We start from the raw sequence: 72,089 nt of genomic DNA on the forward strand, positions 1-72,089 counted from the left end.
GGTGGATTGAATATCTGGAGCTGTGCCCTTCGTGCAACAGCTCGTCCTTTAACTCTTGAACATTTGGAATCCAAATTCGGGACACATACCTCATGATCCCTTTCTCGTCCTTCTCGCATCTCACTTCCTCACCGGTCAATGTTCCTCTTTCTTCACTCATCTTCTTTTCCTGACATACTTGTATCTTTTCAGTAAGTTCTGACACTAGCTTAATCTCAAATAATCCTTATGTTCCTTTACCGGTCATCCTCGCGTCAATTTCCATCTTCTCAAATTCTTTAATTAATTTTTCAGATGTCATTATCATTTTGAGTCTTTCCTTCCTACTAAGGGCGTCAGCCACCACATTGGCTTTACTCGGGTGATACAAAATTTCACAGTCGTAGTCCTTAATCAACTCTAACCATCTTCTCTGTCTCATGTTCAGTTCCTTCTGAGTAAAAATATATTTGAGGCTCTTATGGTCTGTGTAAATCTCGTATTTCTCACCGTACAGGTAGTGTCTCCAAATCTTCAGGGTAAACATTATGGCTACTAATTCTAGATCATGCGTCGGGTATCTGCTCTCATACTCCTTCAATTTCCGAGAGGCATACGCTATAACTTTGCCGTGCTGCATAAGCACACATCCTAATACTTTAAGCGATGTGTCACTGTATATCATAAACTCTCCCCTTCCATCGGGAAGAGCAAGCATTGGTGCTGACACCAGCCCCCTTTTCAGTTCCTGAAAGCTTTCCTCACATTTCTCTGTCCATACAAACTTTTCTATCTTTCGGGTAAGTCTAGTCAGTGGACCGGCTATCTTAGCAAAGTCTTGCACGAATCTTTGGTAATATCCTGCTAAACCCACAAAGCTCCTAACCTCTGTTGGGGTAGTTGGTCTTTCCCAGTTGGACACCGCCTCTATCTTGGCGAGGTCAACTAAAACTCCTTTGCTACTCACCACATGTTCTAAGAACTGAACTTCCCTTAACCAAAACTCGCATTTCGAGAACTTGGCATATAATTTCTCATTCTTCAAGATTTCTAAGACTATCCTCAAATGTTCTGCATGTTCTTGCTCTATCTTTGAGTAGATTAGAATATCATCTATAAAAACTATCACACATATATCTAGGTACTTTTTGAACACTCTGTTCATCAAATTCATAAAGGCTGCGGGTGCATTGGTTAGCCCAAACGACATGACTAAGAACTCATAGTGTCCATACTAGTGCGAAAAGCAGTCTTCGGTATATCCTCAGGTTTGATTTTCAACTGGTGATACCCTGTCCTCAAATCTATTTTGAAAAAATGCACAGCTCCCTTGAGTTGATCGAATAGGTCATCAATCCTATGGAGAGGGTACCTATTCTTAATAGTCAGCTTATTCAATTCTCGATAGTCTATGCATAATCTCGTACTGCCGTCCTTTTTCTTTATGAACAGTACTGGCGCTCCCCATGACGATACACTGGGTCTTATCATCCCATTATCTAATAACTCCTGTAGTTGAGAAGCTCGTTCCTTCATCTCAACTGAAGCTAGCCTATAAGGGGCCTTGGATACTGGTGCTGTTCCCGGTGCTAATTCTATAGCGAATCTATTTCTCTGTCGGGTGACAACCCTGGTAAGTTCTTTGGAAATACATCCTCGAATTCATTTACTATGGGTATGTCCTGTATGTTAGGAACTTCCTTCTTCGTATCCATCACATAAGCTAAATAGGCCTCATTCCCTTTCTTTTAACAACTTTTTTTCTGTAGCATGGTCAGAAATTTCTGGGTCTGTCGTTGCCCTCTAAACACTACTTCTTTTCTATTTTGCACTCTTATCTTTACCCTCTTCCGTCACCTTCTATTTGCGCTCCGTTACTGGATAACCAATCCATTCCTAAGATTACATCAAATTCGCCTAACGCAAATGGGATTAGGTCAACTTCGAAGACTCTTCCTTCTAATTTCAACTTGTGTTTAGGGTGTACTTGATTTACAGAATTTATTTCTTTGTTTGCTATTTCCACTTGTAATACCTCACGTAAGGGTACGGCGTTAAGTTTTAACCTTTTATCAAAATCTTGAGATATAAATGACTTGGTTGCTCAAGAATCAAATAGGACATTTGCATGTTCGGAATTTAACAGAAGGGTACCTGCTATCACGTCAGTGTTTCGGACAGCATCCTGAACGGTCATGTTGAAGGTCCTAGCAACTGGGGGTCGGTTGGATGCAGCTCTGCTCATTCCTGAAGCTGGGGGTCTCAATGTCGGGCAATCCTTCCTCATGTGCCCTACTTTTCCACATTGGAAACATATCACGCTGGGTTGGTTGCAGTTGTTAGCAAGGTGTCCGGTCTGACCACACTTATAGCATTTCAAAGGGGCTCTCGCCTGGCTACACACTCCAAGGTGTCTCCTCCTACAGGTTCGACACTCCGGTATTGGGGCACGGGGTTGGCTATGAAACGTTGCCCTAGATTGTCCGCCACCCTGGCCAACACTCTCACTTGGGGCTTTTCTGAATCCGGGGCCTCTCACAGGTTGGGACACTACTCCCCTAACGAACCTGCTCGGAAGGCTCCTGTTCCCGGTTCCTACTCCTCCTCCGCCTTGGCTTCCTATCTTCCTCTTCCTATTTTCCTTTTCCTTCACACTTTGCTCACTGTCAGCTTCAACAATCGAGGCTTTCTGTACTAAGGTGGCATAATCTGTCAGCTCTAGTACTGCCACTCAGTTTTGGATCCACTGTTTCAGACCAAGCTGAAACTTTCTCGCTTTCTTCTCTTCGGTATTCACGAAATCGGGCACAAATCATGATAGCTCAGTAAACTTGGCCTCATACTCTGCCACAGTCATCCTATCATGTTTCAACTCCAGAAACTTAATCTCCATCTGGGTTTCCATAAACCTAGGGATATACTTGTCTAAGAATAGTCGGGTAAACCTATCCCATGGAATCACAGCATCAGTCTCTAGGTTCCGTTTGGACTCCCACCAGTGATTAGCTTCTCCTTTCAGCATGTAAGAAGCGAAAATAGACTTGTGTCGTTCTTCCACACCTAGTATTTCGAAGGACTTTTCTATCTCTTTGAGCCAGGACCGTGCTTCAACGGGGTCGGCAGATCCTAGAAACTCTGGGGGTTTGAGATATTTGAACGCCCTGAAGGCAGTGGCTGCAGTCTGTTGGGCAGCATGCGGCTGTGGTGGAATGGGCTGTTGGTTCAGATTTGCTCTTAAAAGTTCCATAAACTCATTCATGGGGTTCCCTCCCTGATGGGTATCCTCAGTCTCTTCTTCAACATATTATTCCTCGTCATATTCATTATAGTCTAAGTCCTCTTCACTTTCTTCATTTACTACAGGGTCAGGTTCATTCCGTTGTTGGTTAACAGATTCTGCGGGCTGTGCCCTGGTTCCTCTTCTACGGGGTCGCATTATTCTGGTAATGAAAATTTATCAATATAGTTACAATTTTTTTTTTAAAATTGGATTAATTTATTCATATGTAAGCATATCATCTATTATTTAGCATGTTTTTATGAAGTGCAATATTATGGAAATTAATTTATTAATAACTGCTAGATATATACCATAGGGTCTCCCAATTATATCTAGGAAACAAAACAACTAACCGAGTTCATACATGGCTTGATTATACTACATCATTACTTGTCCTGACTACTTAAATGCAAATACATAAGTCGTGTACCCTGAAGGGCTAGGAACGCTATCTACTACTAGCTATCCTATCAAAATTGGTGACAAGTCACCCAGCCTTCTTCAAGGTCCATAAATAGTCACTAGTCCCTCATTCACTGTCACTGCGCGTGAGGTCACGCACCCTCCTCATCGCTCCTTCCAACATCAGCTCTGCATCAACTACAGGGATGTATCCTCCAACCGGCATTATCCTCATCTGAACTCGGGTACGGAGCTCGATCCCATCAATCTCTCTACGGGCTATGGCTGGGGAAGCAGCTCTGAAGTCCCCTGGGTATCCTAGTCTGATGGCTCTCTCAGCTGTCAGTGTCTGGCGTAACTCCATAATGCGGGCAGATGCCGCAGTGATCTCAGCGTTAAGCTGAGCCACCATCCAGTCGTGTATGGCTACATGCATGGTCGCCGGGGGTGGTAGAGGTGAGTCTGGGTCGCTAGAGGATATATCATAAGCCTCGTAGATCTGTGCATCCATCCCATCCTCCTCATCATCATCAGTATAGGGAAAAGGGCTCTGCATCCCTGGGTGTAGTGTATGAGAGCGAATAGTCGGGAGAGGGTACATCTCTACATCCCTCCAGCCTAAGTCATCTCCCTGGGGAATCTCAACGTCATCAGCTATAGGGACAGGAAGGTCAGTCTCTTCCTCCGGGGCATCCTTAGTAGGGTCATCGTCTGAGTCATCAATGGGTGGGTCCTCCGGCTCGGGAGTAGGGTCACGCTCAAGGACTATAGCATCATCAATAGGGTCAACCTCCCTCATAGGCTCCACTGGAAACTGACATAATAGGCAAGGTGTTACTAACTTAGAGTCGGAATTCCCTTGAGGATAAAACTGTCAAGACTACCTGTGTAGCCCGATGACGAACTTGACTTGAGCTCTAATTGATTATTTTATTATTCCTATATCTACGTATTTTATATCCTATCGTTTCCAAGATTTGATAACCTAAGGCTCTGATACCATTTCTGTGGCGCCCCAAAATCCGGGGTCAGGGATCTCGGAGGCCACGCCATCTCAATCACTATAAACCACATACCTCGCATCACAATATATAAATTCTCACACTTTAAGACCCCACACTTATCACACATACACACACTTACAGGTTATTGTCTTGGAAACGAACCATTCATTACTAGAGTAGATCAACCACAAAGTGATAATTATTACAACCCAAAAGTAATTAAGTCTTACCGGGGAATATCCTTTAGGTAAGGCTAGTCCGTCGGCCAAATATACGTTTCTTATTTATTACCTTACATAAGTCATACTTATAAATAAGCCGAACTAAAAACAACTGAAAACCAATCTAGCTTATTCAAACTACCTGTGGTACAGCACCAAATAACCTACGGAACAACTGGCCATTTCCTACCTGTTTCCTGGTTGTGGTTCTCATGGTAGGCATCTTGATTCACTGTTGTGTTGTGTCAATTTAAGAAAACAAGTGTGAGCTATAATGCCCAGCATAAAATGTACAGTATGAAAATGACTATATGATAACTCACGTAAAACATCATATATGATAATTATGTTTTATTCGAAAATAGTTTTCCTTGGTGATACACACCTTCTTATGAAAAAAATTATTTAGTGGATTTTATTATCCTGCGAATACCTTAATAGTAAACCCAGCACCTAGGCTTGGGTTACGGTATTGCATCACAATTCCAATTGGAAGAATAGGGCATTCAACGGAGCCACCGTATACGATGATCAGTTGTACTACGGAAATAGAAACCTTTTTAACATGTAGATGGATGATTCCCTTTTATTATTGGTTATCACCCAGGCCACATTTGGGCCTTTTCTGTGTCCGTCCCTCTCAGGTACACACTTCGTGTCTATCCCTCTCAAGACACGGTTTTGCATCCATCCCTCTCAGGTACGCATACTCCACATGTTCATCAGTATATAAGATACCTTCTCATGTGGTAGTAAATTGGTAGTCTCCCCAGTCCACGAAGTACTGGAGTCTACCCCTCTTTGTCCTTGTAAGAATCTCATCATCAATCAGGAACTTATATTGTTCCCCAAGCATATTGCTTGTTGATAGGTACACTTTGATTTGTACGTATTTATATGTACTTCCGAGAATTTTCGAAGGAAGTACTAGGGATGTGAGTTGACCGTTGTCAACATATTTGTTATATAAGGGGGAGTTTCTTTTGAAACTATAATCCAAATATTTAAAATAAGTCGAGATAATATTCTCCCACGATCTGAAATTATTCGAATGATTTTCCAAAAATCAGAAAGTATTTTGAATCAGGTTCTATGATTTTTAAATCATAATTAAACCATTAAATAACTAATGCTTAATAATCAAATATTAATCGTTGAATAACTAAACCTCGAATAATTATACTTTTAAAAGAATATTTGAAATAATATTTCTTAACTAATTTATGTTTAAGTAATCTAATAATCTTTAATATTTAATCGAGTCTGAAATAAATATTCACTGGAGAATACTTCTCCCATAATAAATGAATAGTAAATAGATATTTATTATTCGAATGATAAGGTATAGTTGAGGGAATATGATCTTTAGAAATCGTTTTAATAAAAGTTCGAGGTGTTTAGTATTTTGTAAGTGGACATTGAGTCCTTTTAAACCGTACTATTATGTATTTTAATCGTCCTATAATATCACCGGGATGATCACCGGGTTTTTGTATTAAAATCCCGACCGACTCACGTTCTTATACTTATATGTCACACTTAAAGCGGAATTAAACATTCTACGATACTTACTTATCGTACAATATCGCTATATTATGCAAAAACTTCAATTACTACGGATCATGGCAAGCATGGTATTTATGCAATGATAATAAAACTATCCTTTCACAACACAACAGTAAACGGAGTTGGGTTCCTAAACTTGCCTGGGTATCTCGAGGTGGAGGATGCTCTAGGTTCTGCTCGGAAATCTATAATCATAAACACAATTCGTTTCGTTAGGTCCCGTTCTAATTTACGGCTACCCGCACTCATGCGCTAATTATTATGCACCCTCTCAACTTATATTACCCTTATTATTCCTTTAGGTCCTTATTCACATCATGGTCGCTTCCTTTTTCAAAGTATCTTAAGTTCATTTTCATTTTCGTCGTCGGCTCCGCTTATGGATTCTATGGTTTCTAATCGCGCGGTCTCGGCTCCGATATTTTTATAAAATTGAAAACTCATTAATTTCACTTGAAATTTTTATGGAAGTTAGGAAACTCAATATAATAATCTCTGTAAAAATTTCATGATTTATGAACGTTCTTAAGTCAATCCTTTATATTTTCAAAGATCGTAATTCGTAGCAGTTTTTGTCGCGTAAATCACTTTTAGTAAAACGGCCATAACTTTTGATCCGTAAATCGGAATCAAGCGATTCAAGCGCCTAAACGATCCTTATAACATTTTCTATCATAATCAAGGGTTATTTTTTAAGAAACTACAGTTTATATATTCGGGAATTTCTGCAGAAACTTAAAGTAATATTTTGTTCGTTTTAACGAGATTACGGTTACGATCGGAGTTTCGTTTATGCCTTAAATTTTTATACTACCACCAATAATCACCATATCATCATCACCACACTAACTCCTCTCAAGAACATTATGTTCTTGAGGCAACAACAATCAACCTTAAATCTACTTAGCTAAACATCAAGATTACAACAATACTCCCACCAAAACTAGGTTTACAACTATATACTAAAAGGATCTTGAACTTAAATCTTAAATAAGGTAGGGTCAAAGATTTATACCTTTCTTGAGAGCTTGAGATGTGTTCTTGATGATGGTGAAGTCTTGGGAGTGCTTAGTATAGTTGCTGGAACCCAAAACAACCATTAAAATCAAGAAACCAAAGAAGATTTACTATTCACACTATTCATTATCAACTTTCTTGATTTTATTTCACCCATCAAACCTTGATAAAAAAAGCTCAAAGATTTATCTTAACTTAGTTTGGTTGGTAGGAAGCTTGAGAATTAATGGGAGGATTTATCCATGGCTAGAGCTTGAAGTTTTGATTTTGATTTCTTTGTTTTAGGGTGAAGGGCCGAATTGAGAAGGTTGGGAGAGAAAGAGAGAGTTTTTGGTGATGCTTCCTTGGTTGCTTCTTGGAAATGAGGCTTGTGATATCTTTTTATTTGATTGTTATTCCTTAGTATCTATCCTAGGATTTGATCTTTGTTGCCAATCTTGGAGACAAATCTAGCTAGCATTGGTAGATTACAAGCTAAGCCACTTGTTTAGCTCTTTAGCTTACTATTTGATAGCCTTGGTTGATCATCCTACACCTTAGCTCACTATTTGATAAAGTAACCATGGTTGCTTTTCTACCATGGTTAGTTAGTGCGTTACGATTATTTAATCATTTACGCGTTCGCTCGATCGCTTAAACGTTTTCGTAATACTTCCTCGTAAATTGTTCGCGACGTAATTCCTCTCGTATTTATTCCTTATATTTTGAATTATCATACTTGGATATAAATCCGTAGGGTCTTAAATTCATAATTATATTGTGATTCCCGTAATCCTCGATGATTCGTAAATATGGTCGTTTTTCAAAGTTCGTTTTCTTCGAAAACTAATAGCGTTTACATTCACTCATTTGGTACGTATAATCATAATATCAACTCTGAAACTCATTTTCTCATGCACTACATAGTGTGGGCTAAAAGTTTTCCCCGTCCATCAGGGTTACTTTTCATTAAACGTTTTACAAGGTCTCAAAAATTCGAGTTATTACACCTTGCTATGTGGGGAATCGATCTCATTGGAGAACCCTCAAAAGCAAAGGGGGTGTCAAATACGTTGTTGTGGTCGTTGATTATTTCACCAAATGGGCAGAAGCTATGCCTTAATCAAAGATCACGGAAAAGAAGATCAAGCATTTCATCTTCAATTCCATAATTTGCAGATTCGGGATTCCATACAAGCTTAAATCCAAAAATGGAAAAAAGTTTGATAGCAAAGAGTTAAAGAAACTTTGCAAAGATTTGCACATCAAAAAAAACTTTGATGCGGTCTATCACCCGCAAAGTAACAGCCATACTGAAGCCAAAAACAAGATCATTAAACATACCCTAATGACTAATTTGGAATAAAATAAAGGAGATTGGCTAGAACAACTTCCGATGGTTCTTTGGTCTTACAACACAACTCCAAGATCAACCACTGGAGAATCCCCTTTTGATATTAACTTATGGGTATGGAGCTATGATTCATGTGAAAGTAGGAGCTAGGTCATTGCAAAGATATTTTTTATTTGAGGGATATACAGAGGTTAATCAGAGGCTTCTTTTGGATTTTCTGGACGAAGCTAGGGTGAATTCTCAATTAAAGCTTACAGCTTATCAGCAGAGGATTGCTAGGTATTTTAACAAAAAGGTGAAGTCCATACCATACAAAGTTGGTGTTCTTGTTCTGAGAAAAGTCATGCCAAATACGAAGAAAGCTCAGCATGGAGTGCTCAGAGCTAATTGGGAAGGGTCGTATAAGGTCAAGGCTATACTGTGGAAAGGGACTTATCGTTTGGAAAATTTGGATGGAAAGCTCATTCCCCGAGCCTGGAATGCAGAATACTTGCGAAAATATTATCAGTAAGGTGCGGCTTCGGCCCCTTATTTTATATAGTTGATTTTATGTAATAGACTAGTAGCAAATAAATTCCTCCTAGCCTAGGGGGTAGTGCATGTAACTACATACCTTAGAACTAGCTGAAGGATCAAATTTTTTGAATAACAACCCCATAGAGCATAATATTTATGGGACTGGTGTAATTTATATTGTAGAGCGCATTATGAATAAAAAGTGAAGAAAAATTATCCAACTGCGTGTTGTTATAGAACGCGCCTTATGAAATAAGGGTGCGCCTTCATATAATGATGCATCATTCTCTATATAATAATTACAACTCAGGGCGTGCCCAGATGGTAGAAGCACCCTGATAAAAGTTAGTTTAGAAAAATTGTTCACAGATGATTGCAGGAAAAATTATGGGTAAACAGGTTGTCCCTACATAAAACTATAAAGACACACCTTAATTGTAGCAGAGCCAACAACAAAGTAATTTGATTAAAGTTGTCTGGATAAATTAAAAATATCACTTTAGGGCGCGCCCAAAAAATTGGAGTATCCCTAAATAAAGTCAACTTGAATTATTTCACATATTGAACAACCAAATGGGAATATGGAAGGCACGTCCAAAAATTGGGAGTACCCAAGAAATTTGTTAACTTAGAAATATTTAGATACTATGTAAAAAAAATATTCAAGGCAATCACATGACAAGTAAAAATATAAAGCATGCATAAAAAAATCGTCATGGTAACAACAAAAATATATAGTCTTACAACTTGCACAACATCAAAAGAGGGCTGGCACCTCAAGTATTGCAGTAATTAATTGACAAGGTAAAAGAGAACAAGCTCAGGGCACGCCCTGAGTGTTTTCACCAGGAGGAATAACTTGAAGAGGGACAGAAGGATCAACATTAGGCGTGTCCTTGTCTTGGAAATCATATTTGAGCGCGCCATCATCATCCTCCAAGCCAAGCTCTATCCTCCTTTCTTTAATCTCATCAGCATACTCTTGCTTGAACTCAAGCTTTTCAACCATAGTCTCTTAACCGAATTTTTTTAAGGAGTACTCATAGTCATTTGCCACAAATTCAACTCGATAGTGGTGAATACCACGAGCAAATGCCTCATCAGTAATCACCCTCTTTTCATCAAGACAACCATTCTTCTTTTGCTCTTTAAGATACTCAACCCTTAACTTCAGTTCACCAAGATCTGTGTGGAAATTGTCAACTATTTCATTGGCTAACTTGAGTTGAGAATCTTGGTTTTCAAGCTCACCCTTTAAGAAGGATATTTGGGATTCCTTGACTTTAATGTCCTTAGAGTGAAGGAGATCTTTGTCTTTGAGATTATTCTGGAGGACGTTATTGTCCCCTTGCAGGCTCTCTAGGCGTGCCCTTTCCTCCAACAACATATGAATAGCTTTGGTGGAATGAAACATCAGTTGAGTTGAAGCTTTGATGGAAGATTTGATGGATTCCTCCAAGTTTATGGCTTGCCATTCCTTGATCACTTCGTCTGAAATATAGACAGAAGTTAAAGGGCCTACATGATTAAGTACAAAGTAGCCAGTTGCAGAAGAGGATGCGTCATGTGTCCTCTACTTTTTGGGGTTGCCCTGTCCCTCAGTCAAATCAAGCACATTCCTTTTCAACACAGGAGTTGGATGAGAGATGGGAATGGGAGTAGGATTAGAAGTTTGGGTCTTTTGTGCATCTTTCTTTTGCACACGGGATTTTGGTTTATCCCCAGGACGCGCCCGCATAAATACCAAGTAAACCAGTTAGTACGATCGATAAATAGGCGCGCCTTGTATATAGGATGCGCCCTAATGTAAATGGTGCTTAAACAGCATGCTTGACATGATTAAATGAAGAACATGCACATAAAATGGGATATGATATAGCATTATCAAGTTGTAATATAAAAAGGGTGCACCCTATATAAGGACGCGCAATGATGTTTAACATTTAAAAGAGAAGTGAATAAAATTAATGCAGCAAAAGTAAAAGACGCAATGCTTATAAAAGATAATAAAGTAATATGGAAGGAATAGGTATATATAATGCAATGAAGAAATACGGTATAAGCTAATCGGTTAACTTGGTTAAGAATTATAAACGTGCGCCCGCACAATATAAGGCGCGCCATAAAAAATCTCAAACCTAGAGAAGATAGGTTTTAAAGAGTACTGTCTTCAACTTTTTCGGCTTCTTCTTTTATATCCTCGTCATTATTAATGTCTATAGTGTGAGAGATTGGGTTACCCTTCCTAAATCTCATATATTTGCATTTTGTCCCAACCAAGTCAGAAAAAATTCCAACTTGCATTAAGTTGGATCTGGTTACCAACGTTTTTAAGTTCCATCTTTTAGCTGTAATCTTCAACAAAGCCTCTTCCCGAACTTTAGGCGCACCCTCAAGTTCTCGAACAGATGGCTTGTCTGTAAAATGGAAGAAATGAGTGTATGTGAAAAAGGAGAATGGAGAAATAAGAGAAATAAAGGGAGAAAAGTTAAGGCGTGCCCTTACTTGGTTCAGTATTGAACTGGATCCTGGCCTTTGGCACATCATATAAGTAGAAGAAATTCCCTTTTCACACTTTTTTGTGGCTAACCTTTCCTGAAGAAAACCTTTTCTTGTGTTGTTTGTCGACCACCAAGTAGTAGTAGCCATGATCAGATTTTCGAAGACTGAAAAAATAGTTCACTCCGTCCATGGTTGGTTGAGGAAAGTTTAAGTCCATATAAAGAATATATAGGGCTAGTACAAGCTTATAGCTATTTGGTGACAATTGGAGAGGTGCTAAATCATATAGCTCGATTACTTCCCTAAGATAGGGATGTAAGGGCGCACCCACACCCAGAAAAACTAGTTTTGGGCTGGTAACCATCCTGGGGATCCTGAAATTTTTTCCATAGTTGAAAAGATGGGGGAACATCATACTTAGAGGGTGCGCCCAAATGCCCAACATATCATAAAATCTCATTAACCAATCAAGTTGCTCGTTCAAGCAGCTAGATGCAAGTCCAACGCAAAACAGCTTCCCTTGTTCTTTTCTTAAGCGCTTCTTCACAAATTCTGAACATTTCTTATATTTGATCCAGTCAATACCAATCTCACTGTCAGAAACCTCCCAAAGCACATACGGAATGGGTGAAGGTTCAGGAGAATTAGAAAATTAATAAGTGTCCTCATTGAAGAAGTTCATTTTATCACGCAAAGATGGAGAATTTTCTTCAGGCGCGCCCTCAAAATTTGGTGGACTAGGCGCGCCCTGCGATGATTGGACATATGTATTTGGAAAGTTGGGTTTGTAGTTTACTATGGATGGTCCAGCCCCTTCATTCACACCAATCTCGATGCCCCTATATCTGTCAGAATTTAAATCTTCTAGCCAATAATCGAGTTATGTGCTCTCTGGTGCTGGTGATCTTTCTTTGGAAACTAACTTCTTCTTTCCTTTTCTCTGAGCCAAAAGGACATAATCTATGGAAGAGTCACTCATATAGTATGCCACGAATTTGTTTGCTTTGAGATCTTGGATAAGGCGCGCCTCACGTTCTAGAAACTCTGGGGTTCCGTGAGCGTCTAGGAAATCTGGTTTGAAATGAGTGATTGGGGGAGAATAAATCCCCAACTTGGTACCTAAGTCTTTAAATGGATGGAAAGGAGAAGGAGAGGATGCGCCCTCGTCTTCCAGCTGCCAAAACAAAAGGAATATTTAATTGAGAGCACACCCATAGAAAAAATAAAAGAATAATGACAAGGGTGTAGTAGAATGCATTAGGCGCACCCTAACAAAAGATGGCGCGCCCTATTTAATGTACAAACCATTTAAAATTCTATTGTAAACGCGTCCAAAGAATGAAACTAAAAAAAAGACGAGGAAAATCATAGCAGTAAAGACTAGGCGTGCCTTAATTAATGGGGAGATCATTCACAGTCCCGTCATACCGCAAGTAAAATGCGATATACGTCCTAAACCCTTTAAGGCACGCCCTAAATCTATATTTGGCATATGACATTAGATTAACGGTTGGAATTCCATAAACACGAATTTAAATTCTTAAATCCTATAATTATGGATCTACAGTGATACATACAGGATATATATACACATATACACAAGAATCATGAAAGAACTTATAAAAGGAAAAGAAGGAAGAAGATGAACAGACAGAACAATATTTTGGATAGATTATATGGTCAAATATAAAATAGAGTAAAGAATCATGTACCTTTTTTATTCTTGAAGAGACTGGTCGGAAAAAGGCAAGAAAATGATAAAGAATCAGTCAATTCTGAGCAACTTTAGCTTTAATCGGCGCCGGTGATTTTATGGAGAGAACAGAGAAGAAAAAGAGTAAAGGTGAAAAGTAAAAAGACTTTTTACTTGTATTTATAGGTGAAAAGGACGCGGGACAGCTGTCACATCACGTCAATCACGTCACCCATTACCCCCGAGAAAAATGGTCGTTTAACATCAGGGGCCGCGCTCTATCATGAAGGCGCACCCTGTTTATTAAATGAAACTTGCACAAATTTTATAGATATGAAGAAAGCTAAAAATTCCAATCCCATTTTCAATAGCATATAAAATTTGAGGGGTAGTTGTTATGCCCAAAATTTGGTATTAGAATTATCCGGATCAAAGACGGGTCAATTAAATAAAATTAGATCAAAGGTTTCACAGTCCAAACAAGAAAAAGGGCTTGCCTACTATTCCAAAAAGAAAAGGGCGGGCCCTCTTAAGATGACAACTGAAAACACCCTGAACATTAGGGCTCTCCCTAATGATAACAAGACAAAGAAAGTCCTCACTTCCTATGAAATTAGGGCGCCCCTATGTGTCAAGGGACGACCCATTTTATACGTAGGATAAGGCGCGCCCTGACCTGGAAGTCCTAGCTTTCCCAGAAGTAAGGGCGCGCCCTCAATTGATTAATAGAGAAGGATATGGCCAATTACACAAGGTCGCACAAACACATGAAAGTGATAGGGCGCGCCTTATTGGACAAATTAGCATGGGAAGAAACTTCACTTAGACGAATTCGTTTGGATGCTTCAAGAAGAGGGGAGATTATTATTCCTAATATATTTGTTGCAGGTACTCTATTGAATAACTCATTTCTGTAATGCAATCATAGAAAGGCGGTGTCCGTGGTTGGAGACCGCCAGGGGTATGCCTTGACGGAAGGTCTCCTCCTGTAGTCAGTGACTGTCCTCATTGGGGATGTGAGGTGAACTCTGGTGTGTGCTTTGGGAGCTCTCTCTCTGTAGTCAACGGGTGTCCTTGTTGAGAGATTTCAGAGTATCCTGCATTTTGCACCCAAAAGTTTGGGATCACTTGTCATGCAATCTGGTAAGGCCTCCTTATCCGGGGGAAAATGATGCGTCCAACATTTGGGGTGAACCATAGCTATATCTGCGCCCGCGGACTAGAGAACCAGCTGGTAATGGAGGGTTATACTCGGCCGTGGAGATGCCTTATTCGCGAAGTCGCGAAATCGCAGACAGACCTTGGGCCTTCGTGGTTGGACCTCATCGGCGGACATTCCTCAGGTAGTAGAAGACGATTTCCAGTAGGTTCCATGCGGGGCCTCAGGATGGGAAATCTAAGCACATTAGGTTTCTTATTCCCCAAAAACTATGTTGGGTTGATTCTTATAAATAGGGATACGTAGTCAAATTGTAAGGGGTCAAAAGTTGATAACGCAAAAGAGCCACCACTAACCCTAAGTAATCTCGGTCATTATAAATCACAATCACCAAACAATATTAACATTTTCCCACGAAAAACCACAATCACAGATCTTGTTTTCCGTCACGAACCTCAAATTTTTTTGCTAACAAAATTTACCGTCAACATTAACAATACAAATGGATAAAAGGAGTATCATGCGCTTTGCCCAGAAACTGCCTAGTCATCTAGGTCACAAACATACACTTCCCAACAGGAGAGTGCTTTACACATCAGGGACCAACATCCAACAATAAAGGACGATTAGCCATTTAAATAATTTCAGAAATCAGAAGATACTTTCGATATTACGAGATCCTCTTTATTAACATAACTGTGATTTAATCCTCTTTTCTAAAAAAAATAACATAATCAGACATAAATAGAGTTCTATGAAAAACACATAGGACAGACCAAACCATGTATAAAAGATTGTAATCCAATCAAACTTCTTGAAATAAATCATTTATATTACAATGGCCTGAACCTTATTTATTTCACAACCCAGGCATATCATGCGCACACAGTACATTCCCAAACCAAGTCACAAATTTTAAACAAATCAAGGAAAGGATATATTACACTGAGTATTCAGGGTTAACCCGACATCCCATTTTATTCATTCTTGGATATGGTTGCGCAATCCACCCCGATTTCACTAAATGCTTCCACAAGCTTAGGAAGGAGTTTGGCAAGCATGATTTTGAAACCTGTAGAACTGCCCTTTTGGAATTCTTCATCTAATTTTGTGTGTTCAAAAGCACTGCCAACTGGAATGCCTTTCATGTATGCATTACAAGCCTCTACAATGCAGTTGCAACGTCGAGTGAAGTGCTCCTTCACAAGCTCCTCGAAATGCTGTACCAAGTATAAACATCAAAATTCCTTCAATTTAAGGTAAAAATATCTAAAGATGCAGACATGATTCAAAAGTGAAACTCACTATTGTCTAAAGTACCCTACAAAATTTAGTCCTCGTCACTCTTGAGTTTTCTGATCTCAGGATATTTCGGGGTCATAATGGCTTTATTGGTGGTTAGCATCAACGTTCAATATTTTTTACCGAATATAACTTAATCTTGTTGGGACACAACCATAGAGATGCTGAATTGCTTATAGAAAATAATTGACAAAATTGCTCTTTTTAAAAAATAAAACTTTGATGTACGTAAAAAATTCATATCGTACATCTTTCAGAAAACAATATATAACCAAGACTACAAGAGTGATGCACATTGGAAGCTTTTGTAAAATAATCTTTAATACCTTTTGAAAGATGTACGATAAAATAAACAAAAATTAAAAAAATGTACAATCAAGAAAGCAATTACCTTTGGTGGTCGGCGTAGTAGGTACAGCATGGACTTGCAGCTGACCAGGAATGCATTTTCATTGTATCCAATTGAGTTCTTCTCTCCTTCAGCTCTTCCAATCTGCTTATCATATCCAGCCTCGTTGAAATAGGGTTTTTCATTAAGGACGAGGGCCTGGAGGGATAGCAGAACTTGAAGAATTGTTGAGCTCCCTGGATTCCATACTTCACTACCACTGCCCGTCCATGTATTGAGCAGACTGAGACAAACCTTTCCAGACTCGTACAAATTAGGGTTGACGCGAAGCCCTCCAGAGTTGTAGTGTACCAACTACAGATTTCAATGTCCCCAGAAAACGTGTATTAGTTTGTTTCAAGATAAAACTTTGCAGGCGGAAGATAAACTTGAAGGGAAGTTGCACAATTTTTACAGAACAAAGGTTTTCAGAAATAGGGCTTCTAACATCCGATATTTTGTAGAACAATATAAGGATTTTAACTACTAAGAATGTGTTGAGTACAAAATTAAGTGAGAAATGCAACAAAAACTATGCAGGGTACACAACAACTTACAGGTGGTTCATGCGGATATTCCGCAGGAAGGTAAATGTCAAAGAAAAACAAATTGTCATGATACGGTGTTCCTGGCGCTCCTACAATTGCAGCTCGGATCAAGTCCATCCTTTCCTCATAGACGCGGACGTAGATTGATTCTGTTGCAGAATTTAAAAAGTCTCAAGAAAGGAGCATGAATCGCAGTACTCAGGATTTAGGATTTTTTTTCAAAATATACTTAATAGATAATATTACTCACACGCGACACACACACACACGTACCTGGAAGATCTTTCTCCAAAATACTCCATTCTTGCTGAACCTTCTTGAGCCAACTTCTTTTCATCTACAAGGAAGATAAAAGACGTTGAAACGACTGGAACCTTTAGTTAAAAATTGCTAAAGCAGTTGAGGAAGAAGTTCTAGTTTACCTGGGAAGAGGTTGAGCTTTTTCCAGACCCATCTACAAAGTGGTGGTCCAAACAATCACAACTGACCATATCAAACTGTCCAAAATCTTTTGGAGACTTGCTTCCGGATGGTAATGGAAAATACTCACTCTTCTGTTTTGAGTGTGTTTCTGCAGATGTCTGCGATTCAATTGCTACCAGTGGTTGATCTGCAGTGCACAAATTGCAAAGTTCTAGCGCTTCTATTTCGTTGGGAATCCCAGATCGTGCCTGATTACGCGCTACGAGGTCAGATGTATTCAATGATGATGTAAAACCCAGAGAACAAAATAGGTTTGCCGCAACATTTGTGAAAAATCCTATAGCCGAAGGGAAAGACAAAGAGCTAGTATCCCTCGAGTTCTTTTGACAATTACTGCCATCAACATTCGAATTCAGCAGATCCTGAAAATACAGATACTTTTCTGATCATTCATTAATTAATGTTTTGAAAGGATGACTGTACACTTAACGAATATCTTTTATTCTCTCAACTTCTCTTTTATTTATTTTCTTATCCGTGAGCATAAGAACTAAAGCTATAAAAATGGGGACCAACCTTTTCTTCGTGTCTCATTGACTGGTCATTTTGCTCAGTTTCATTTAGTTCTTCAACATTTTCAGTAGGTAGAACGGAAGTAATAGATAAGCCTTCATCTCTGTCCACCCGAAAGATATCATAAGGTGCCACCTGCAATTATTATGAAGTAATGAGAAATGACGTCTTTACTACAAATTTAAAGAAGATAAATTTGTGGATGCCGAATAGAAAGGTTGCTTAGAAGCAATATAGCAATTTCCATATACAAGTATTTTATATACAGTACTTTATGATATAGAAAACTACATTTAAACAAAAAAAATCCTAATTGATACAGAGAAACAAGGCTGGCTCACAGTAAGCAAGCCCTAAATAAAAGCAAGCCACAGATCCGGGCTACAAGTAAAGGGAGTTCAAAAAGATATCCGCTATATTTGAGGACTCCTTTAAAATTTTTGTATCATGGTCTACCAAACATGAAATACCAGACAAAAGAAAGTCTAACTCGAACAAGTTATCATAAGGAAAAATGTGTTTAACTACAACACTAGTGTAAGTTGGTTATCTATCTAAATTTGTAGCAGCTCAGAGTTCATACCAATAAAAAAGGACATTGGGAGAATGAATTACTATCCATAGTGTTGTTCCTAGTTCCTACAGAAGGCAATATCTGAAGCTTTTGCAGCAAGGAAAAGTAAAATTACTCAGAGAAATAGTGAGGGAAACATAATGTTTATCACAAATGCCCACAACACAGCGATTAAATAATATGCCTCAAAATGTCTAAAGACTCCGAAATAATATGGGGCTAGCAGTCTATTTAAAAAGTATAACTTTAGATAAATAAGTCAAGAAACTTACCTGGGTTTTAGAACCAGTACCCCATTTCACTTCAATGCTCCCATTGTTGAAGTCCACAATAATGCCAAATCGAGATAAGTAACTCTTACTGGAAAATTCACTCTGATCTTCTTTAAAACAGAGGTCTGCACTTTGGTTAGCAGCCTGATCTATGAAGCCTTTTCCGCTTTCATGGTCCTCATACTTTTTTTCACCAGCTATGTCTGAAAGATGGCCCTTATGCATCATAAACACTGCATCACCTATGCAGTAAGAGTGCTCTGGATGCTCAACCAGTTGATAAGCACTAACAGTTTCCTCCTTAACAATTGCCTCAGAATCAGTTACGTGGTTTGCTCTAGAACTTTCCCACCGTACTCTCACGGTTCTTTCTTTTGCATCCACACTTCTCACCACACCCCATCTTGCATTATCAGTGTTATGTTGATCATCAGAATCCTGAACATACTGGTCGGGCCAAAAATCATGAGCATCAATGATATTAATGGGAAAGAGAGCTTGTGAATCCAGCCCAAATGACTGGCTTCCGTCCTGCCAAAGAACATCCGCCTTTGTCATTGTCTTCACTATAACATATAAATCTTCAAGTTTTGGAGCAGAACTAATTTCAAATACTCTCCCTGATTGTACAATTCCAACTTTAGATGAATAAAGAGAAAGATGTTCTGTCAAACCCATGTCATCAATTAGAGAAAGTGTGCACCAATCCCCGAGCTGCCAGCTTGAATGAGAGGAACATGACAACACGGTCAGGTTTTTTGAACTCTGCAGCCTGAGTGGAGCAGCCAACTTTTCAGGACCAACCAGAGCACAAGCAAGCCAATCAACATACACTGTTCCTGCATCGACAGCACAAACAGTTCCTTCATTTCGTTTTTCCTCCCGTGGACCACATAACCATCTTGATGACTTGGCTGTAGATGAGAGCTCTACACGGACTCTCTGTCCAGGATAATAAGGGTACTGTGGATCATCAAGCAAGTCTGGAGAAATAGGTACGAGCTTCTCTGGTCCCATTGTAGAGTATTCACACTTGGTACCATCATCAAACAAGATGGTAACATGGTCAACAATGTTCTCAACTTTTCCAATCCATGGCCCACCCACTACATAGTCCCCAACTGAAATTGAACGCAACTTTCCAAGTTTGTTGGAATCAACATGTCTCGTTTTGGTTCCATAAACGTTTTCTAAATCAACGATCATTTTAACATTGATTACCTTTCCCATCTGTCCCGATGGATCTTCTACCGAGCACACAATGTCTCCACGAACAAATCCTCTCTCAAATGAGAGAAAATCATCAATTTTTCCAATGGTTTCCTCGAGACTTGACAGAATGGAACTGGCCTGGCCACCATATAAAACTTCACTGCCTTCTTGATCCTCAGAACTGCTACTGTAACTGTCACAGTCACTAAAAGGTGATTCCATCACTACTATATATGTACCTGAAATCCTGAACATACAAGCAGAGGAATGCATTTAAAAACCCACTTTTTAGAATTGTTTAACAGAGATACATTCAAATAATATTGAAATAGAAAAACATAAAGATTAACTACGATCAGCTTTACAAAATTAAATATTTTTGATCTTGTCAAGATAACGATACCACAAAAGAAATACAAAAATGAGAGCCCGTTACCAAATTTTTCTCTTCAAGAAACGAGTCTGAGCGATAACTTGAAACGAATATTAGCCCAGTAGATCTGCCAGTATGCGGAACAAAGACACGATGCTCTTGTATATCACTATACTCAATAGATAGGTATTAATTTTTTTGATCAATCTGATCTTTAAGATACAGAGATCGTGATAGTCTCTCCAACAAGTGGAGAATAAATGCCAAAGGAGATTTGCCCGGAAGGGTCAAGGGAGTCTTAAAACAAGAAACCCGAATGCCAAAAGGAGATTTGCCCTAGAAATGAACTGAAACCCTCTTATACTGGAACTGCTCCGAGAACGATTCCAACAAGAGAGAGCCACTTCTTCTTACGAATTTTCCAGCAGAGCTGATTAAAAAACAAGAGGATAAATATTTTAAATGCTCCAAAAGAAAATCTTTGTTCTTTCAGAAAGCACCTAAGTATTGCCAAAGGAGATTTGCACCGGGGATGCCAACTTATGCTGCTTTTCCACTGTTAAAGGGAATAGAACCAGTTCAACACGCAGCAGAAGAACATTAACCAAGTGTACTTGTAGCTTGACTGAGAGAAATTGAGTTATTTCCCAACTAACTCTTTCCTAAAACCGACAATAGCAGCACTGGTCAATCTGAAGCCTTCATAAGAGCATCACCTGCTGGATATTGCTAAAAGTTATTAATATCGTAAGCAACTGACTGAAGAATTACACATGAATAAAGAAACTTATAAGTAACCACATGAAAAAAGAATTTCAGATCATTTTTAAGTCATCTATCATACAAATATTGGTGTAAAACAACAGTGTTTCTGAAATTTTTTCTCTTCAAAATGGTTCGAAGCAAAAGGTGCGCCACTTTAGTAAAAAAATTGAAACTACATGGTGGACGTTTTGGTTTTTGAATGATAATATCACCCTTTTTCAGTAAAAGCCGGAATCATATCTGATAGCACCAAGAAAGTAAGAGTAAATGAAAATTTGATATTTGAAAACATAAAAAACATTTTTCTTCATATACAGAACTTTTGCCTTTTTGAACTTCTTCTTTATCATGGGTATAGCCTTGATTTGGTACCAATTGTAACTTGCAATTTATTGATATGTATATACCTCTTTTTGCAATATTTACTTTTTGATCCATAGAACAAGACAAGTAAAAGTAGACGTTGGACAATATCAAAAGATATTAAATATTTATAGTTCGATTTAACCTACACAGTCAGGGTGTCATGGCAGTACCCAAAATAAACTTAAAAATTAAAATTGAAATAATATTAGAACTTTAAAAGAAATTCATTTTCAGAGCCATGCAGCAAGCAACTGAGAATATGAAGGAGCTTCGGTCTTACTTTCATAACACTATAAAATTTAAACTGTGTATTAATATTCAAGGAATGTATTTCCTAATAAAATATATAGCTTAGTAATTGAGTTCCATAAGATGAAAACCTACCATTTTGCAGCGACAGAGGGAGAGAGAGAGAGAGGGAGGGAGAGAGGGGGGGAGAGAGAGAGAGAGATAGAGAGAGAGAGTACCATTTTGCAGCTTCTCAGTAACAGTTGAACTGTATGATCCCAAAGAATGTGAAAAACAAAAAGACAAAAACGAAACAACCCAAGAACTCAAAAAACCAATCATATAATGTTGTTGAGCAATCCTTCTTGAACTTTCTTGATTCCAAACACAACAAAAGAGAAGTAGAATCAGGGGAATTCAGAGAGGCCAAGTCCCTCCCCAAAACCCATTTCTCATGCCATAAAAGAGCTTCCAAAACATAGCAAAACTCTAAAGAAACACCCCTGCTCCCTTCTCTCTTCAACTGCTTGTATTCTTTGTCTGCTTTGGTGCTTTCTCTCTCTAGCTTATTAAGACTTGGGAGTTTGAGGGTACTTTTCATTTGGCAGAGCCAATGAAATATAAGGCACTAACTTAGATTCGGTACCTCACAGAATATACCAACACTATATTTGCCTCTTCCGGGTCCTCGTCTGTTTTTTGCAACTTTATACTTACAACTACTATTATGTACGTAATACCAACTTACCTTCAGCTTTTGATGTGATTCATTTCCCACCATCAGTTTTTAATAATCCCCCCCTTTGTGAAATAATAGGTGATTTTTGTCACATATTCTAAAATTAATAACTTTACATTTTTATGTACAAATTAACTACACGCTTACATCGGAGTCGAATTCTTCATCTTATATGGGACAAAATCTCAACCAATGCACTACTTATTTGTTGAACATTAAACTCTATAAAACTGAAAGATATTTGTTTAATAAATATATTGATATAGGAAAGAATTGAACTCTGACGCAATAAATAGATAATTCTGAGCTCCCCAGTTCCCCCCACCTCTAACCTCTATGTATGAAATTCTGGTTTGCAACAGTAATATTTTGAGGTTTATAGTAAAGCTAAGATAATTTGATTAATATTCTCAGAAAAAAACAATATAACGGATAATAAGTTTCATACCTTGATCTAAATTAAGTTCAGCTATTCTTGAATAACCTGATTGATAATGCAATTTAAGTGCAGTTCATGTTTGAGTCGTGTCCGTACGAGGAACATGTTTTAGCCTTTTTAGGCGGGGGTGATGACACACATCATTTGCACAAAAAAGAAAACAAGAAAATGAATACGTAATACAACTTGTTTGTTAATTAGGAGGTTGAATTCATTTTATTTAACTCATATATCGGTTTGATTTGATTTGCACGAAGTCTAAACCGATCCAAACTCTCTTTCTTTTTTTAATTTAAAGCACATATCTGACTTACACCTGAGAACCTCATTCAAATCAAAAGCTCTCTGGTAATCTAAATCACTTAAATTTAATTTAAATTATCATCCATCGTATCCGGGGATGTATCTATTCATTTTATTTTAGAAGGATACTGGACAAATTTTCAAAAAATACATATATGTTTATGAGTTTTTAAGGAGCATTTTTATATATATTTTTGAAAAATTTAATAATAAACAATATAAGAATATGTGTCCCAGGTGCTCCGATGCCCCCAAATCGTCTCCACATAAACATATGCAATGGTATATGTACACTCCGTGCACATAAAATACGTAGCTAGTGCAGATATTGGTGCTGTAAAGCTAAAATTGTAAAGGAAAATAAGTATGGATATTGGATGTTATGGTATAGTCTGGTGAATATTCTTGATGACCCGAACAAGTAAAACAAACCTGTACCCGTATATATGTATGACGATTACGTAGAATCACTTTACAAATAATGTATTAGTGTATTGGTTCCAGCATCATTAAGGACAGCATCGATTCAAAAAACGTAGTGGTACTGGTGGATGATTACCTACGTTGCCAACTTAACCACTTCAAAATGAGGCATCATTATTGACTCTTGGTGGATTCTATTAGATCAACTTTGTTAATTAATTCTCTGTTTCTGCTACCAAATTGAGCATGGCCTTATATCTTTAAACGAATTATAGTTTCGACCATGGCATAAACAAAAATCTGTTGATAATTAGTGAGATTAATTCATTGCAAAGATTTCAATTTAAATGGAAATCAAAATTTTATGTTGCATTTCAATTTTGATATGCATCTTCACAAGCTGAATGCTAATGCCTCCATGAGGGATACAAATATATGGGTCCTCGTTCCGACTATGTCGCAGAAAATTTTTATGAATAGGGTTAACACTAGAAATTAATATGAATTCATGATGCCATATAACATTATACATGCTTAAATTTTGGGTTTTAAGGTACTTTCCATTTGTAAAAAATTTTCGTAAATAGATGATTTGTCTATGATTAAATGACGTGGATGAGCACCCTATTTATATAATGAAATATCAAATATTATAGTTTTTGATACAAAATCTGTAAGGGAGTGAATAATTATTATCAACAAAAATCAAAATGCAGCATTGAGTAAAAATACTAAAATGAAATACTATAAAGTTGACAAAACAAACAGTTAAGTCGCCCATTCCACGAACACTAAAGGTACCTTGAGCTTACGTGTATATATTCACAGAAACTGGTATAAAACTTGGTTTAAGCCGTTAACTGTGGCTCCATGTTAGTAATATGTTACCTCTACACGTTATTCAACATGTAAATCATTATATCACACTGTAGAGTAGAAAGGGTATGCAAGTTGTAAGTTGTAATCCACCAATTGGGAGTTGATCTCAAATCTACACCTTTGTTAGTGCTCTTGTCAATTTGTGAAAGCAACATTAATCTCATCTCTCCTTTGCGCATATATCTGCCCACATATACTACTATTATATTTTGACTGAATCCTTTAACCTGTTCATACCCAAATGAATATTTAGTATTTTTATATTTGCAAATCTCAAGTATTGTTCACAGGAAATGCCATTATTACATATCCTTCACCTAAATCATATCAAAGTGGATTTGTACAAATCTGTTTGGCTTCACCTCAACCTCAACTTACATGCATTTCCTTAGAAACAGCTTATAAGAAGATTTTAGGAAATTTTAGTCACAGTTCGTTGTTGCAGAAAATGGAACAACTTAGTTCATTTATTTCTTCTCTTGTTAATGATAGGATGCGAGCTCGTTCAACAAGAGACGGACGTCTTTGAATATTAAGATTGTTTGCGATCGATTACTACATAAAATGTGAGTCAATTATAAATGTATCACAAGTCAATTACTCTACAAAGCAGTTCTATCTTCTATGTTCAAAAATAATATGTAATTTCGACGATCTCACACAGAAAAGGGTCAATTTGCATAATTTATACAGTACCAACCACTTTGGGAGATTTAGGAAGTTAGGTCAGATCCTGACTGTGAATATTGCGTGTGCATATAAATATCATATATAATTCTCCACAAAGGAAGATTTGTACATTGTGCCATGGTAATAGAATTCCTTGTAAATCAGCAACAAAATGCATAGTTTGTTTTTATGTTCATCGGCTACCAGCTAGTCATGAATACTAAGATTCAATTTCCTCAATTGTAATTGTAACAACTTGTGCTTAGCATTCCGGATGGAAGAATTAGAATCTACGTATCGCGTATACATGTTAAAATCCAGATATAGCATATAGATGAAAAATTATAATAAAATAAAGAAAATATATCATCACACATTGCATGTGTACTAACTACTAACGTATCTGCAAATATGCAGAGTTCATGTATTTTAACTATCACAGCTTTGAATAGTTAAATGTGAACAAAATATAATAAATTTGTGTTAAATCCAATCCACTCACCCTCAAAACCTACATTTTTGTAATTATATATCTATGTAATGTGGGTGATTATTTTGTGACAAACGATTTGGTAACAACTAACATGTTATAACGCGATAAACTGATGTTTTATTACGATACATAAAAAGATGACATCCGCATACATTCACGCCAAAAATCCTATTATACACGTGCGATAAACTATCATAGAAACAAGGGCTTAATCCAGACCGGAACCCACGTAATATTACGACTCACAACAAATATGTCTTGGCAAAGCACAGAGATAAAGTAAAAGTAGCAAGTGCTAGGGCCATTATATGTGTATTGACAAGACATTCCATTAGCAAGAATGTAAAATACATCTTATTTTTTAAGTAAAAAGAAATGCTAAGTGGGAAGAAGCACTCAAATAGAACTTTTGAAACTTGATGGGTCGTTGGGTTTTACAGGTGGCAAAACAATCTGGAATCAATTTTGTTTGGAAAATCGAAAGCACCGGCATATTGAAAATTAGTTTTGCAATGGTTTAAATATTAGAGGGGCACTAGAAAAAGGGAAAATAAATGGTTTTCATACAGAGTGGTAAATACATTGATTACCTTAGCACCACTTACATAAATAGACTAGTAAATTATTTTCAGCCGTTCCTAAAATAAATAATTAATTAGTGCAACAATAGTTTCAGCCGTCCATAACTAGAGAGGTAAGAAAACGTAGGGTTAGTGGGTACTTGCTTTATTTCTCAGATTGTTTATCAATACAACTTTGGCTAATTAACCTGCAGGAACTAAACTATGATCGGTAAAAGTGATCAAAATTAACTTATCCAAAAAAAAGAGAGCAATAGCGACTTATTCTTATCAATAGACGAACAGATATGGTATTCGAATTCAAATAAAAACCAAGTAGATTACTCCTTCACATTTCCTGAAAACCATTTAATTAGATAAACACAAAACTAACAAACACAATACACATGTCAGTAAAACTTTTTAACAGATACCCTCTGTCTCCCGATAAAGGAAAGAAGAGGGCCAGGTTCATCTCTATCACATATAGTAGTTTGTAGCTAGTCAACTAAAGATTACAATCAGTTTGTATTCATTACTGTCGGTACACATGTGATGCTATGTCATTGTCCCTATCCATTTATGTTCTTCATAGTGCCATTATACAGTTACTAGACTAGATGCAACGCCCGTCTTTGCCTATCTATTTCATTCAATTTCATTATGTGACTATTAGTCAAACAACATTTTACGCAGAAAACAGAAAAGTTTGTAGGACAATTTATACAGGATATGTAAAACAATTGGTATGAAGCCTCAGTTTTTCTAAAACTGTACATGTACAGGATCTATAAAACATTTGGTATGAAGCCAATGTATTTCTAAAAAGTTTTCTTAAAAGCCGTAGGCATTACGGCAGGTTCCAAATATTCTCATAGCTAGTAAAATTAAGAGAACATCAAAAGGTCAGATCTTTGCTAAGAACTCCGGTTCCAGAATCCAGACAGGCCACTATCACACATTCAAGTTCTAAGTTCTATCCCCTATCTTTTATGAGTAAAAATTCCCCGAAGTACGTACTATTTTTTTTAATCAAGTTGAAAAGACTTTTTACTCACCTAAGTTAGATGAGTACGTAGTTAGGAGCATCAAGCTCATATTTTATTACTTTATTTAGATGTAAACTTATTTAATGATCATTTGAATACAAAAGTTCATTACAACATGCATTATATTAATAAAAATTATGTAATTATACATTACATGTGTAATTTATATATTTTTGACAATCTTCATTGCACACAGCTAAAAGAGTATTCCTCGCCGCCATAGTCAAAATTAATAACTTTTATTTCAAATTCCTGAATAGTCACATGCTGATATTGTTTACTTGAAATAACATCAAATATGTATATTTGACAAAACGATGAGCAGATGATCTAAACAGCTGAGTAACCCGAAAACCTGACCTTTAAAGGTTTGGATGGAAGGGCGGTAAAATAACTAACCAATGTGGCCTAGCAGCATAGTCCTTTCTATGCTGGAACTGCTACCTTCTCCACCTCCTTGACTGCCTTTTTGGTCTTCTCAGGTACCGGCATTACAGGTTTTTCAATTCCTTGTATGTCCGTTATTCTTATCTTTGTTAGTTCCTATAAGTAAACAAATGGTAAACACATAGGCCAGAAGTAAGTTATTCCTGTGAGATAACAGATGCGTCGATGCAATTATAAACAATAGAAATATTTTCTTAGTCTACACTTAAATTGAGCAACAATGTGATATGACTAACCTGTCGATGTCCTTTAGTTCGGCGATAGTTCTTCCTTCTCTTTTTCTTGAAAATGATTACTTTTGCATCTAGAGCCTGGAAGGAAAAACCCAAGCAGAAATTGAGTCTTGTCAGAAGTTCACATTTACTAGGAGTGTAGGACATTCACAACAATATCAAACAAAGGGAAGCTTCTGCTGGACTCAATAATTCGGATAATCAAAAATTCAGGAACAATCAGTTCATAGTGATCAAAATATAGGAATGAATGGGAAGATCTATCAGTAATAAAATGCAGAATTGAGGTTTTCACTTCCACAATTTGTTTTTCTCGTGATTTCTTAGAGTTCTAACTTTCATCTATACGTATTCTTTTATAAGCTCTACCAAATTTTTCTTAGTATTTACAAAAAGTCAACAACCAAACAATAAAAAAGCAAAAGCTTTGGAAATATATCCCTTCGATCATTCAACAGAGAATTATTGCCACCTTGTCCTGACCAATTTAAAATTTAAACCCCAATATCTCATCACTCTCTATACAACCATATTGCCAAAGCTAAGAGTCTATTATAAACAGAATCACCCGGAGTCCAGGATAGTAATCCAAATTCTTATCTTTAAGTCATGAAACTCAGTCTTAATTCAATAACATTTAACCAAAAAAATCTATCAAATTTTGTATTTAACATATATACAAAAGAAACAATAAAATAGATTTCAGCTCTTACATGTTCTTCAACAACAGCACGAACAGTTGCGTCGGGCAATATTGGCCGTCCGATAAGTGTCTGAGTGGGAGACCCCAACATTAAAACTTTGTTTAAGATTATCTGCAAACAATTCATTTTAGCATGATACATGTTGAGAACTTAATTTTTCGCATCAAACGACAAAATTGTCGATAAAACTTAAGTGCTATCATCAAGAATAGCAAGGTAACTAGAATGAAACGCGAGGACATTATTAGTCAGACTAAGACAATGCTTCTAAATCATTGAACAGTAAATCAGACAGGGAACAGCTTGTATAGAGGATTTCAATAACATATGGTTTTACAACATACAATTTATAACTGAGAATTCCAGTTATTGAAAATAACACAGAAATTTAATGAGCATCAAACATCTTTACAAAATTTAAGCATAAAATCAGGGAGAAACTAGAGAGCTACTTAAAAAATTTAAAAATAAATATAATCAGACAGTAAATACCATCTTCGACTAATTTGCTCGAAACTTCTAAAAACAAGAAAACTCTATAACAGTTCCCGGCTATAATAGCATAGGTAAACAAGTAAAACTATCACATATATTTTATGTAATCGGCAATATTACAGCACGACTTTAATTTAGAACTTTGACGAGTAGTACAGTAGATCAATGGAACATCCAATGATCCAGATATAGGGGCAAAAACCAAAAACATTTATAAGTGTGCCAGAAACTTAAACTTAAGATTTATATATCCACAGCTATGTTAGAATTCGCAAAAGCATGCCCTTGTTCACAACATATTACTGAAAGATCAAATGCCAAAAGCATATCAACATTACTACTACAAACTGAAACCCATAACTATGTTCTTTAACTACAAAGGACCAAAATCAACAGCCATTAATCAACAAAAATGTAGAAAGTAAAACCAAACATTCACCTTGTCATGCACTTCGCAAAACTTAAGCTTCTCTGCGTAGACGCAATCCCCATTGCTCACCTTAAACTGGTGCGACCCAATCTAAAAAAGCATAGAAAATATCAAAATCCACAAAACAGGGCGATCAAAGTCCAAAACTTTAACCTGACTAACATCAAAAACAGACTCACATTCTTCGAATAAACACACATTCTACATTTTCCAATCTCGGCAAACAAAACTAATTAAAAAAACATAAATGGGTGGATCAAAGATCGAAACTTTAACCTGAATAACAGCGAAAACAGGCTCATAATCTTTAAAAACACGATCAGAACGTTCAAGTGGGCCCACAACTTTATACCCAATAGCAGCAGCTTCACTTTCTTTCTCCTCCGGCGTATACTCTCTCTTCCCACTCGAACCCGAAACGACGTCGTCTTCATCTAAACTCTCTCCCATTTCATCCTCCTCATCATCATCATAATCTTCACTATCCTCGCTATCATCGCTACGATTAGAAGAGAAATGACGAGTAATTGTGAAAAGGGTGTGTTGATTTGAGGCTGAAATAGAGGAAATTAGGTTAAATGTTTGAGGAAAATGTGGAATTTGAGTGATTCGAGGTAGAGATTGGAGAAGAGGGTTTAGGGTTTTAAGAGATAAAGAAAAAGAAGAGTATTGACGAGCTAGGGTTTGAAACACTCGTCTTTGAGCCATTGATTTTGGGGTTTTGGTCGACAAAGTTTTTACAGGAAGAGTTTCAGAAGGGTTTAACGGCTACCAAGGCCCTGTTTGGTGGTTACTCTCTTTTCCGGATACTTTGTTCAGATTATCAGATATATTGGTTATTAATTCAGGGAAATGTTTTATGTAAATATATTCGAGTTGTATTTAGTTTTATCACGAAAAATAGGTCATCATTTTAACAAATTTGCAATATTAAAAAACAATTAGTAAAAAGATTTATTCAAAATATATTAATTTATCAATACATTATTTGAATTGTACGAAAAATGTCACTCGAAATAGCTTATACTACATCACTTTCTTAACTGATCTTAACGGGATATCATTTTGATCACTAAAATCATATAAATATCAAATAGATAACTTCAAAAATGCGATAAGAAGGTAAATATTATCGTCTGTTATGTTCTACACATTTTTCTTCAACGCTACTGTAACCAAATAAAAAGTTATGAACTCTACTATTTTAGATAATATATCTAGATTTACAAAAAATTATTTACTATTTATTTTAAATTTTATAGTTATTTTATCTTACTTAATTAAAAATAAATAGTAAATAAAAATTTTAAAATCTAGATATACTAGAGTTCATAATTTTTCATTTAATTTTAGTAGCGTTAAAGAAAAATGTGTAGAACTTAACAAAAGATAATATTTACTTTCTCGTCATATTTTTGGAGTTATGTATTTGATAGTTACATGACTTTAGTGATCAAAATGATACTCGTTAAGATCAGTAAAGGAAGTGACATATCACTTTGTGACATATCACTTTCACTTTAGTGACCAGTTTGATATATAACCCATTTATTTAGATCTTTGAGTGATGAAATATTAAGTAATGTTTACAGTTTTTCTTTTCGGTAAGAATGTGCACGGTTCGGTCTAGATTAGTTTTTACCGAAAATCGATATCAAATTGTGTATGTCGGTCACTTTGGTTTTTATCTATTAATCGTAACCAAATCGTTCAGAACTATTATTCATAATCAAACCGCTCGGAACAGTTATTGTCGGTTCGATTGACCATTTATCGGGTTTGATTTTTTTAATTAATTATTTAATATAATGCTAAGAAAACTTTATAAGTGTCATTTTACTTTTTTAAGAATTCATCAGCAAAATAATATACATATGCTTATGCATATATATATACACACATACATATTTGGATTTGTAAATTTTAATTTATGTAAAAAAAGTTTAAAAGATATTTTAAACTTAGAAATTATTAATAAGTAAGCTAATTATTTGTTAATGTATAATATTTAAAATTCAATTTATTGAAATTAAATTCACAAATAATCCAGTATTTATATATAAAATATCTCAGTTTTGAATGACAATCAAATATTATATGTATGGTGAAAAACACAAGTGATAATTTGGTGTGCTGATTTAAAAATATATTGGTCAATGAAAATACTCAAATTCGATTTGTTAGAATATTTTATGACATTCAGAATATACGGGCTTACAAATTAAAGACAACTATATTTAATATTTATTCTATATTTGGACTAATTAAGTGGTCTAAAATAAAGTGTCCAATAACATCTTATTCGGTATGGGATTTGTAATGTGTAATACTCAATAGGGGTCTGATTAGGGCTAGTGTGGTCTAATTGTTCTACTATATAAAGAACATAATAGGGTCGTGGTCCCCATGACTATTCACAACCTCTACTCCTATATTCTCATCAGTTTAACCGAGATACAGCTAGAGACTGAATCAAGTCTACGGAAGATCAAGTCCCACAATCTGTATTCATATCTATTGTCATGAATTCAGGTACGCTTCTGTAATACAACTTTTATGTAACCTTGATAATATCGCATAAGATGATCCTGATTATGTATTTAGATCTACAAATGGTATCCGGGCATAACTTATGTCGAATTATAAGGGTTGATCATATTATATATACGATTATATTTTTTTCCTTCAATTATGATCGATACATGTGGTTGTGAATGCGTTATTTGATCGTAAAATTCAGTTTTGGTTTTGACTTATTAATTTTCTTGTTGAAAATAATAAAATATCATGTACCTGTTTTGCGATTAATTCTGGTTAGTCCATTTAATTTTGCATAATGATTGCTATGTAATTGAGTTTGGTATTTAGTCAAGAAATTCATAATTGGCCTTCGGTTATTAATTTAGATATGCGTATATTTTATCTTACCAAAATTTATGCATCGTCCAAAATATGATGATTTTCTAGTCATGTTATTAGTGTATACATTTTTAATGTATGAAATCATTGAACAAGGTTACATGAGTATCAATCTGGTGCATATAATTCTTAGTGTGCATGGTACTAGTGGAAGTTTAATATCAATTAGTGCGTATCATGTTAATGTGAAAATTCACATTTTTTATGATTTTATCATACGAATTACAAGAATCCCAACTCGTGAATAACTAACCTTTGACTTTATTTTTTGTAGACGAGATAAATTAATGCTTTTTTATTAATTTGATATGATGAAATTTGGTTTGTAGAATTATTAAATCTTAGGTTATTTATTTTAATTTATTTACAGCAATACGAGTTTTGGGGAATATTTTTATTTGAATTATATGTATATATATAGATTATCCTTTTTATTTCGTGAATAAGTGAGTTGAAGCAAAATATTTCCAAAGTGATATATTATTTGTAGATTTGTTTATTTTAAAATATTAGGATGTGTATATTTATTATTTATCCGTTGAATAATCGACCCAAAGGAAGGTTATTTGATGGCCAAATATGTGCGTGCTGGAATAAATATGTAATAATTTCTAATTTTTCATGTGAGTAACTAACCGGCCTAAATGAAAGTTTTTTGTTTGACCGAACTTATTATTAATATTTAATTCTTGCGTGGAGAGTACCACTTGTAAGTTAATATTTTCGTCCAAAGACTAAATATTAATGTTATGTTAAGTATCTTTTTAAATGGGCCCACACACACCGTAGTTTTATTTAAATTCAGGCTATTATGTATGCCTGAGACATGAATTTTATTTTTTGCGAGCTTATAATTTTTTTTGTTCTAAATTGCTAGTTAATTCATCTGCTGCTAATATAACTGTCAACATGAACTACATCCTGTGCTTAACGGAACAAACTTTAAGAGCTGGAAAGAGAACATTTTGTTAGTTCCTGGCTGCATGAATTTAGACTATTCAATAGGAAAAATGGATTTTTTCGTCACGCAACTTATCGTGATTTTAGGAATTTACCATTCAACTATTATTTGTTTTCTTTTGCTCACTAACGTTAGGTTCATATTTATTTTTGGTCACTAACTTTAGGTTCGGGTTTGATTATTAGCATTATATCAATTTTTTGTAGCATTATTAAAATATAATGGTAGTGTGTAATATTTTAATGATTTAATATATGTCTATATTTTTATATATAGTACTCCATATATGCCCCAAGACGTTTACCTTGGTGATGAGAGTTTGACAAGCATTTTAAGACTCCTAAAAGATGTAGTTTCATGAATTATTTTAATTTTTTATTTCTTTTGAATAATAATATAACGTTTAAATTTTTATATACAAAAAAAATCGTAAAAATAAGTTATAAAACTATGTTTGTAAGAAAAATATCTTGTGAGAGTTGTTTGATTTAATACCAAATTCACATGATTACAACATTATTCTATTTTTGTGTTTATAAATATACTTGTTTCACAATTCTATTAGAGTGGATGGGTTTATAGTTTTGATTTTGGGTCGGCAAGAGTTGCATGAAGGAGTTGTGATTAGTGAAATTTGGTTTTTGAAAGTGTCGTTTGGTAAAATATTGATATGTAATTTTTTAATGTTTTTAGTACTTTATGATCAGTTTGCTAATTTGATTATATTGAATTTTTTATTTTTTTTATTTCCCAATAATTTTAGTACGGATTGGGATGTCTCTTCCTAATAATTTTGGTTTTGAGTTTAATACCCCACCTAAAAAGTAACAGACGTATATGAACTGATTTTATGCGTCTGTTTATAATGTATATACATCTGTTCTGATCAGATGTTTAAAAAAATATGCGTCCTTCCTATAACATACGTATATAATTCAGACATTATATGATTCCTCTATATACATCTAGCAAACTCAGATACATATAAGCTTTCTTATAAGACACATATGACACTTTTTGTAGTGGTTATCACTATATTTTAATTAATACTATAGAAAATTGACAAAATACTAATAATCAAATTTGAACCTAACGTTAGTGATTAAAAAAAATATGAACCTAACATTAGTGAGTAAAACAAAAAATATATAGTTGAGTGGTAAATTTCTAAACACACAATAAGTTGGGTGACGAAAAAATTCATTCTCCCTATTCTACAAGGAAAGAGCAACCTGCTTCTCTTACGGATGAAAGATCTAATACTCATAAATTGAACTTTGAGAAGTTGGAACGTTCTAATCGCTTAAGTCTAATTATGATAAAGCGCGGCATTCCTAAAGCATCTAGGGGCGGTATGTTTGATGACTATGATGAGGTATCTGTAAAGGATTTCCTTGATAAGTTTGAAAAGCATTTTGCGGATAACGAAAAGCCCGAGACAAGTAAGTTTTTAGCTGATCTTGTTCAGATGAGGTATAAAGCTAAAGGAAATTTTCAGGAGTACATTATGGAGATGTCTAACATCGCTTCAAAAACTTAAGGCGATAAAACATGACTTGTTAGTGCATTTGGTACACATCTCATTTCCTGCACAATACGGTCAATTTATAGTGAGTTATAACACTCAGAACGATAAATGGGTTCTTAATGAGCTCATTTCATATTGTGGGCAAGAGGAAGATGGGTTGAAGTGTGATAAGAGTGAAAGCGCTCATGTTACAACTACCTCAATGGTTAACTACCGAAAGAGGACTAAAGACAAAAAAAACTGCAGTGGAAACATGTTATTCCCTAACAATACAACAAGAATTACAGAAGGGGGGTTGAATATAATTCTAGCTACTTTTTCAAGATTTTAAAACAGTTCTAACTCGATAAGTATATAAGTGTTTGATTTGCAGAGTGCGGAATGAAGAGATATATAAATCAAAACACAAAGTAATAAAAACACAAGCTTTTAAAACTTTCTGGTGGATTTGAAAGTATCCAACATATATATATATATATATATATATATATATCGAATGAGAATCCTGTGAAGCTTGAATAGCTCACAGCTGCTTACAAGTAGAAAAAACAAACTACAGAAAAATTCTTGACAAGCACAACTTTTTCTATCTCTCTTTAAATGTGTTTGCTTAGTTGAATGTTCTACTAGCTACACTTGGTTTATATATCACCAAGTTTACATGACAATAAGACAAGATAATAAAACAAACATATCTAGTCTAACTCCATGCTGCTTCACTACTCTATTTCAGCATCTTTGAATATCTTCACAATTGCATGAAAATGGTAATGCTTCTTTGTCTCAAATCCCTGCTTAACAGGCTGCCACATTCCTTTTGCAAACACCCAACACATGTGACTGTGTTGTCACTGTCAACAGATATTTGAATTTGATCATCCGTCGGGTACATGTTTGTCATCCGTCGGGTAGCTTTATCGTTCATCTGTCGGGTAGCTTTGTTGATCATCCGTCGGGTAGCTATTTGTCACTTGACTCCATTTTACTTATACAAAATTACAAGACATCTTATATTTATAATTAATCAACCTATTCTGCATATCCACTAGTAGTCAACATGACTCATATACTCCTACAGAATCTACACAAAGTTGTTTGCAGAAATGTGCTACAATACTTATTTGTTACATAAGCTACTGACCCGGTGGATGTCAAGTTGTCATCCGTCAGGACTATATTAAATCATCTGTCGGGACCATATTTGATCATCCGTCGAGTGCTACATTATTCACTAAGTTAAATCTACTAAGGTGTTTTATTTAACTTATCATCAAGTTCACAACATATTCCTAACAGAAGATCACAACCCAAGAAACAAAAGACTCGGGATCAAGCTATTACTTGTTTTCTTTTGTAAGAATTTTGGGCAAATGAAGAAGAAATGTCACAAGTATGTCACACGACGTATAAAGAAAGGTAGATTTTCATTTTTGTTTGTTATGAAGTAAATTTAATTTTTGTGCCTAGTAATACATAGTGGATAGATTCTGGTATTACTACTCATAGAATTATTTATATGTGAGGTTGCATTTGGAGTTAAAAACCAAGTGACGCTAAAAGATTCATCTATATACGGGTGATGGCAATGGACTTTCAGTTGAAGCCATTGACATTTTTTTATTATCTTTTGAGACTGGTAAATTTATTGAATTAAGAGAGACTTATATAGTACCGTCACTTAGACGAAATTTGGTTTCTATTTCTATTTTGGACAAATATGGCTATCTTGTTCTTTTGAAAATAGTAAATTTAGTCTATTTCTTAAGTCATTTTTAGTCGCGACTTGTTCTTTGATTGATAATTTTTATATGTTGAATGTAATTGCTTCATAAAATAAAACCTTGCAAATAACATTAAGAGGTACAAAACAAAAATTATCGAGAAAGAATTCTGTTATGTTATGGCATAAGTGTTTAGCACATATCTCTGAAGGGAGAATAGAGAAACTTGTGTCATGTTGAATACTTGAATATTTTGATTATTTAGAACTTAATGTATGCGTTGAGTGTATTAAGGGTAAATAGACTATGACGACCTCAACCCCGGGGACAGGATTTGACGTCACGAACAACAACAACAACAAAAAATATAATATAACTTGAATCAACATAAATACATAAACACGACCCCTTTATTCCCAAAACCTTTGTCAGGTTTAAGTATGACTTAGGTTACAAAACTATACACCCAAACTTATTTAACAAGACTGACACCCTAACTTATTACAGCAACTCATCATACCACATTTGGTCTGATAAAAACTACCTCTGAGGAGCCGGGACCGGGAGGGACTGGAACTCTGCCATAACTGGGACGGATGGGTCTCCAAGGCATCTGCAATATATATATATATACACACAAAACAAGCTGTAAGGGTGAGCAATCAATTGCTCAGCGGTACCACTATATGAATAACAAGTAAAGCAGCTTATAATCAACAGTAATAGGAACACAGATCATAATTCATTTATAAAAGCAGTAAAACGGGTCTAAACTGGATATCAACAACTAGCATGCTCTGTAAACATATCATCAGTCGTGTGCTGTGTGTGAATACTAGAGTCCAATTTTAGCATGTTATTTTCATTTTCAAATCCACTGTTCCATTACAGGAACCACAAAACCACCTGTTCCATTACGGGAACCACAAAACCAAAATCATATATATATATATATATATTGGATGAATCCCAGGGACAGCCGATCAGTCTATCCCACCATAAACCTGTTCCGGAACTCAGAGACTAGCTAGCTTTTTATCACGCTGGACTAAGCGGTTCAATTAGGGCGCGCAACCGACTTAGCCACTTACGCAAACATGCTGGGCCGTTACGGCCTCTTACGCAACCTCCAATATCTGATACGTTTTATCCAGTTTCCAAAACTACCTTTACCTATCTCTTTTTAAAACAATTATATCACAACACACTTTCCAAAACCTTTCCAATTTTATTCACAATCTTAGAGATAGGCATTTTCAGAAGTTACTTTTCCCCAAAACATAATTTAAACAAATATTTTCAAATACAGGGCATACGTAACTTAAACGTTTTGTTCCACTACATAATTTAAATCAATAGTTATTCATATATTACGCAACCTCCAATATCTGATCCATTTTATCCAGTTTCCAAAACTACCTTTACCTATCTCTTTTCAAAACAATTATATCACAATACACTTTCCAAAACCTTTCCAATTTTATTCACAATATTAGAGATAGGCATTTTCAGAAGTTACTTTTCCCAAAAACATGATTTAAACAAATATTTTCAAATACAGGGGATACGTAACTTAAAATATTATGTTCCACTACGTAATTTAAATCAACAGTTATTCATATATTACTGAACCGTAAAAAATTTGTTCAGGGGTACTTGCCTTGCAGAGAATTACAACTTAAATGCCAGTTTGACTTTAAACTGACTTTAACTCTCGAGGCCTTCGACTGGAACCTACAGAATCGGAATATCCTATGTTAGATGACCATTTATACTTGACATATCCTCGCTAACAACTTTACCCAAACAATAGCAATTCCCGACTCGTAATTATACGTATTATAATACACGTAACAATCAGGGTTCATATTTATTTACAAATATATATGTATATACACTCAACTGGTATTTTCGATAATTACAGGTTACGTTCCCGTATTTTCGAAATCCACTTCTCGAAAATCGGGCATCGTCTCCTCTATTTATTGGACTTCCCGTCGAAACATAATCGACGTCACAATCAAAATAATCACAATTCCACAACCCGAACCTCAATACGACTTTTAAAAATAATTAACTAATTTTTCATTTCGAAAAATATTTTTTACGAACTAAATTAATATTTTGTAATTGCAGGACTCAGATTAAAACCATCACCGTCCATCGTCGACTCTCATCATCGACAGCGGAAAAATTTATTGGTGCCCGATAATAGTGAACTTCACCGATTAAATTTCATAGTTCCCACACGAAATATTTATTTTACAAAATCAATCAATTATTCCCTGCAAGATTCAAGAATTCTAAATTATGACACATCAACATACATCAATTGAAACTGTAGGAGTAAAAAAGTATACAAACCACAAAAAACAACAGTCTCCACCCACGCACGCACCACACACGACACGCGTAGACACATACACACACAATGCGCACACACAGCAACACACTCACAGCACCACCCATATATATACATATATAATGACATGCATACACACATATATATATATATATATATATATATATATATATATACAAAGGCAACAAGAAGCTAGGCTGGGATAATCACCGGGAACAAATCGAAAAAACAGAGAATAAGGCGGCAACCTGAACACCGGACAATCGGCCGGAAAAGATAGGAGAGGAGAATAGAGCATGGGAGAGTAAATGAGAGATTAAGAGAGCGAGAGAGAGAGATTAAGAGATCGAGATAGATAAGAGAGGATGAAAGAGAGACTAATGTTTTATATAATAAATTAATTTGTAATCCTTCTGCATCATACACGTGTCAACTAGGATGTAAAAAAATAGATATGTGTCAAATTAGTAGATTAACTGCAAGACACATGTACTACTTCTCTGAATAGCCTCATTTCGGTGTCGTTTAATTGGTTTGACGATATAAGGTGCAAATAAATATTAATCAAAATAATTCCAAAATAATCTTAAAATTCTAAAAATATTTTAAAACTACTATAATATAATTTCTGTAATTTTTAAACCCTTTCTGAATCGCGCAACATACCCGCATTTAACGATTAAAAGAACAAACGTGCGGGTGAATTAAATCCGAAAAATTCCAGAAATCATTTTAAAATTCTCAAAATATTAAAAACATACGAAAATATGGGTTTCATAATTTTTGAAGCATTCTGGAATTTAATACTGAATTTACTCATTAATATAATCAGAAAATCATTCTAGGATAAATAATCAATGAAATATTGATTTCTAAATTTTATAAATTCTCAAAAATAATTATTAAAATTATAAAATCATAAAAATAATTTTAGAGACAATTCAAATATTTATAAAAATAAATCTTCAAAAAATCACTTTTAAAAGTGAAAACAAATAATACTGCTCAACAATTAATTATACAAATAATCCTCGAACACCAATAAACCACATATAATTAATAATAAGGCAACATACAGCTAACATAACCAATACATATATTTTATTTATTTAATTATTCAATAATTACACTTTAATAATACAGAAATATGAGTCGTTATATCTTTCCCCCTTAAAAAGATTATGTCCTCAGAATCTTAACTAATTAAACAAGTGAGGATATTTGTCAAGCATATCTGATTCTAACTCCCAAGTAGACTCTTCTACTCGAGGATTTTTCCAAAGTACTTTAACTATAGGAATCGACTTATTTCTAAGGACTCTTTGTTCTTAACCTTAGCATGCAATGGTGATGACAACTAATCAGATAAAATAAAACTAGTAAACGCCAACTTTCGTTGTACGAATACCCTACTATTAGACATCCACAAAAGAGATAAAAGCTGAATAGACACCAATTATGTTGAGACCCTATATGTCTATAGAATTTGACAACATAAAGGTTTAATGCGCAAATTATCTATCGTGATTACATAGGACAAGTAAGATGGTTAAAACTACCTACGAATCATGCATAACAATTATACATGAACCTATGCTAGAATGGCAAGTTCTAAACCTCTATATTCAATGTCGCTTCAATAGAGATTAACACGTTATCTTATATTTTAGCTACACACATAAGACGAATAAGAACAACCAATACTAGGATATCAATCAATCACCACACACTAAGATATTGAACAAATTAACTATAGAAATCCATAAGTAAATCCGTTAGAACCCCACGATAACGATTAGTTCATAACTGAACTCATCATCACCATGGGTTCCAATGAAAACATGGTAAATAAACTAAGATGAACTAGGTATTTATAAACTGAATAATAATAACAAAGTACATTAACAAGAGTATTAGGTTCAAACAACAATGAAAACAAGCATCCAAGATTGTAACTTAAGCAAAGAATCACAAGTAAAAATAAGATCTACTTCTCTTTCATTATATTGTGCTATTAGGTCTTCTTGCTGCTATCTCTTTGCTCTCCTGTATGAAAAATGTCTTTGTATCTTTATATATATACTCCAGCATGATCTGGACGCTTCAGTTCTTCGAATTAGAATAGAATCAGGATTCTGGGAAAATGACCTGGCGTGGCCGCCTTCAAATCCAGCGCGGCCAACCTGAGTTTCTGTCAAATGGGCGCGGCTGCTCCCAAGACCAGCGCGGCCAACCTAAGCTTCTGGAAAAACTGGATTTTTCTGTTTTCTTGACCTTCTCGTTCTAGTTTCTTGTGCGCAATCGACCGAGGTTCCATCCTAACACTCTTTCATGCATAAAACATGTAAAATCCATTTCTTCTTTCTAATATGCCCTGAAATGCAAAATACTACAAAAACACAAACAACTTGAGCACAAAACACCAATTAGAGCCATTACGAAGCGTTCTAAGTGGATATAAATGTGTTGTGCAAGACATGCCTGTATAATAACAAGACTAAGTCAAATTGACAACCCTAAGTAAGTTGTATTGTTATCTTAGTTTGTATTTTGTATTCTAATATTTAAAGTCTTTAAAAATGTCAAAGAGCAAACTAGAGTCTTTTTCTGTAAATAGTATCAAGCCTAAGGATTCTATCCGGAAGAAGATCAAGAAGATCATGCCTCAGAAGAATTATGAAGAAACTTGGAGCTGAATAAATCTGTTTTGAGAAAAATGTTCTCTAAGTCAAGATCTCAACAAGTCACAGATTTAGTGTTATAGAGAAGTCATTCGAGAACTCCAGAATGACTTATAAAGAAGTCAGGAAAGCTACTAGAGAACTCAGAGATATCGACAAGCCAAATTGAAGATATGAAGATTGGAGATATCGACAAGTCATTTCTTTACTAGCGAACTCAAAGATATTGACAAGTCAAATTTCACTAGAGAACTCAGAGATATCGACAAATCAAATTTCACTAAAGAACTCTGAGATATCGACAAGTAAAATATCACTAGAGAACTCGGAGTTATCGACAAGTCAATTAGTCACTAGAGAACTCAGAGATATCGATAAGCCAAAGTGAAGACATGAAGATGAGAGACCTCGACAAGCTAAATCCTCTTATAGAAAACTCAGAGACCTCTACAAGTCAAAACAACTATAGGGTAATGAGAGATCTCGATAAGCCATTATACTTATCGAGATGTCAAGTTCTCTATATACCAAACTGGAGATCTCGAGGTAAAACTCAAAATACAAAGTGTAGACCAGTTCAATATCCAAGATTAACAATCAACAAACCATCCAATCGGTTGGATTGACAAGTCTACAAAAAGCAGCTTGAAGAGTACAAGATCAAATGCCAAGATTAACTGACAGAGTAAAGTCACAGGCATGCAAGATTAGCAAAGATACACTAAGCCAGAAATATAAAGATTTGATTATCTAAAAATAGGGCTTAGTACATGTTGTTACATGTTGTGTAATAACCAGTGTTTACTGTTCTATAAAGTAAACACTGGATGTTTGGTTAATTGTAACAATTTAGATCAGAAAAATCTTGTATTCTCTCAAGGAAGAAGCTAAGCTCTTTATCAACAAAGAGCCTAGAAATTTTATAGCAAAACATTCTTAATTTTAATATAAAATTTAGTGAGTTTTGAAAGATCTGTGTTCCTTACTGTTACATGCTTAATTTCAGTTTAACATATTTCACTACAAGGTTTAATTTACTTTGTTCACCACCATAAACAAATCAAGAAAAGCAGAAAAACACTAAAACACATTTACCCCCTCTCTCTGTGTTATTCATTACCTAACAAAATGCCACTTATCACACCCCCAAACTTGAATCGATGCTTCTCCTTAAGCATAAAAGACTCAAAAATAAGAAATAAAAATGCTTGAATGCAACTAACATGAATGCAATGATCCCATCAGAATAAGTAAACCAAACAATAAGCAACATCTCAAAGAATGCAATTATTTGCACAAAGTTTAATCAAATCTCACAAATATACTCACAAGCCAAAAACGTGCGTGTGTGCAATTGCTTAACAAATATACTCTCGAAACTAGATCAATAATCATTACTCACCTCTCATCAAGACAATCACAAGGTTATAAACAGAATAAACGAAAAACTCAAAATGAATGACAACACTTCAATTTTATCAGAGTTATACAAGGATTCATGCTTTTATTGATAACACATAACAAAACACATATATGCTTATTTGATCATTCAATGAGCGAGGTCCCAAAAGACTTATGCAATAATGCTCATATAACGAGCGTTAGGTTAGCGGATCCCAGACTATAAAAGCCTTAGGTCACTAGGCATAAAGTCCCCTATAACTTAATTGCTCGAGTATTAAAGAGCTCACTCTTGATCAATTATGCATAAACACATACTTTTACTTTCTTTTTTTCCTTTTCTTTTTTCCTCTTTTTTTTCTTTTTTCTTTTTTTTTCAATGATTTCTGAATGAGTGCGCTTCGCTCCATCTCATTCAACCTTACACTACTCATAAAAATTATGAGTCGGCTACTAACCAATTGACGCCTAGCCTTATTCACAACTAGCAATGAAATCCTGTTTTTTTCCAGATTAAAATTCAGTGCTCCTACGTCATTACGAGAATACCAAAAATTCTAGATATAAACAAGTGATTAAATCTCAACAAATAAACAAGTATGATCATAATCTAACTCAAAAGCAATCCTATAAGACTTGTGATTTTTTTTCTAGCATGCAAATCAATTCATTAGACTTAAACATCCCTCTATTCATCATCACCACACTCAAATCAACATCAACTTATCAATCAAAAATAGCTCAACCTAAGAGATCATATTATATGCATGCACATGCAACTATATGAACTCACATAAAAACACAAACAAATATGTCCTATATGAACAATCATGCAAAAATATGAATGAAATACAACTAAACGTGCAACATGAATATATATGAATCTATATGAACTCACACAAACTAATCCTTACATTATCACCCTCAAACTTAAAATTTTCAATGTCCTCATTAAAGGTAATAATAAGGATTTTAGGCATACCTAGTTAGCGGAAGAATCACCCTCTTCGGGTGGAGGATCAGGTGGCTAATCAACATCGACACCAGTGTCTCAGAAAACAGTACCGAGATCGTATGTCAAATCTTCAGCAAAATGTCGGTGGATGTCATGCATGGCATCGAATTAACCTTCTATACTGCGCATCACCAAGACCAAACCTATCAAATGTCTGTTAAGCACGCAAGGGACCCATTATAAGCACGGGAGGACCAACTCGTCACCCTTTAGATTATCATAGATATATTCCAACCCCTTGTCAAGGGGTGCACCTAAAAATGCATAACTCAAATGATCTGGCAGCGGTTTGAGCCCAAGTGTGGGAGCTTCTTTAATAGACGGCTCGAGACGCTCCTGAGAAATTTTTAGCTCTGCTAAACCAAGAGAATCGAATGGCATATCCAACTTTCTCTTCTACGGAGGTGCATTCAAAACCTGCAGTTGCTCTGCTCCTTTTTCATCTTCAATAACTGATTCCCCTATTAAGGATCTCTCTAAGGTATCTGACTTTGGCAATTGCTCAAGTTCCGAATTCACTACAGAGTCAACCCACTCTACTTTAAAGCAGTCCTCTTTAGCTGTGGGTAACTTTATTGCCTTGAACACATTAAAAGTGACCTTTTGATCTTGAACCTTTATCGTAAGATATCTTTTTTGCACATCGATCATAGTTTGGCCTGTAGCCAAAAATGGTCTTCCTAAGATGATGTGAATCTTCTTATCTTCCTCAAAGTCCATAATTACAAAATCAGCAGGGAAGATGAGTTTGTCCACCTTAACCAAGACATCCTCCACTATACCTCTTGGATATGTGATGGTCTGATCGGCCAACTATAAGGACATGTTTGTCGGTTTTGGCTCAGGCAAACCAAGTTTCTTGAAGATAGATAAGGGCATCAGATTAATGCTAGCTCCTAAGTCACATAAACACTTGTTGAAAGACAAGTTTCCAATAGTGCAAGGAATAGTGAAGCTTCCAGGATCTTTAAGCTTCGGAGGCAACTTCTATTGCAGTACATCACTGCATTCCTCCGTAAGAGCAACGGTCTCTAAGTCATCGAGCTTCACTTTTCTAGAGAGAATACCTTTCATAAACTTTGCATAGCTGGGAATTTGTTCTAGAGATCCCGTAAAAGGTATGTTATTGTGCAACTTCTTGAAAACTTCCAGAAACTTAGCAAATTGCTTGTCGAACTTATGCTTTTGAAGCCTTTTAGGAAATGGGGGAGGCGGATAGCCTTCTTTATCCCATGTATTCTTCTCAGGAGGATTGTTTGTAACAGCTTTCTTCTTCGGTTCTACCTCGGCATCATTCTGCACAACTTTTTAAGCTATAACCTCATTTTTTGGAATTGTCAAGGGTGTAGACGCACTTGCATTCTGGACAGAATTTTCAGACTCTTCGTCTTACTGAAATAGGGGGCTTGCGACCTTTCCAGACCTCAAGGTGATGCCGTGCACATGTTCTTTAACTTCCCTCTTGCCTGGATTGGCTTCTGTATCACTAGGAAGCGCTTCTGATGGTCGATTCAATAAGGCTTTAGCAATTTGCCCTATTTGGTTCTCCAGAGACCTGATAGAAACAGACTGACTTTGGCATATAAGAGCCTGGTTTCTGTACATAAGCCGCAACTCCTCCAGTTCAGATTTTTCATTCGAAGATAGACCTGCACCTCCATGAGTTTGTTGTTGAAGTTGGAGTTGTTGTCTTAGTGCATATTGCAGTTGTTGAAAACCAGGAGGGTTGAATTGCTTTGTTGCATACTGCTAATAAGGCTGTTGCATCGCATTCTGATTATTGCTCCAGCTGGAGTTAGGATGATTCCAGTTGTCAGGATGATAAGTGTTTGGAACTGGTTGCTGCGATCTCTGAAAGGTGCTCACAAACTGAGTTGATTCACTAGATATAGTGCATTGCTACGTCGTATATGAACCTGTACACAGCTCATAAACACTAGTTATCTGATTAACACCATAGTTAGCCAGAGAATCGATCTTCATAGACAACGACTTTAGGTGAGCAATGATTGCCGTAACTGTATCCACTTCAAGAACTTCTGCTACCTTGCCCTGTGGCAATCTCTGGGTCAGATACTAATATTCATTAGCAGCCATCCGTTCAATTAGATCATAAGCTTCATCATAGCTCTTTGCCCATAATGCTCCACCTGATGCTGCATCGAGCATGGGCCTTGACTGTGCTCTCAAACCGTTCTAGAAGCAATTGATGATCATCCAATCAGGCATTCCATGATGCAGACACTTTCTCAGCATCTCCTTGTAGCGCTCCCAAGCCTCACACAAAGATTCTCCCAATTGCTGCATAAATTGAGTAAGAGCATTCCTTATTGCAGCTGTCTACGCCATAGGCGAAGAATTTAGTAAGAAACTTTTGAGCAAGATCCTCCCAAGTAGTGATAGAACCTGCTGGTAGAGAACGTAACCAACACTTAGCTTTATCCCTCAGAGAGAATGGGAAAAGCCTCAGCTTTATAGCATCTTCAGAAACATTATTGAACTTGAAGGTGTCGCAGATCTCGATGAAATCTCTAATTTGCATATTTGGGTCTTCCGTTGGAGAACCCCCAAACAGGACTGAATTCTATACCATTTGAAATATGCCAGGTTTGATCTCAAAGGTATTAGCTGCGATAGTTGGCCTGACAATGCTAGACTGATGTCATTGATTTTCGGTTGAGAATAATCCATCAAAGCTTTCGTATCTGCTGCTGGTTCTCCCATTGTAATAAAAACTAGAATACCCGAAACACACACAAGTAAACCGTGAAAGTAAAAGATTTCGAGTCAGTAAACTTTAATGACCACTGATGTCAAGCACATAAACTAAAAATTAACACCGAGTCCCCTGCAGCGGCGCCAAAAACTTGTTAGAGCGAAAATATGTGCTAAAATTACACGCAAGTATACGCGTTCGCAAGTAGTATAAGATATAAATCAGATTCGTACCCACAGAGACTCGTTTTAGTTAACTTAAGGTTATGCACCTATGCAACATTGGTATGGCTATCGCTCAATGTAATATCTGGGATATGAGGTGTAATTATTTTGTTAATAAATAAATATTATGTGATTATTATATGAATTTTTGGTGAATTATCTGTGAAGTGGTATTTGTGTTTGGATATGTAAAAATGATATAATTTGAGTATTTTAATTTTTATGTCCAAAATAAAGTATAAATAATTGTGATATTTTTCTATCAATTTTTATGTTGATTTATGATTTTATAAATGATTTATGGATTTTATAAATTCTTTTTTCGAGTAATTATAAATTATTTTATATAACCGGGAACCAACCGACTTCACCCGTTTTTACGTTTTTATAACCCAAAACTCTTCCGAGAACTCCTTCTTAACCTAATTGCAATATTCCGAGCATTTTCCATGTTTTGACTTTTTCGATCCGGCGTACGGTTTGTCCTGTGCGGGTCTCAGCGCAATATTTTCGATACAATATTCATTTCGGTAAATCAATAAAACTCATATTTTCGATAAACGAGATCTTTTTATTAAACTATTATAATTATGACCTCGTAATACGTGTAACCAGGCGCTGAGACCAAAACCCGCAGTACAAATTGTACAGATTTGGATAATTATCCCGAAACCGGTATTGTTTGGATCTGTTTTTATAAATAAACGTATTATTTTATATCCGGAATGATCCAACGGGATACTAATTTTCTGTAAATATAAATAGCTAGTACAGTATCTATTTTTGATACAGATAATCATAGAATACAGTAAAAATCTTGTAAAATCCAGAGAAAATACTATAATTATATTTCGTTCTTCGTAATCAAACTCAAATCCGGAGGCGTTATCGATATCCGATTTTGGCGTACATATACTTAAAACGAAGCTACTGAAATCTAGAATCCAAATCTTTCATCAATTCCAACCCAGAAACATCAGGTGATTTTCTATTTAATTATTTTAATTTGAATTTCTTGACAATTAAATTATGAATTTTTGTACGGATGATTGTTTGAATGGTTTGATGCTTGCATGTTGTAGAGCTTGTCTTCCTGATGATTTTGGTATGTCATATGATCAATTTGGAGTCCAATAACATGTTTAAATTAGGGTTTGATTCTCTAATTAAAGAAATTAGGGTTATATTCATATGAATGTTCTTGATTGAATTTGGGGGTTTCTTATTTCAGGATTGATAGATGTTCTGGAGGGGTGGGTTGTGTTCCTTATGAAATTTGCAATCGATTCGTATAAGTCTTGCAAATTGACGAGGTCTGTAGAAGAGTGAGTTGTGATTTGAAGTTGTCGCCGGAGTTCTTCGCGTGTTGGCCGGTTTTTTGCCGAAATTCTGACTGAGTGATTGTTGTTGATGGATTATTGAATGATTGTATTCTTGGAAGCGATTAGAACTGGTTTGCATCAAAGAACAGATCAAACAACGTTGATTTGGACCTTAATTAAGGTCACCGGACTCTGGGAAGGGTCACCGGAATCTGGGTTCATCCGGTGTTCTTCCTGACCCGGTCCCTGACCCGGTTTTAATCCAAAAATTTCCTAAATCAGAAGTGTTTTTGGCATATTTGCAAATTGGTACCTGGAAGTTTCTGAAACTTTCAAGAACTAGATTTTTGTTTTAAAATCTTTTAAAAACTGGATTTCTTTTATAAAATAATATCCAAAATTGATTTTTATTTTCAAAAATTCCAAAAATCATTTATTTTAATTCCAAAATTCATTTTTAATTTAAAAATAAGTCTAAATTACTTAATTAATTAATTTTAATTAATAATTAATTGATTAATTGATCAATTAATTTAAATATTAATTGATTAATTAGTTTAATTATTTATTAATTGATTTTAATTAATTATTTAATTGGATTTAATTATTTTTAAATGATTTAAAAATTCTGAAAAATAGTTTCGAGCTTTAAAATATTATTTTTAAATTATTTTCAAGGCTTGATAATTATTATAAAATTATTTTAAAGTCAGGTTCAAGCACTCGGAACCTATTATTTAATTATAAATGATTCAGAGTCTCGTTTTAATTCCGAAAAATGTTCAAAAATTCTTACTAAATACCTGGAAAATCATTTTGACCCTGAATCTTCTTTGAAAAATTATTTAAATTAAATATCTTGCGTGTTATGTGCTACGTGCTATCTGATTGATGTGTTATATGCCTATGTGTTTATTGTTGAACTGTTTTAGCCTAACTTTCAATCCGTAAATCGGATTTGGGTGAAACGAAGGGTATATGAAACCTTATGGCGTCCATGTGACGATTAGAATAATATGAGATGAATATTGATAGATACTTGTGATGCCTAGAAGAGTAAACAAGGCGTAAAAAAGGGAAGCAGGTGATCAGGAAATAGAATCGATGCATAGAAAATACAGCAGGTGATCAGTGAATAGAAGCAAGGCATAGAAAAGTAGACGAGTGGTTGTTAAATAAAGTCATTAGACAAGTACAAGAGAAGTTGGAATCATTTGTGATAAGGCAAGTACTTCTAAATCTTTTTCGAGATATAATGCAAATGTTTCTAAATTCTCTTGTGACATATTGTTAAGTATTTTGGATCCTTCAGCCTTGAACCTGAGCCACATCATTTGATCTTTGAGCCGTAAGCCTTATTCTTTGGGAACCATTTCTTGTTGATTTACCAAATACTAAACCACACAAATACGATACTACTCCACAAATATATACCCATCATATACCAAACTCTGGAATAGAATTTTTTGAACATACATAAACTTTTATACTAAACCATACCTTGTGACATCAAAGAACTAAAACCTTGTAAAATCATTGTTCATCTAATACCCGATTCTCCAATAGGCTGGAGGCCATTTCTTTTATATACTTTGACATACCCTCGTGTTACCATGAATTTTCACCATGCTCTTATACAAATGTTTTATTGCTGTTGATTATGATTCTGTTTTATTGAATTATATTGTTTATCATATTGAACTGCTTTAGAATTGGATAGTTTTATTTATGTGGACCAGATTCGTAGTCAGACCAGATTCGTGGTCGAATTAGGCCAATGTGTGCCCTGGATCCAGTTAGTAGAGCAGAGCTGTGTGCCTTGCTCGGGGTTAGTGCGTGACTGATCATCAGCCTAACCTTGGTTTTAAAATTTAAAATGAATATCCAATTCTAATCATCGTTTAACACGAAACTTAATTCCTCTGTATCATCTCGTTTGATCATTGATTAACCTCAGTTATTGTTATTGTTACTTGTTGAGCTAGTTAGCTCACTCTTGCGAATCTTTTTATGTATTATACAGTTAAGAATGATACGGTTAATAGCAAGGTTTCCCAGATCAATGTACGAGCTATGACTCCAGATTGAGTTGGATCGAGCTAGAAGGATCTTACTACGGTAGTGAGATAGTAAGATGGTAAGAATAATTTTATTATCAGTTGTAAGTTAAATTAGTTGGGATTTGGTACGTTGTAATAAAAGTTAAGGTTGTGGCTTATTTTCATACTTTAACCTGTTGTGATCTGTGGTTATGTAAAGCAGGGTCATTACAAATAATATTTCATATACAGGTTTATATATTGTGTATGTGTTGTGGACCCCAAACTTCTGACCCGGTTTTGGAGGGCGCCACAGGTTGGTATCAGAGCTACAGGTTATAAGTTACTGAAACAAGCCTAGATTGTCGGGATTGGGTAGAGGGTTAGTATTAGGAATAGGAAATAGAAAGATAAGACGTCGTGAGGTTGAGTGCGACTGTATAGTAGGTCTCCGGCACGGTTCGTGTTGCGAATTGGGATTCTTAGCTTGCGACGTGATTTCCAGACAACAATGGCAGATTCTGATTTCCCTGTATCATCTGATCGTTTGGAGCCTTCCGATCGAGGATCGTCATATTTTCTCAGATTTGAATTGCACCTTGTTCTTCCATCAGTATTAATGGTATTACCTTCTGTTATAACAGTTGCACCTCTTCAAGCTATTATACGTTATTTTACCACCTCTTGATATGAGACTACCTATTCAAGAACCTCCATCTGCTTATTCTTGTTCTACTGTACATTTAACTACGAAGGTATCTTTTCAGTTTACTCTATACCATGTTCTATACCCTCAGTTTAAAACCTGTCTTATGGAACAACAGTATTTACAAGGATGGATTTGATAGCTACAGTAAATGGTAAGTACATGAGATATTAATAAAGGTGAGAAGGAGTTTAGAAGAAAGATTCACGTGTTTCGGAGGATAGCTGCTACCAGATTAAATGGAGCCACTGGTGAATAGATCAACCGTGATTAGCTTGTGGGATGGACTATAGGAATTTAGAAAGAGTTAGATAGAAAAGTATAGATCTGGAATTTTCGTAGAATTAGATGATGGTGTTATAATGAATGTGATATGTAAAGTAGTGATGTGATGTGATATAAGCAAACTTTATAGACTTGCTGGATGTTGGACAAACCTATTCTACTTAATGACTGCAAAGATAATGATGGGAGTACTACCCGTATGGAAGCTTTGAAATGAAGCTACGAATAAGATAATATGCAACACAGCTGAAGTTTTCATCGATTAAGGAAGGTAATAGACTCAATGAAGGAAAGAAGATAAATGGAAGTGAATGGAGCTTTGTGTGATCGTTTCTTTAACTTGGTATCTTGTTATAGGAAGGACAATAACCAACTCATATAGTAAGGACAACCAGATGTGTGATTTTCAAATTTTTAAACAAGTTTTCGAAAAAGATATTCCCTTACAAAATTTCTAAAAGCCTTTTTGAATAAAATAAGTTTTAGACATTGGTTGTCAAGTTATTACTTGAGTTTCTTGTTCGGATTACCTGAAAGGATGCTCGATTATGAAGAAGTTAATTATTCCTAGCAGTAAGGTGCAAATATTGTTTGATAAGAATAACAACAAAATCAGCGTACAGAGTAACTATCCATCCAATTATTAGGACTATCGGAGTTCAAAGAATTTATTAATTTAGCAGAAGCCTGAGCATGACTGAAGAAGATTGGGAAGATTTCCAGACTTTTCTAAAAGAAGAATATTATTAACAAAAGGATCGTTATATTGAATGAATCGTGGTTAATATAAATTAAAAAGAGGAAACTCGAGGTTATCTGATAAGAACACCAGTGTGATCGAATTGTTAAAGTATCATACGTGTAGATACGATGTTATAGACGCAAGACTTAACAAGTAAGAATCTACCATAATGCTTAGTTTGCGAAGGCATTTCAGCATACTTTTTAAAGTTATTATATGACACAATTGGGATATGATCGAACAAGCTCGAAAGATGAATACAAATGAAATATGGATGGTGACCAATGGTATCATTCTTGTCCTCACTGTTACAACTTATATTCCTTTTTAATTCCTAAAAATATATGAACTTTTTTTCTTAATAAATTTATTCTGATGATATCAAAAAGGAGGATGTTGCATTCCTTTCAAATTTAATTGTTCCCCTCAAGTTTTGCTCTCTGTTTGGGACAAACAGTGTTATGGTGAGACGCTTTGTCGGAATGACGAAGAGTCGGGTGGGACGCCACCTAATCATATGTTGTCTTCCATATGGTACAAAAGACTGGCCATCTTAAGTATCAATGTGATTGTCTCATTCATATTCAAATTATTATTTCTTCTTTCTTTTCAACTCTAAGTTTATTAAAATTATGAATCCTTCTAGTTGTTTCGCTGTACTGTCATTCTTTGCAAGAGTTTTTCAAAGAAAAGTCACCGTATTATGAACCAAGAGGGAAAAGTTCCATCTACCTCTCATGCATGAAAAGGAAACAAGGGCATATGGAGAAGATTACAAACCACTAGCCCTAGCCAGAGATGCACTAAGAGTCAAGGGAATCTACTCCAATAAGGAATACGTCTCCGAGAACGAGAATTTGTGATTTTCCTGTAAAATATGTTATTTAGAATACGGATGTGATGGCGTGAATGATTATCGTGGATACCTTATGCGTTAAAGTATTGAAAGATGTGGGAGCAACTTGATCGTTTATCTCTCAAGGTTTGTTGATAAGATGAATTACTCTGTTGAATTGATAAAATTATGACTAAAGGACTGGCAAGTCAAGGACGTGTAATTGTTAAATAAGTAAGTACCAATGATGGAATTGAAATCCCTGGCAATAAGTTAAGAAAAAATGATATAATTTGAGATAAGAGGATTTGACATTATTCTAAGGAATGGATTAACTATTCAAGTGTGATGTCCAGATAGACTATCATGATGGAAGCTAGTTCTGAAGACGCCAAATGAGAATATGATGAGGTTTAGACGACGAAGGAAGGTAAAGAACTTGTTAACAATGATTTAAGCTAAAAGGTTACGGTGACCAAGAGGTAAGCACTACGGTGATTATGAATAGTAGTCATGAGTAAGCAGAATCTGAAGATTTTATAGTAATTAATGAGTTTTAAGATATGTTTTCAGACGAGTTACCAACATTTCCCCAGATGGAGACATTAAGTTTGTGACTGACCTAGCAACTGAAATGAAACAAGTGTCCAAGGCCCCGCATTGAATGGCGCCAGTTAAAATGAAGGAGTTAGCAAAGCAAATGCAAGAGATGTGAGAAGCAGGAGTGATTAAACCTAGTGTACCCCATATGGTGTGCCGGTATTATTTATTAATAAGAAAGATGGAAGTGGGAGATTAGGTGTCGACTAGTGAAAGCTCAACAAGTTTACTATCAAGAGTAAGCGTCTGTTACCTAGAACCAATGATTTGTTTGATTAAATCAAAGAAGCAAAGTATTTTTATAAGATTGATTTAAGACTTGGTATATTACCAATTGAAGATTGAACCTATGGACATATCAAAGATAATTTTTTGAACTAAGTACTGTTGTTATAAAATTCTAGTAATATTAATTGGATTAACTGAAATACCAGTAATATTTAAATTTGATGAACATAATCTTGAAGAAGCATCTGGATGAGTTGTATTTATGTTACTTAAAGTCAAAGGAGAACCATGAAAAGTACTTACTGATAGTTAGGAAGTCGAAGAAGAAAGAAGTTGTATAAAAAGTTTACAAGGTGAAAGCTTTAGTGGCAGGGAGTATAATTTTTAGCACAAATGGTCAGTGAGGAGGAGACCAAAGGGGATCCAGCAGAAATTTAAAGATAATATGAATGAAGAAAGACCAAAAGCACCAACAAAAGTAAGAAGTTTTATTATTAACCGGTTATTATCGGAAATTTGTTCAAGATTTCTTGGAAAGTTACAATACCTTTGACGAAGCTAACCATAAAAAGCAAGAATTTTATATGAAATGGAGAATGGTGAAGAAAGTTTTGCAGAATTAAAGGAAAGAATGGTTACAACACCTGCTTTATCACTTTGAAAGTATCAAGGAGATTTGGTAGTTTATAGTGATACTTCTCATAAGGGAATATAATGTGTGTTGATGAAGCACAATAAAGTTATTATATATGCATCCAGACAACCGAAACCTTATGAGCAGAAGTACCCTACTCATAATTGGGAGTTAGCAGTAATAATAATATTCGCCTTGAAAGATTGGGAAACATTATATGTATGAAGAAAGATGTGAGATATATACGGGCCATAAGAATTTGAAAGTATGTATTCATGAGAAAGAGTACATATAGTGGCAAACGATAAGCAAAAAGGAGAGAACGAACATAGAGACTGCACCAGAAGAATTATCTATGGAATTTTAGAAGTTGGAATTGGAAGTCAGAGTTCATAGTCCAAAAGGAGCAAGGATGGATAGTATGACCTTCCAGTCGAAGTTGTTAAGAGAAGATAAAAAGATATCAAAAGAAGATGATTGTTCAGGGTGTTAACAATTAGCAAGAGGAGATAATGTATTACGATATTAACAGTTTAGTGAGAAGAAATTTATGCACTTACAAGAATAATCACGATATCCTCAAATTTTCTTTCAGAACTTGAATGCTACGAGTGGCAGAATTAAGGAAAGAGATCCTAAAGGGAATTTACAATCCTAAGTATTTAATCCGATCAAGAAATATAAAAATATACAGAAGTTTAAAGAAGAATATGGATAGCCAAATGCGAAAAGGAAAATTCACAATGGATCAGGAGGTGTTAGGCATATTAAATAAGTAAGGTAAGTGTCAGAGGCCTAGTGGATTATTGCAACCATTAGAAATATAGAATGAAAATAGAAGTACATTACTCTGGAGTTTATAGTCAGATTACCAGGAACGAAAGCAAATCACGATGCTAATTAAGTTATGGTGAACGAGTTGGCTAAATCAGCTCAATTCTTGCCCATTAATGAAAGATATTCACTGGATAAGTTGGTTCGCATGTATTTGAAGGAAATAGTGATTGGTCATGAGGTCCTTGCGTCTATTGTATAAAGTCAGGATCCACGATTCAATTCAGGATTTTGCAAAGGTTTTCCAGAATGTTAGGCACCAAGTCAAATATGAGTACAGCTTATCATCCACAGACTGACGACCAAGAGCGAGGAAATGATCCAAACAATTGAAGACATGTTACGTGTTTATGCCATTGATTTCAAAGGAAAGTGAGGCGAGCATTTGCCCTTAGTAGAATTTGCTTACAACAACCACTATCGTGCCAGTACTGGGATGCCGCCATACGAAGCTCTTTATGAACGTAAATGTTGATCACCAGTATATTGAGATGAAGTTGGCAAACGTGAAATATTTGGACTAGAGTCGCTACAACTGATAAAGGAGGCTGTCAAAATTATCTAGAAAAGGGTAAGAGGCAAACAGGATTGTTAAAAAAAAATGTTAGATCAAGCTGAAAAGAGTACATAATTTAAAGAAGAAGATTTAATATTGTTAGCAGTGTTACCATGAAAAAGGATCATCCAGGATCGGAAGAGAAAAGAAAGTTGAGTCCGAGATACGTTGGACCTTTTGAAATTTCGAAATATATCGGTAAAATAGCATACGAATTAGTGTTACTCAGCATGGGTAGCATATGCATAAGGGTTCTATGTGACAAGGTTAGAAAAATACGGTATAGAATTTTAGACATGCGATAGGATATGAGCCGATAGAACTTCAGGCAGAATTGTCCTATGTTGAGAATCCAACAAGGATTATATAAAGGAAAGAGAAAGTATTAAGAAAGAAAGTTATACAGTTAGTAAGATAATTGTGGAAACTCAAGGGTTGAAAGGATAACCTAAAGTTTAGAAAGTGATATGTGTGAAATAGTGCTCTAAATTATTGCTTAAGTGATTCCGATGACAGAATCCTTTTAAGGGGGGAAGGATGTAATATCCGGGATATGACGTGCAATTATTTTGTTAATAAATAAATATTATGTGATTATTATATGAATATTTGGTGAATCATCCGTGAAGTGGTATCTGTGTTTGGATATGTAAAAATGATATAATTTAAGTATTTTAATTTTTATTAGTCCAAAATAAAGAATAGATAATTGTGATATTTTTCTATCAATTTTTATGTTGATTTATGATTTATAAATGATTTATGGATTTTAGAATTTAATTATAAACTATTTTATACAAACGGGAACCAGCCGACTTCACCCGTTTTTACAGTTTTATAACCCGAAACTCTTCCGAGAACTCCTTCCTAACCTAATTGCAATATTCCGAGCATTTTCCATGTTTTGACTTTTTCGATCCGGCGTACGGTTTGTTCTGTGCGGGTCCCGACGCAATATTTTCGATACAATATCCGTTTCGGTAAATCAATAAAACTCGTATTATCGATAAACGGGATCTTTTTATTAAACTATTATAATTATCACCTCGTAATACGTGTAACCAAGAGCTGAGACCAAGACCGCACTACAAATTGTACAGATTTGGATAATTATCCCGAAAACCGGTACCGTTTGGATCTGTTTTTATAAATAAACGTACTATTTTATATCCGGAATGATCCAACGGGATACTAATTTTCTGTAAATATAAATAGCCAGTACAGCATCTATTTTTGATACAGATAATCATAGTATACAGTAAAAATCCTATAAAATCCAGAGAAAATACTATAATTATATTTCGTTCTTCGTAATCAAACTCTAATCCGGAGGCGTTATCGATATCCGATTTTGGCGTACATATACTTAAAACGAAGCTACTGAAATCTAGAATCCAAATCTTTCATCAATTCCAACCCAGAAACATAAGATGATTTTCTATTTAATTGTTTTAATTCGAATTTCTTGATAGTTAAATTATGAATTTTTGTACGGATGATTGTTTGAATGGTTTTATGCTTGCATGTTGTAGAGCTTGTCGTCCGGATGATTTTGGTATGTCATATGATCAATTTGGAGTCCAATAACATGTTCAAATTAGGGTTTGATTCTCTGATTAAAGAAATTAGGGTTATATTCATATGAATGTTCTTGATTGAATTTGGGGGTTTCTTATTTCGGGATTGATAGATGTTCTGGAGGGGTGGGTTGTGTTCCTTATGAAATTTGCAATCGATTCGTATAAGTCTTGCAAATCGACGAGGTCTGTAGAAGAGTGAGTTGTGATTTGAAGTTGTCGCCGGAGTTCTTCGCGTGTTGGCCGGTTTTTGCCGAAATTCTGACTGAGTGATTATTGTTGATGGATTATTGAATGATTGTGTTCTTGGAAGCGATTAAAATTGGTTTGCATCAAAAAAACAGATCAAACAACGTTGATTTGGACCTTAATTAAGGTCACCGAACTCCGAGAAGGGTCACCGGAATCTGGGTTAATCCGGTGTTCTTCCCGACCCGGCAACCCGGATTCTGACCCGGTCCCTGACCCGGTTTTAATCCAAAAATTTTCTAAATCAGAAGTGTTTTTGGCAAATTTGCAAATTGGTACCTGGAAGTTTCTGAAACTTTCATGAACTAGATTTTTGTTTTAAAATCTTTTAAAAACTGGATTTCTTTTATAAATTCATTTCCAAAATTGATTTTTATTTTCAAAAATTCTAAAAATTATTTATTTTAATTCCAAAATTCATTTTTAATTTAAAAATAAATATAAATTATTTAATTAATTAATTTTAATTAATAATTAATTGATCAATTAATTTAAATATTAATTGATTAATTAGTTTAACTATTTACTAATTAATTTTAATTAATTATTTAATTGGATTTAATTATTTTAATTTGATTTAAAAATTCTGAAAAATAGTTTCGAGTTTTAAAATATTATTCTTAAATTATTTTTAAGGCTCGAAAATTATTATAAAATTATTTTAAAGTCACATTCAGGCACTCGAACCCTATTATTTAATTATAAATGATTCTGAGTCTCGTTTTAATTCCGAAAAATGTTCAAAAATTCTTACTAAATACCTGGAAAATTATTTTGACCCTGAATCTTCTTTGAAAAATTATTTAAATTAAATATCTTGCGTGTTATGTGCTACGTGCTATCTGATTGATGTGTTATATGCCTATGTGTTTATTGTTGAACTGTTTTAGCCATAATTTTCAATCCGTAAATCGGATTTGGGTGAAACGAAGGGTAGATGAAACCTTATGATGTCCATGTGACGATTAGAATAATATGAGATGAATATTGATAGATACTTATGATGCCTAGCAGAGTAAACAAAGCGTCGAAAGGGAAGCAGGTGATCAGGAAATGGAATCGATACGTAGAAAATACAGCAGGTGATCAGTGAATAAAAGCAAGATATAGAAAAGTAGACGAGTGGTTGTTACAAAGTCATTAAACAATTACAAGAGAAGTTGGAATCATTTGTGATAAGGCAAGTACTTCTAAACCTTTTTCGAGATATAATGCAAATGTTTCTAAATTCTCTCGTGACATATTGTTAAGTATTTTGGATCCTTAGCCTTGAACCTGAGCCACATCATTTGATCTTTGAGCCGTAAGCCTTATTCTTTGGGAATCATTTCTTGTTGATTTACCAGATACTAAACCACACAAATACGATACTACTCCACAAATATATACCCATCATATACCAAACACTGGAACAGAATTGTTTGAACATACATAAACTTTTATACTAAACCAGACCTTGTGACATCAAAGAACTAAAACCTTGTAAAATCATTGTTCATCTAATACCCGATTCTCCTACAGGCTGGAGGTCATTTCTTTTATATACTTTGACATACCTTCGTGGTACCCATGAATTTTCACCTTGCTCTTATATAAATGTTTTATTGTTGTTGATTATGATCCTGTTTTATTAAATTATATTGTTTATAATATTGAACTGCTTTAGAATTGGATAGTTTTCTTTATGTGGACCAGATTCGTGGTCAGACTAGATTCGTGGTCGAATTAGGCCAATATGTGCGATGGATCCAGTTCGTAGAGGAAAGTTGTGTGCCTTGCTCGGGGTTAGTGCGTGACTAATCAACAGCCTAACCTTGGTTTTAAAATTTAAAATGAATATCCAATTCTAATGATCGTTTAACACGAAACTTAATTCCTCTGAATCATCTCGTTTGATCATTGATTAACCTCAGTTATTGTGACTTGTTGAGCTAGTTGGCTCACTCTTGCGAATCTTTTTATGTATTCTACAGTTAAGAAGGATACGGTTAATAACGAGGTTTCCCAGATCAATGTACGAGCTAGGACTCCAGATTGAGTTGGATCGAGCTAGAAGGAGCTTACTACAGTAGTGAGATATCTAGATGGTAAGAATAATTTTATTATCAGTTGTAAGTTGAATAAGTTGGGATTTGGTACATTGTAATAAAAGTTAAGGTTGTGGCTTGTTTTCATACTTTAACCTATTGCGATCCGTGGTTATGTAAAGCAGGGTCATTGCAAATAATATTTCATATACAGGTTTATATATTGTATATGTGTTATGGACCCAAAACTTCTGACCCGGGTTTGGAGGACGCCACACTCAATGTTAAGACAATAACAAGTTAAGATGTTTATAACTAAGATTAAACTAACAAGCAATTAACTAAGAATAAAAGTGACTAAATTAACTATATGAGATAAACATGAGATTCTAACTTCATTAAATACTTCATTCAAAGTCATTGTTCTTAACCTTAACATGCAATGGTGATGACAACTAATCAGATAACACGAAACTAGTAAACGCCAGCTTTAGTTGTACGAATACCCTACTACTAGACATTCATAAAAGAGATAGAAGCTGAATAGATACCAATTATGTTGAGACCCTATATGTCTATAGAATTTGACAACATAAAGGTTTAATGCACAAGTTATCTATCATGATTACATAAGCCAAGTAAGATGGTTAAAATTACCTACGAATCATGCATAACAATTATACATGAACCTATACTAGCATGACAAGTTCTAAACCTCTATATTCATTGCCGCTTTAATAGAGATTAACACACTATCTTTTATGTTAGCTACGCAGATAAGACGAGCAAGCACAACCAATACTAGGATATCAATCAATCACCACACACTAAGATATTAAACAAAATAACTATAAAAATCCAAAAGTAAATCCGTTAGAATCCCACGATAACGATTAGTTCATAACCGAAATCATCGTCACCATAGGTTCCAATAAAAACATGGTAAATAAACTAAGATGAACTATGTCTTTATAAAATGAATAATAATAACAAAGTACTTAACAAGAGTATTAGGTTCAAACAACAAAGAAACCAAACATCCAAGATTACAACTTAAGCAAAGAATCACAAGTAAAAACAAGATCTTCTTCTCCTTCGTTGTATTGTGCTATTAGGTCTTCTTGCTGCTATCTCCTCGCACTCCTGTATGAAAAATGTATTTTTATCTTTATATATATACTCGTGCTTGATCTGGACGCTTCAGTTCTCCAATTAGAATAGAATCAGGATTCTGGGAAAATGACCTGGCGCGACCGCCCTGAGTTTCTGTCAAATGGGCGCGGCCGCTCCCAAGACCAGCGCGACCGCCCTCAACTTCTGGAAAAACTGGATTTTTCTGTTTTCTTGACCTTCTCGTGCTGGGTTCTTGTGCGCAATCGAACGTGGTTCCATCCTAACACTCTTTCAAGCATAAAACATGTAAAATCCATTCCTTCTTTCTAATATGCCCTGAAATGCAAAACACTACAAAAATACATTAAAAACACAAACAACTTGAGTACAAAACACCAATTTGAGCCTTTACGAAGTGTTTTAAGTGGATATAAATACCACTTATCAGAACACATTATGGATATGCTGCAGCTACGGCGGCAGCGCCAACTCATAGGTAACCTTACCTACCTTTCTCAATACCTCGAACGGTCCGATGTACCTAGGACTCAACTTGCCTTTTTCTCCGAATCTTACCAATCCTTTTCAAGGTGAGATTTTCAACAAAACCAACGATCCTGTTTCTATGTCCAAATCTTTTCTATGTAAGTCCGCGTTCTTTTTCTGTCTACCCTGAGATGCTTCTAATCTTTTCCAAATCAATACCACTGCGTCCTTCGTTTGCTGAACTAACTCAGAACCTAACAGCTTCTTTTCTCCCAATTCATCCCAATAAAGTGGGGACCTACACTTACGTCCATACAAGGCTTCGTAGGGTGGCATTCCTATACTGGCATGATAAATATTATTATAAGAAAACTCAATTAAATGCAGGTGATCATCCCAGTTTCCTTTAAAATCCAAAGTACAAACTCTCAACATATCTTCTATCTTCTGAATCGTCCTTTCACTTTAACCATCTGTCTGGGGATGATAAGCAGTACTCATCTTTAACTTAGTTCCCAAACATTCCTGGAATTTCTTCCAAAACCTCGAGTTAAACCTTGGATCTCGATCAGACACAATTGAAACAGGAACTTCATGCTTGGTCACAATCTCATCCAAATACATCTTAACTAACTTATCCAAAGAATATCTTTCGTTGATTGGAAGGAAATGTGCAGACTTAGTCAATCTATCAATAATCACCCAAATAGCATCATGGTTTGATTTAGTTATTGGTAATCCTACTACAAAATATATTGTGATTTCTTCCCATTTCCATTATGGAATCTCTAAGAGTTGTAACAATCCACTTGGTCTTTGATGTCCGACCTTTACTGTTTGGAAAGTGTGGCATTTACTAACCCAATCCGCTATTTCCTTTTTCATTCATGGCCACCAAAAGTTCTTCTTTAGATCTTGGTACATCTTAGTGCTTCCAGGGTGAATAGAAAACCTAAAATTATGGGCTTCTCGCAAAATCTCACTCTTCAGCCCAGTCACATTGGGTATCCATATTCTCGAGGAAAAGCTAAATATACCTTTGCTATCCTTTTAAGTACAAATTTTTTTTTCCGGTCAACCCATCCAATCCTTGGTTCATGACCACTTCTTGACATTTCTTAATTCTTTCAATCAATTCTGGCTGAAAAGTAATCTCATACAATGGCTCCTTATTACCTCATGGCACTCGAAGTTCGATTTCTAACTTTTCCAATTACTTTGCTAACTCTTAAGCAATCTTGATCGTATTTAATCTTTCTTTTCTGCTCAAGGCATATGCCACTACATTGGCTTTTCCTGGGTGGTAATTAAAAGAACAATCATAATCCTTAATCAATTCCAACCATCTCCGTTGCCTCATGTTTAGATCTTTCTTGTGAATATATACTTTAAACTCTTATGGTATGTGTAGATCTCGCATTTTTCTCCATACAAGTAGTGTCTCCATAGCTTCAACGTGAACACTATTGCTGTTAACTCCAAGTCATGCAATGGATACTTCTTCTTATGAGGTTTTAACTGTCTGGATGCGTAGGAAATAACATTATCATGTTGCAACGACACACAACCTAAACCCTTCAAAGAAGCATCACTATAAATCATGAAATTTCCCGTTTTATATGGCAATGCTAGCACTGGAGCCATCACTAACCTCTTCTTCAATTCTTGGAAACTCTCTTCGCATTTCTCTGTCCAAACAAACTTTTCATTTTTTCTGCTCAGCTTGGTTAATGGAGTCACAATCTTGGCAAAGTCTTTCATAAATCTCCGATAGTAACCTGCTAATCCAAGAAATCTTCTTACTTCTGGTGGGGTCTTTGGTTGTTCCCACCTGGATACAGCCTCAATCTTTACAGGATCCACCTTAATACCCTCCTTACCCACTACATGACCTAGAAACTGAACTTCATCCAACCAAAATTCGTACTTTGAAAGCTTAACATATAACCGCCTTTCTCTCAGCTTTTATAGGGCAATCTGCAGTTGTTCAGCATGATCTTCTTTAGTCTTTGAGTAGATGAAGATGTTAACAAGAAATACAATAACAAACTTATCCAAGTACTCCTTATACACCCTATTCATTAAATCCATAAAACCAGTTGATGCATTGTTCAATCCAAATGACATCACTAGGAACTCATAATGTCCATATCTAGTTCTGAATGCAGTCTTTGGTATGTCTTCAGGCTTGATCTTTAACTGATGATAGCCCGATATTAAGTCAATCTTCGAGAAACAACACGCTCCCTTAAGCTGGTCAAACATGTCACCAATCCTGGGTAGGGGATACTTGTTCTTGATGGTTAACTTATTCAACTCCCGATAATCAATGCACAACCTCATACTTCCATCCTTCTTCTTTACAAATAGCACTGGTGCACCCCACGGGGATACACTTCGCCTAATTACACCTTTATCCAACAATTTCTGAAGTTGCTTAGCTAATTGTTTCATCTCTATTGGGGCATACGATATGAAGCCTTTGAAACTGGTTCTGCTCCGGGAACTAGGCCAATAGAAAATTTGATCTCACGATCTGGTGGCAATCCTGGAAACTCATCTGGGAAGACGTCCTGAAGTTCCCTTACTATTGGAATCTCATCCAGATTAGGTGCCTCTTTCTCACTATCTACTATATGAGCTAATTAAGCCTCACATCCTTGTCTTAACAGTTTCTTCGCCTTCATTATCGAGAGAAATTTCTTTTCTTGCCTCTGTCCTTGATAACTTACCCTGATATTATCCTCTGTAAACATCACACTCTTCTTTTTCTTACATTCAATATTTGCCTTATATTGGGACAACCAATCCATTACTAGAATCACATCGAACTCTCCTAACTCGAAGGGTATTAGGTCAGCCGAAAAAGAATGCCCGTGGATTCCTAATTGATACTTAGGACAGAATTGACTCATTGAAATTCTATCATGATTGGACACTTCTATGGTCAAGGGCTCAGCTAAGTCTTCCAACATTAAATCCATTTTATCCATATATTTCTTTGATATAAAGGACTTAAATGCTCCTGAATCAAATAAAACTTTAACAGGTACGGAATTGAGAGAAAGCGTACCTGCAACTATATCCGAGTCCCGAGCATTGGACCTCTTGGTCATCTTGAAGGTTCTATCTCTAGCCGTGTTGGATGCCAATCCTTCGGATGCACTACCTCTTACACTTCCTTGAGTAGCAGTCCTACAATTCCTGGAAACATGTCCAACCTTACCACACTTAAAGCAAGTAATTCTGGGATTCCCCGAACTGCACTCCGATGCGTAATGACCCTTCTGATCACATTTGAAACATTGAACGTCCTTCTTATACTGACCATTATGCCTCTTTCCATACAACTTACAATCCAATGCTGACCTGACTGACTGAGTTGGAGTAGAAGAAACCAAGGTGGCACTTGGCCTAGCTTGGGGAAAACCCTGTCTCCTGAATCTTTTATTCCTATTTCGGTCAAACCGCTTCAGAAACTTCTGACTGGATTCTTCTTGATCCGCCTTTTCAGTAATATCCTCAGACTTCCTCTTCCTATCACCCTTTCCTTGGCGTCCAACTTCTTATCACTTTCGATTACTAGGGCGGCCTGAACTATGAAAGGATGTGTCTTGAGTTGTAAAGCCACAACTCTACTACGAATTTCATAACCCTTTTTGAAACCTCCTTGCCTTTTGGGTCTCCGTACTCACATACTCAGGGACTAATCGGGCCAATTCCGTAAACTTGACATCATACTCCGTCACACTTCTTTCACCTTGTTTCAACTCTAGAAACTCAACTTCCAACTGATTCTGCAGACAGTCTGGAAAATATTTCTCCAAGAACAATTCGGTAAACCTGGTCCAAGAAACAAGACCTTCTCTTTCCAAAACACGAGTGGACTCCCACCAATAATTTGCTTCACCCTTAAGAAAATAACTCGCATAATATGTCTTAAGATCATCACTTACTTGAATGAGGGTAAAAGCCTTTTCCATCTCCTTAAGCCAAATTCGGGCAACAACAGGGTCCACTTCGCCCTTCAACTCTGGGGGTTTGACAGTCTGAAAGGATTTAAAACTAACAGTTTGGTTTAGCTCTCTCTGCTGGTGTTGTTGCTGAAGCTGCAACTTTTGTTGTTGGATTTGTTGGGGGTTAAATATCAAATTGGCCACTCAATAAACTTCGATATCTCAAATTCACCACTGAAAAATTTGGGGTCTCATTTAAAACACATTAAAAGACATAAATATCATACGTACCACTACGTCCTGAAACTAACGGACAGTTTACTGACGCCGTTTGCCACATCAGCATAACGGCTAGTTGAGACAAATCAGCACCCAGTTGGCTAGTTGAGTCAGATATAACGGGCATATTCCCCCTCACCCCAGTTATATATATGTGTGCATCTCTATACTAGGGTTCATAACAAAAAATTGATTTTTAATTGGGTTTATTGCTAATTAAAGTCCTATGTCAAACATATCAACAAGTTCATCCATGGATTCATTTCAACAATGGGATCATAAGGTGTGTTGGTGCGGGAAAAGGGTTAGGCAAAGGATGTCTTGGACTCTTAGAAATCCTGGTAGAAGATTTGTTGTTTGCTCCAAAATGAAGGTATGATAATCATTGTTTTTGTTCATGGCTGTTATCAAGCTATGATCCTGAATATACAAGCTAACTGATTTTTTTGATATAGGATATTGATGGGTGTGACTACTTTGATTGGATTGATCCTGAACTTAATGGTAGAGCTAAGGATGTTATTGGCGAATTATCGAGAAAGAAATCTCTTGTTGAGGAAAGACTACACATCGTTGAGGGCAAGTTGTCTAGAAAAGCTTTGAAAAAGGCTAAGCTTGAAAAAGAAAAGAAAATACAATTTATGATTTTCTCTGTGATTCTTGTAATTTTAGTTAGCATGATTGTCATGAACAAGGATTTTTATTAGTGTAAGAGTTCTGTTAAGATAAAATTTGTAATGTTAATTTAGTTTGAGTTCTGTTAAGATGAAGTTTGTAATGTTATCTTATTTAAGTTCAATAATCACTGTTATGTAATGATAAGCATAATATTTAATTCAAAAGCGAGAATTTCATAATTATAGTTTCATATCCAAAATACATCTCCATAATATTGTCAACTACACATGTAGCTCATGATTTGATAATTAATGCATAAAATTCTTAATAGATAGCTAAACTGGATCTTAGTCATCATCTAGTCGAAGAGCAGTTTCTTTGGTGTTCTGGAATCTGAAATTGCCTACCATGGCAAGTCTTCCACTCCTTCTGGGCTGGACTTCATCAGACATTGCTTGCCTCCTTGGTTGCACAAAAGGATACCTTGATGGCCTCCTTGGATGCACTCCATCATACCTTGATTGCACAGCAGTGGGTACATTTCGTGCGCTCATACTTCCTCCTACATCCTCTGGTCTAACCCCCTAAACATAAGTGGGCATGCCACCTTTTAGATTAGCCATCAGCCTTTCACCATCATCACCAGATAAGTAGTAAGGTTTTTCCTTGCTTTTGTTTTCAGAAATTACTTGTTTGCCCTTGTTCTTCTTTGCAACATGTGTTTGTGATTCCTGAGTTGTCACAATTCTGTCAACAGGTTCTCTAATGACAATTCCTTGTGGTCTCTTGATAGGCAATTTTGGTCTTCTTTTCATCTTTGGAGCATTTGCTTTCTCTCGTGCTTTTTCACTTGCTTTTTCAGGTGCTCCTTCAGTTGATTTTTCACTTGCTTTTTCAACATTTCCAGCCTTTGAAAATTCTTTAAAATAAGCTTTTGACCAACATTTAGGGTATAGCTTACTCAGGTATTCATGTCCACCTTTGGAACTCTTTGCAAGTTGCTTAATTGCTATGTTAAATGCCATTGGATGAGTAGAACATGCTGCTGACCAAAATAATCTCTTTAACAAGTCAGATGGATACCTGCACATTAAATTAAACACATGCTCATGGGGATTCTTTCGCAACCTTTCACCATAAAATCAAAATCCAACTCATTCCCCAGACTTACATCATCACCCTCATTCCCCTAATTCAGTTCAGCCCCCCCCCCATTCCCCTCATTATCCTCATTATTAGATAAATGATCAACATAGATATCAATCCTACCAAAACTTGCAGAAACATTAACTAAATCCATAACCGAAGCATCATCCCAAAGAAGCCTAATTCCTTGTTTAAAAGTACGACCATCATTTTTAAAGTAAACTTTATCATTTTTATCATAATCAAAGTCTTTAGCATAATCCTCTAAATCACGAAAACTAAATACATCCGGGTCTACATCATTAACTATATCAATCAATCCACCAATATAATCATAGTGTGGAACATGAACATAGCGACCATGATGATGAACATATACAGTTGTAGACATTCTGATTGTAAAGACAAAGATAAGAGATTTACCTTACAAAGTGAAAATCAACGTATATGAGCAACGTATCTTCGGTCCAATTAGTTGATTGAGAAGTTAGGGTTTCATGACCCAGTTCCTTTTCCCCCAATTCCTTTTCCCCCAATTCTATTACCCCGACTGTATTATTAATTTATGTTTGTTTGTACAATTACCTTTATTATTAATTATTAATATCTGACTTGGAGACATGTAGGAGCCAGCTGGGTGCTTATTTGTCTCAACTAGCCGTTATGCTGACGTGGCAAACGGTGTCAGTAACTGTCCGTTAGTTTCAGGACGTAATGGTACAGATGATATTTATGTCTTTTAATGTGTTTTAAATGAGACCCCGAATTTTTCAGTGGTGAATTTGAGATATCAAAGTTTATTGAGTGGCCAATTTGATATTTAACCCGATTTGTTGGTGTTGTTGTTGTATGAATTGTTGTTGTTGTTGTTGTTGTTGTTGTTGTTGTTGTTGTTGTTGTTATCGTTGTTGCCGCTACTAGAATTGTTCTTGCTGCTGAGCCATCTGATTAGGCTGTTGGTGCAGCAAATCTAGCAATTCACCCATGGCTGGTCCCCCAACAGACTCTCTACTAGAGGAATTGGACGGGTTATTCTTCTTGGGCGGCATTCTCTTGAAACACAACAAATAATTTTAATACAAAATTTTTTGCCCCCGGGTAGCAATATTTTTATGTGTCAGGAGAATGCTACTACAATAAAATATTCCCATCCTTATTTAATTGGGGTCCATTCATAATGAATGGCTAAATTTAACAAAACCAGCAACAAATACCACAATAATAGTAACAACAATAATAACAGTACAAAAGTTTTATAAAAACCGAACAACAACTTTTATATAAAAGATTATAGTACAACAACAGTACAAAATATCCAACTAAAATAGCTACAGTACAACACTGATAATAAAAATGGAATACGCATCAAAATTTGGTTGTCATAGCAGCCTCCGCCTAATACATGAACTATGCTACAGAACTCTAAGGACACAGGCGTCCAAGTTCTGACAACTACTAACCCAGAAGTCTACCATCTAGCCACTGCCTCCCATAACCCCTAACTCAAATACCAACCAATCGACTAGGCCCTGATACTGAGCTGCTTTGGTCTCCAAACTGATAAAAAGATCAATATGCCTAGCCAGCTCAATAGCTGACTGAGTGAGGGCTCTCACCCGAGCCTAGATATCTGGAGAGGGTACAGGTACTCCCTGGTAGGGACCAACAAGTACATGGTCTAGAATGAAGCATGAACAAGGGGCACCGGTGGTCTGGGGAATGCACTGCTAGTTCCACATCCTAGAGGTAAGTCTCTAAAAGCAGATACAGAGTGCTGAACCCACCGAGGACGAGCACTCGGTCCAGGGGTGTCACTAGGTCTAGAGTGAGTGACATGTGGAGGTGATAATGGAGTCTCCTCAGCTAGCACGTCAAGAGTCCTCTCAGAATCTGAGCTATCGTGAGGGAGAACTAGATATCACTATGGGCCACTATCAATAATATATATACAGGGAAGACACAATAAGATTAGGGCAGTTCCATCAAAACATCAATAGATACAAGGGTCACGCCTTCGAAACCCTCGAATGACTCTTAGGTTCGCTCCTCTATATGAGTTGCTGACGCACACCTTTGAACACAATTTCTACCCTTTCTGACTCTACTCCTAACCTAAATCAGGGACTTAAACCTGTAGCTCCGATACCAACCTGTGACGGCCTCAACCCGAAGTCAATTTTGACGTCACGAACAACAACAACAAATACAATACAACCTGAATCAACATAAATATATAAACACGACCCCTTTATTCCCAAAACATTTCCCAGGTTTAAGTATGACTTAGGTTACAAAACTATACAACCAAACTTATTTAACAAGACTGACACCCTAACTTATTACAGCAACTCATCAGACCACATTTGTTCTGATACAATCTACCTCTGAGGAGCCGGGACTGGAACTCTGCCCTGACTGGGATGGATGGATCTCCTAGGCATCTGATATATATATATATATATATATAAATATATATATAAAACAATCTGCAAGAGTGAGCAATAAATTGCTCAACAGTACCACTATATGAATAACAAGTAAAATAGTTTATAATAAATAATTATAGGTACAGAGATCATAATTCATTTATAAAAGCAGCAAAACAGGTCTAAACTGGATATCAACAACTAGCATGCTCTGTAAAATATATCATCAGTCATGTGATGTGTGTGAATACTAGAGTCCAATTTTAGCATGTTATTTTCATTTTCAAATACATTATTATGACGCCCTCCAAACCCGGGGTCTAGATTAGAGGGTCACTATACGATAAACTACAATATAATAGGCACAGCGGAATAATATAATAAATATGACCCCTTGCATGCAACTGGATCGATCACAGGTTATAGTATGAAATAGACACTAATACAAGCCAAATGTTATTACAAACCATAAGTCTAATTAGTTTTACAGAGTATTCAAATTTTATTACAAACCTCTAGACTATTTAAGCGTCCCAAAACAGTCTACCTGGAAATACACCAAACTATCTACAACCACTCGACTTCTGATCAAACTTGGAACTCAAGCCTGCTCTGGCTTAGCTGAAAGATTAGAATGATAAACAAGTATGAACGAAAGAAATGCTCAGCAAGCAGTATAAAGTGTGCTTGAAATGATAAACCACATTTTGATAATAATTGAATAACAGGATAAAATCCGTGATATTTGATCAATCAATAAAAGCTGAACAAGCTATCAGCAATAAAAGATAATTTTTAGATTAGAATCTAACTCCGACGGACGTACTATCACATACTGATCAGCCCGTGTGATAGCACAAGGTCATGATTCGTAGAAACATGTCCCCAAAACATGAGTACTAAAATAAAAAGGCAATATATCTACCTGTGGCACAGTTTATATCATAATATTTTATATGATGCATAGCCCTTCGCTGGATCGTCCATCCCGATCACTTACGCATTTATCCAATCCATAAAACATTTTGATCAAAGGAGACGAATCAAATGACATCCTTCACAATATAACTCCCCATTTCTCATGGTCCATAGCTATCTCAACAACCGATGGTGAAATAACCAGAACAATTAGTTATTCGCTAATCTCAATTCAACGTTCCACTGTATAGAGCAATTTGTAGCGAAATATAAAATGTTTAACTATTCTGAACTTAGAATAGTATAGAAACTGATAAAATAGAGTTCATAATCAATATCACTTGAATGATAAGTGAAGATATAGATACTTGCATAATAGGATTCATAATAATCATCACTTGAACAATAAGTGAAGGTAAGGATACTTGCATAATAGAATTCATAATAATATTACTTGAACAATAAGTGAAGGTAGGTATACTTGCCTGGTATGCTCAATAACTTCTTACTATCACTCTGGCTTATAGCTGCTGGCTACTATCTCCATCTAACACTTGACCGCACTCTTTGCTACTCGATTCTATAAATAAAAGGACTATCTTAATTGACAGAACTAAACTCAATCAACGTAACTATACGTCTTGACATCCACCCGATCATTTATAACTAATCATGACATTTTAAAACTGTAAACATATAGAATGCATATCACGTAGCACATAATCATGTTATTCATATAACACGTAATTACATATTTCAGATAACACATCAACCAGCTAGGCAAAAGATAGGTTTCAGAACGTTCAGAATTAATATTAGATCAATAACAGTGTTTAACAATTAAATAAAGATTCAGACTGATACACAATTCAAATGACATTGTATTACAAAAGAAATTAAGACTCAAAAGTATTGCGGCTTCCCGATTTTTGTCCAAAAAGGCTCGTTTTTTAGCGTTCTTCACTCCCCAACCAATTTAACACACTTACAACCATTTAATTCAACCTACAACAGCCTAAACGACCCTGAGAGCGATAACGTCGGCCGGGAAGCCATAGAAATCGGCGACCCGAGCTCCGATTCCGGCGAAACAGCGAAATTGAACAAACCACATCCAAAACGTGCGATTTATATCCTAAATCAAAGCTCTGAACACACCCAATATATTCACAATATCAAATCAGTTAACCATATGAAGAACAAGCCAAAAATTTGAATCAAAATTTCTAATAAATTCATAGTTCAATTTTAATCGAAATCAAATCAAAATGATACAATCTATATACCAAAATGAAGCTCTGGACATCTAGAATCATTCTCAATAATCAAAATCATTCAACACATCAACAACAATTAAGAAAATCCAAAAATCAAAATGAACTATATAAACTTTGATTTTACAAAATTCTTAACACTAAATCGCGAT

General features: G+C 35.5%; 3 protein-coding genes and 1 non-coding gene across 8 annotated transcripts; 2 read left to right on the top strand and 2 right to left on the bottom strand.

The window, feature by feature from the left end:
- Positions 1-8,926: 8,926 nt before the first annotated feature.
- LOC141664962 (uncharacterized) lies at positions 8,927-9,313 on the top strand. The gene has a single exon (XM_074470920.1). The coding sequence runs from the start codon at positions 8,927-8,929 to the stop codon at positions 9,311-9,313; it is 387 nt and encodes a 128-aa protein (XP_074327021.1).
- A 6,153-nt stretch (positions 9,314-15,466) lies between these two features.
- On the bottom strand, positions 15,467-22,456 carry LOC141666824 (putative ubiquitin-conjugating enzyme E2 24). Of its 5 annotated transcripts, none has more exons than XM_074473033.1 (10): positions 21,936-22,456; positions 20,401-21,053; positions 18,753-20,211; positions 18,490-18,567; positions 17,910-18,041; positions 17,333-17,770; positions 17,184-17,247; positions 16,920-17,059; positions 16,366-16,677; positions 15,467-15,892 (listed from the first exon to the last, which is right to left on the bottom strand). In XM_074473033.1, the coding sequence occupies exons 3-10, from the start codon at positions 20,184-20,186 to the stop codon at positions 15,650-15,652; spliced, it is 2,841 nt and encodes a 946-aa protein (XP_074329134.1). In that variant the 5' UTR covers positions 20,187-20,211; positions 20,401-21,053; positions 21,936-22,456; the 3' UTR covers positions 15,467-15,649. The 5 variants fall into 5 exon arrangements, with proteins under 5 accessions (XP_074329134.1, XP_074329133.1, XP_074329135.1 ...); XM_074473032.1 differs by having other exon boundaries at positions 20,401-21,056; XM_074473034.1 differs by having other exon boundaries at positions 20,401-21,066.
- Positions 22,457-27,470: 5,014 nt separating this feature from the next.
- Positions 27,471-30,382, bottom strand: LOC141666825 (large ribosomal subunit protein bL21m-like). The gene is made up of 5 exons (XM_074473037.1): positions 29,836-30,382; positions 29,569-29,649; positions 28,644-28,745; positions 27,934-28,008; positions 27,471-27,793 (listed from the first exon to the last, which is right to left on the bottom strand). The coding sequence occupies exons 1-5, from the start codon at positions 30,265-30,267 to the stop codon at positions 27,677-27,679; spliced, it is 807 nt and encodes a 268-aa protein (XP_074329138.1). The 5' UTR covers positions 30,268-30,382; the 3' UTR covers positions 27,471-27,676.
- Positions 30,383-46,374: 15,992 nt separating this feature from the next.
- On the top strand, positions 46,375-46,481 carry LOC141669333 (small nucleolar RNA R71). The gene has a single exon (XR_012553620.1). It is a non-coding gene; the product is annotated as a small nucleolar RNA R71 (small nucleolar RNA).
- Positions 46,482-72,089: the final 25,608 nt, after the last annotated feature.

The sequence above is a fragment of the Apium graveolens genome, chromosome 6 (genome assembly GCF_009905375.1).
Source record: "Apium graveolens cultivar Ventura chromosome 6, ASM990537v1, whole genome shotgun sequence".
In the NCBI taxonomy this organism is placed as follows: Eukaryota; Viridiplantae; Streptophyta; class Magnoliopsida; order Apiales; family Apiaceae; genus Apium; species Apium graveolens.

Bases quoted from the DNA above. Each gene is read 5' to 3' on its own strand.
- LOC141664962 (XM_074470920.1), top strand. From the start codon at position 8,927: ATGATTCATGTGAAAGTAGGAGCTAGGTCATTGCAAAGATATTTTTTA.
- LOC141666824 (XM_074473033.1), bottom strand. From the start codon at position 20,186: ATGGAATCACCTTTTAGTGACTGTGACAGTTACAGTAGCAGTTCTGAG. The intron at 18,568-18,752 runs GTAAGTTTCTTG...TTGCTGCAAAAG, and splicing joins GTACTGGTTCTAAAACCCAG to CTTCAGATATTGCCTTCTGT. The intron at 17,248-17,332 runs GTAAACTAGAAC...TCTTCCTTGTAG, and splicing joins AAAGCTCAACCTCTTCCCAG to ATGAAAAGAAGTTGGCTCAA.
- LOC141666825 (XM_074473037.1), bottom strand. From the start codon at position 30,267: ATGGCTCAAAGACGAGTGTTTCAAACCCTAGCTCGTCAATACTCTTCT. The intron at 28,746-29,568 runs GTGAATGTTTGG...AATTGTTTGCAG, and splicing joins TTTGCGAAGTGCATGACAAG to ATAATCTTAAACAAAGTTTT. The intron at 27,794-27,933 runs GTTAGTCATATC...GTTTACTTATAG, and splicing joins GAACTAAAGGACATCGACAG to GAACTAACAAAGATAAGAAT.